We start from the raw sequence: 72,089 nt of genomic DNA, 5'->3' as shown, positions 1-72,089 counted from the left end.
ATGTATTATACAAGCCTAATGGTAACCACAAATCAAAAACCAGTAATAGATATGCAAAGAATAAAGAGAAAGGGATCCAAGTATATCACTGAAGAAAGCCAACAAACTATGAAAGAGAGCAAGAAAAGAAAGGAGCAGAGAAAAACTACAAAAACAAACACAAAACAAGAAACAAAATGGCAATAAAATACATATCATCAATAATTAGTTTGAATGTGAATGCACAAAATACTCCAATCAAAAGACATAGGATGGGGAGCCTAGGTGGCTCAGCTGGTTAAGCAACTGACTCTTGATTTTGGCTCAGGTTATGATCTCAGGGTCCTGAGGTTCCATGCTGGGTATGGAGCCTACTTAAGATTCTCTCTTACTGGGGCAGCTGGGTGGCTCAGAGGGTTAAGCCTCTGCCTTCGGCTCAGGTCATGGTCCCAGGGTCCTGGAATCGAGCCCCACATCAGGCTCTCTGCTCAGTGGGGAGTCTGCTTCTCCCTCTCTCTGCCTGCCTCTCTGCCTACTTGTGAACTCTGTCTGTCAAATATATAAATAAAATCTTAAAAAAAAAAAGATTCTCTCTTACCCTCTGCCCTCCTCCCACTCCCCCTTGTTGCACACACACTCTCTCTCTTAAAAAAAAAAAAAAGGCAAAATACATAAGGTGACAGAGTGGATAAAAAAACAAGACCCATCTATGTGCTGCCTACAAGACACTCACTTCAGATCTAAGGATACCTGCAGACTGAAAGTGAGGGAATGAAGAAATATTTACCATGCAAATGCATGCCAACAGAAAGCTGGGGTAGCAATGCTTCTATCAGATAAGACAGACTTTATAAAGATTTATGTATTTATTTGAGAAATAGAGAGAGAGAATGAGCATGAGTGGGGGTAGGGCAGAGGGAGAGGACAGAGAGAATCTCAAGCAGACTCCCTGCTGAGCATGGAGCCCAATGTGGGGCTCAATCCCAATTCCATGAGATCATGACCTGAACTGAAATCAAGATGGATGCTTAACCAACTAAGTCATCTTGGTGTCCCCAGATAAACTAGACTTTGAAACAAGAGACAAAGAAGGACACTATATAATAAAGGGACTGCTTCAACAAGAAGATACAATGATTATAAATATTATGCACCCAACTTGGGAACACCCAAATACATAGAACAGTTAATAGCAAAAAATAATCAATAGTAATACAATAATAGCAGGGGACTTGAACACCCCATTTGTGTCAATGAACAAATCAGCCAAATAGAAAATCAACAAGGAAACAGTGGCTTTGAATGACACACTGGACCAGATAGATTTAACATACATATTCAGAACATTCTATCCTACAACTGCAGAATACACATTCTTTTCAAGTGCACATGGAACATTTTCTAGAATAAATCACATATTAAGGCACAAAACAAGTCTCAACAAATTCAAAAAAAGTTAAACCATACACTTTTTTCTGACCACAATGCCATGAACTTGAAATCAACCATAAGAAATAAATCTGAGATGAGCAAAAATACATGGAGGTTAAATTACATGCTATTAAACAATGAATGGGCCAAGAAGTCAAAGAAGAAATAAAAAATTACATGGCAACAAATGAAAATGGAAACACAGGGGCTCAAAGTCTTTGGGATGCAGCAAAAGTGGTTATAGGAGGGAAATATATAACAACACAGGCCTGCCTTGAGAAGCAAGAAAAATCTGAAATAAGCAACTTAATCTTATACCCAAAGGAGCTAGTAAAAGAAGAACAAACAAAACCCAAACCCAGCAAAAGGTAGGAAATAATAAAGATTAGAGCAAAAATAAATGATATAGAAATTTAAAAAAAGAACAGATCAATGAAATCAAGAGAAGCTTCTTTAAGAAGATCAACAAAATTGGTAAATCTCTAATATGATTCATTTTAGAAGAAGAGAGGACACAAATAAACAAAATTACCAATGAAAGAGGAGAAATAACAATCAAGACTACAGAAATACAAAAAATTGTAATAGCATATATGAACACCTATATGTGAAAAAACTGGACAACTTAGAAGAAATGAACAAATTCCTAGAAACATATAACTACCAGAACTAAAGCAGGAAGAAGTAGAAAATTTGAACAGACCAATTACCAGGAAAAAAAAAAGGAGTCAGTAACCAAAAACCTCCCAACAAACAAAAGTCCAGGACACTAGGCTTCATAGGTGAATTCTACCAAACATTTAAGGAACAGTTAATTTCCACTCTTTTCAAACTATTCCAAAAAATAGAAGAGGAAAGAAAACTTCCAAATTCATTCCATGAGGCCAATTTAACCCGATACCAAAACCAGATAGTAATGCCACAGAAAAAGAGGACTCTAGGTCAATATCTCCTATGAATATAGAACCAAAAATCATCAACAAAATATTAGTAAACTGAATCCAATAATATATTTTAAAAAATCATTCATCATGATCAAGGGGGATTTATTCCTGGGATACAGGGGTGGTTTAATATTTGCAAAACAATCATGATATGTCATATCAATAAGAGAATGGGTAAAAACCATATGATCACTTCAATATATGCAGAAAAAGCATCTGACAAAGTACAACATCCATTCATGATTAAAAACTCTCTGCAAAGTAGGTATCGAGAGAACATATCCAACATAATAAAGGCTTTATATGAAAAACTCACAGCAAACATCATATTCAATAGGGAAAAACTGAGAGATTTCGCCCTAAGGTCAGGAACAAGACAAGGATGTCCACTCTAACCATCTTTATTCAACATAGCACTGGAAATCCTAACCACAGCAATCAGACAAAAAAAAAAAGAAATAAGAGATATCAAAACTGGGAAGGAAGAAGTAAAACGCTCATTATTTGCAGGTGACATGACACTATATGCAGAAAACCCTAAAGACACCACCAAAAAATTACTAGAACTGATAAATGAATTCAGTAAAGTCAAAGGATACACAATCAATGTACAGAAATCTGTTGCATTTATATATATTAATAATGAAGCAGTAGAAAGTGAAATTAAGGAAGAAGTCCCATTGACAATTGCACCAAAAACAATGAAATATCTAGGAATGAACTTAACCAAGGAGGCGAAAGACCTGTATTCTGAAAACTACAAAACACCGATGAAAGAAATTCAAGATGACAAATAAATGGAAATTTATTCCATGTTCATGGATTGGGAGAACAAATACTGTTAAAGTGTCCATACTACCCAAAGCAATCTACAGATTTAATGCAATCCTTACCAAAATACCAACAGCATCTTTCACACAGTTAGAACTAACAATCCCAAAATTTGTATGGAACCACAAAAGGTCCTGAATAGTCAAAGCAATCTTGAAAAAGAAAAACAAAGCACAGTTCCAGGTTTCAAGTTCTATTACAAAGCTTTAGTAATTAAAACAGTATGGTAATGGCATAAAAACAGACACATTGATCAATGGAATAGAACAGAAAATCCAGAAATAAACCTATAAGTATATGGTCAATTCATCTTCAACAAAGGAGGAAAGAATATCTAATGAGAAAAGTCTCTTTAACAAAAAGTGTTGGGAAAAATGGGATAGCTACATGCAAAACAATGAAACTGGACTACTTTCTTTCACCATACACAAAAATAAACTCAAGATGGGTTCAATAAACTCTGAAACCATAAAAATCTTCAAAGAGAGCACAGGCAGTAATCTTTCTGACATTGGCTATGTAACATTTTTCTAGATATGTCTCCCGAGGCAAGGGAAATAAAAGCAAAAATAAACAATTGGGATTACATCAAAATAAAAAGCTTCTGCACAGTGAAGAAAACAAGCAACAAAACTACAAGGCAACCTACTGAATGGGAGAAGATATTCATAAATAACATATCTGATAAGGGGTTAATATCCAAAATACCCTACAACTTTATTTGTACCCCCAAACAAATAATCCAATTCAAAAATGGGCAGAAGACACAAATAGACATTTCTCCAAAGAAGACATATAGCTGGCCAACAGACACATGAAAAAATGTTCAACATCACTCATCAGCAGGGAAATGCCAATCAAAGCAGGGGGTGGGAGGTTGGGGGAGCCTGGTGGTGGGTATTATGGAGGGCACATATTGCATGGAGCACTGGGTGCGGTGCATAAACAATGAATTCTGTTACACTGAAAAGAAATTTAAAAAAAAACACAAAATACAAAAACCAAAAAAACAAACAAACAAAATATACAATGAGATACCATCTCATACCTGGCAGAAGGGCCATAATTAAAAACTCAAGAAACAACAGGTATTGGCAAGAATGTGGAGAAAAAGGAACCCTTGTACACTGTTGATGAGAATGCGTACTGGGCAGCAACTCTGAAAACAGTAAGGAGTTTCCTCAAAAAATTAAAAATAAAACTATCGATGGGGTGCCTGGGTGGCTCGGTGGGTTAAAGCCTTTGCCTTCAGCTCAGGTCATGATCCCGGAGTCCTGGGATGGAGCCACACATCGGGCTCTCTGCTCAGCAGGGAGCCTGCTTCCTCCTCCCTCTCTCTCTGCCTGCCTCTCTGCCTACTTTTGATCTCTATTTGTCAAGTAAATGAATAAAAAAAAATAAAATAAAAATATAACTATCCTAGAATCTAGGAATCCTACTACTGGATATTTACCTTCAAAATACAAAAACACTAGTTCAAAAGGATCTAGGGACCCCGTATATTTGTTGCAGCATTATTTAGAATAGCTAAACTATGGAAGCAGCCCAAATATCCATCAGTTGGATTCATCAAATGGATAAAGAATGGGACACACACACACACACACACACACACACACAATGAAGTATTAGTGAGCCATAAAAAAGAATGAAATCTGGCCATTTGCAATGACATGGTTGGAGCTAGAGAATATAATGTTGAACAACATAAGTCTGTCAGAGAAAGACAAATGCCATATGATCTCACTCATATGTGGAATTTCAGAAACAAAACAAATTTACAAAGTAAAAAAAGAGAGAGAGAGAAACCAATAAACAGGCTCTTAACTATAGAGAAGAAACTGTTAGTTACCAGAGGGGAGGTGGGTAGGGGAATGGGTTAAATACAGATAGAGATTAAAGAGTATACTTACCATGATGAAAAAAGAAAACACAAAATAATATGATTTTCAAAAATCTGTAAATAAGAATCCATTTATCTCCTCATTCTACAAAATTACCTTCTCTGAGTATGAGGTGCGGCTGCAATTTTTTAGGTTATGCAAATGGCAGGGTGTCCATTGGCTGGGATGCTGATAGCTTCCCCTAAATATTCCCTAGGACTTACCCCAGTTTTTTTGTTGTGGTTATTTTTTGTTTGCTTGTTTTAAGTAACAGCTTTATTAAGACCCAACCTAGAGGTGCTTGGGTGGCACAGTCTGTTGAGTGTCTGACTCTTGATTTTAGCTTAGGTCATGATCTGAGGGTTTTGAGATCTATCTCTGGTTGAACTCCATGCTCAGCATAGAGTCTGTTTGAGCTTCTCTCTCCCTCTGCCTCTCCCCTTGCTCAAGCACAAGCATGTGCATTCTCTCTCTCTCTCAACAAAAATAAAACCTTAAAAAACCCACAATAGTTTTTTATGTGGTGCTCTAAGCTACCCTACCACCATCTTCCAACTTGTTGATTCCTTAGCCCAACTGTGTCATGAGTCCCTAAGACCACCCCTATGTTTAGTAGTCACTAGAAGAACTCAAAGGACTCAGTGAATAATCATACTCATGGCTATGGTTGATTATAGTAAAAGCAAAGTCAGCAAAAGGAAAAGGCACTTGAGGTAAAGTCTGAGGGAAACCGGGCTCGATCTTCCAGGCACAAAAGAACCTCTCCCAGTGGAGTCACCCAGGATGCAGTTATTTCTTCCCACAATGAATTGTGACATCCAGTGTGAAATGTTTTCCAAGAAAGCTCATTAGAGACTCAGGGTTTTTACTGGGAGCTGGTCACATAGACACCCTGTGCATAACACACACCCAACTTCTAGACTACCAGAGGGAGAGCAGGTGTTCAGACCGTTTCAGCATACTGAGCTACTCTTACTGCTTTGTTTTCTATCAGCGTAGAGAACAGTTTATCATTCAACTCCCAGATACTAGCCAATGGTGAACCTTGCAAGCAGACTTTTTAAGCATGACAGCCTCAAACCTGCTATGGTAACTTTTTATTTTTCTTTCAAGTATGTTTATTTGTTTGTTTGTTTATTGCAATCCCTACACCCAACATGGCACTCAAACTCCCAAACTCAAGATCAAGAGTCGCATAGTCTTCAAACTGAGCCAGCCAGGCACCCCGTATGTTAACTATTTTCTGTACACCAAAATGATGAAGATATTTATTGGGTATGATAAATTTTCTTTGCAGTACTAATACTTGGGGTACTTAGCATTAAAATTATACTATATGTCTGTATGTTCTTAGTTGCCTAGTTGTTTCTTTTTCTGCCTCACCTGCTAGAATGTAAGCTCCTCCATAAAGAGGGTAAGGACCTTTTTATATTCACTTCAGTATCTTGAGCAGCTCAACAGGGCCTCCCCCATCACAGGCACCAACAAAAAGTGACAGGAGAAACAGAAGATCAACAGTGAGGTCTAACAGACTCAGGTGTGAGCCTCCTCGAAACATTCAAGGAGTGCATCCCCTCCATGCGAAGCCATGACCGTCATGGGGCAAGAACCTAAGGAGGGCTTTTCGAAACCAGTATTGTCATAGTGAGCCCTGGTCTGGGGCCCTTTAAAGACTATCTCTAGAGATCTCACCTGCAGTTGTATGAAGAAGACATAAGAATGTTCTATATCTGCTCATTCTTTCCCCTTTCTCTTAATAAAGATAAACATAGTGATAGTGTTTTTCCTGTGTTCCTTCCCACTCTCAGAAATATTTCTAATGTCCAGATTGAGTATTTCTTAAGGGCAGAGAAAAACTATATTCGTTTTGAAAATCAGCCATCTGTGCAGCCTGGGAGAAACCCTAAAGGACTCATGAATGGAAAGGGATCTCCGGATTGAAAATCAGTTCTCACTTAATGTCTTCTCTGGCTATTTGCTCTGGCGGTTGAATGGGGTCAGGGTTTCATCTTATGTAATATGATGGGACAATTCAACTTTCAATGAGTGCAGCAAATTTCCCTAGAGCTACATAGGACAGAGCTGAGTGGTTACATAAACACATATGGAAACTTCAAGACTTTAAAGAGAGGCTAAATATTCTGAAGGACCTGTCATCCCCAAGGGAAATTCACAGCAGGGTCAACAAGCAGAGCTCTTTTCCAAGTGACACATGGGGCTCATACAGGTTTACGACTGTGCTGAGGGAGGGGCAGATGACTTCAGGTACACATGTTTTGTGACTCACTCTGAGAAGAAATTAAGCAACACTTTTGATCTCAGGATACCAGGAGAAAGAGAAAGCAATACAGCCATAAATGATCACAGGCCATCATACTGGGGTCAGAACAAGGTAGCCAGTGGGAATCCAGCAGGAAACTGACACTCAAAAGGACTGACTGGAAGGATTTAATGAAGGAACTAGTTACCGAGGTGTGAACAGGTTAAGGAAACCCAACAAAGAAGAGTGAGGCAACCAGGGACTAAAGCAGCAGGAAGTTTATGCTACTTATAGCCTGAGGAGAGCAAAGGGTAGAAGTGGTGTTAGGCGGACCTAGCAAGCTCTTTGGTTCTGGGAGAGGAGCTGGAGCTGTAGGCAGACAGGGTCAGAACAGAAGAAAACTGGGGCAAGCAGTGGGTGGTGATAAGGACCCAGTCTGTCCTTCTTACTCAGCAAACGCCTGCTGGTGGCTCTTGCTGACTAAAGCCCACAGGAAGACAGGGGCTAGGAAGTCTGTAAAGGCAAAACACAGACGTGAGCTTCCTGGGTGTGGGACAAGTCAGAGAAGGGCCGAGAAAGTGTGGGCGACTTGGAGAAAGCTTGTGGACAAGAGTTAGCCCAGGTATCTCGACAACCCCCATTACAAGTCAACCACCATTCATGGTAATCATTTGTTAGATATGTGAGGCACAGTCTTTTGTTCACGTAATACTTGCAATTTACCATGAAAATAGTCAGGAGGAAGCTTCAGGGCCTCTCACCTGCACAGACATCTTACAAGGTCCTTGGGGGATCTTCCAAAACTTTTGGAAGATTTGTAGTTGTAAGATAAATTGACCTTCATTAAGATTCATTAAGATTAGTATCTCCTTGCGGAGAAAGGGGAACCCTCCTACACTGTTGGTGGGAATGCAAGGTGGTGCAACTACTCTGGAAAACAGCATGGAGGTTCCTCAAAAAGTTGAAAATAGAGCTACCCTATGACCTAGCAATTGCACTACTGGGTATTTACCCTAAAGATGCAAATGCAGTGATCTGAAGGAGCACATGCACCCCAATGTTTATAGCAGCAATGTCCACAATAGTCAAACTATGGAAAGAGCCTAGATGTCCATCAACAGATGAATGGATAAAGAAGATGTGGTATATATACATAATGGAATACTATGCAGCCATCAAAAGAAATGAAATCTTGCCATTTGCAACCATGTGGATGGAACTAGCGGGTATTATGCTTAGTGAAATAAGTCAGTCAGAGAAAGACAATTATCATATGATCTCACTGATGAGGAATTTGAGAATTTGGTATTGAGAATTTGAGAAACAAGACAGAGGATCATAGGGGAAGGGATGGAAAAATGAAACAAGATGAAACCAGAGAGAGAGAGAACCATAAGAGACTCTTAATCTCAGGAAAGAAACTGAGGGTTGCTGGAGGGGAAAGGGGTGGGAGGGATAGGGTGGCTGGGTGATGGACATTAGGGAAAGTATGTGCTATGGTGAGTGCTGTGAATTGTGTAAGACTGATGAATCATAGACCTGTACCCCTGAAACTAATAACACATTATGTTAATAATAATAAAAAAAATCAGTGTATCTTTGCATTCCAACTTCCTTACCATCACATTTCCCTTCTTATCAAGTGGCACTGAGTCATTGGTGGGAATTTTTTAGATCTGGCTAACAAGAAGCTGAGTTGGGGGGTCACGCTTAATTTGGATTCAGTGGGATATTTGGGGGTGGCTTACAATCACCCCAGCATAAAAATGCCTCCCAGGAATGCTCCTTCTATCTACTGTGAGATCGATGGTGAAACAAAGGAATCTTATCATGATTCAACGCTGACCTGGAGCATATCATACTGCATATGTGGCTGTTGGGGGAGAAACATGAGTTGACAGAAACAGAACTGTAAACGAGTCTCTGGAAAATTCTTTCAGTCATTGTATGTGTAAAACTCTAAGGGGAGTATTGAATTCCCAGCAATGCCTAGACACGACGGAAGGAGCAAGATTAGACTGTGTAATTCATTACATTCAATTGTAACAGCATCATACTTTCCTCCTCTTTTTTTTTTTTTTTATGGGAACTGTGTGAAACAGAACAGTAAAATTTTGTGCCTGTGGGGCATAAAACAGTATCAGCACTGCTTACACGCAAGTTATTACAAATCTTATGTATTTACATTCATTTCGTAAGCCACATAGGTAAAAACTAGAAAAAATACATGTAAATATATTCTAAAATATGTGTTAATAGCTAATATTTATAGAGCACATTGCATGCATCTGGTACTGTGCTGAACATTTACAGACGATTCATTTAGTCTTTTTTTTTTTCTTTAAAGATTTTATTTATTTATGTGACAGACAGAGATCACAAGTAGGCAGAGAGGCAGGCAGAGAGAGAGAGAGAGAGAGAGAGAGAGAGAAGCAGGCTCCCCGCTGAGCGGAGAGCCCGATGTGGGGCTTGATCCCAGGACCCTGAGATCACAACCTGGGCAGAAGGCAGAGGCTTAACCCACTGAGCCACCCAGACACCCTGATTCATTTAGTTTTTACAACAACTTTTGGAGGCAGGCATCCCTCATCTTTTCTGACTATTATTTCCAAAAATCTAAACCCATTGTGGAGACCAAACTTTGAGGTGAGAGATGACTACTTCCCTGGGGAGCAGGATTCAAGAAGGACTTTGCTAAGAATCAAGCCCGCGCGCGCGGAATGGAGCAAAACTCAGTGGCTGGGCCCCAGGCTACAGCCATTATGTGCTAAGGGGCAGCAAGGCCAAAGCACAGGACGGAAATAGCTGTGTGCATGCCAGGGTGGGGGAACGCTTGGCCTGAGACATGAGCACTTCAACAGAAATTAGTAGAACGCCTAATCAGGGTGGAGGCTTAACCGATGATTTAGTTAATGTATAGAAATTAAAATTTGGGGGGCCCTCTGAGTTTGAGGACTCATATTGGTATCTGCGATGTAAGTGTGACTGTGAAAGTTGAATCAAAGGAATTACATGCCTGAGCTCCACTGTTCTTCAAAATCTGGGTTAACCAACAGAAGGACTATTGGCTCTGGAGCTCAAAATAACAGGGTTTAAATCCCAATTCTGTTATTTATTAGCTAAGTAAAGCCCCTGAAAAATTGATAAAAATATCCCCGAGTCTCAGTTTCCTAAACTGCAAAATGGGTATTGCTATGGGAATTAATGTAGGACAGTCTATCTGAAACTTCTAGCCTGTTATTGCACAACTGACACTTAATATGAAAATGAATATGGATGAACCTTGAGGACATCATGCTAAGTGAAATAAGCCAATCATAAAAACCAGATACTGCATGATTCCACTTATATGATATAGCTAAAGTAGTCAAATTCATAGAGAGAGAAAGTAGTAGTGGTTACCAGGGTCTGGGAGGAGGGAAAAAAGGGGAGCTGTTTAATGGGTACAGAGATTCCGTTTTACAAGACAAAAAAGTTCTGGAGGTCTATTTCATAACAATGTGAACGTGCTTGAACTTGTACGTTTTCAAAGGAAAATCAAATCTGAACACATTTTTTGGAAGAAAGAGTTGCAGAATCACAAATTACATAGTCCTGTTCCAAAACCACCTAGCTAATACATCCTATGAACAAACCCAGCTGTAATTTTAAAAATGTTCAACTTGTCCAACACATTGCCCCTGCTTTCTGGAAACTGAAAGCCAAGCAGGTAACATGCATCGTTCTGTGTGCCCACACCCTGCTGAATATGAAATTGGTATGAAAGCTCTCTGTTTACAGAGGCTTCGTTGGCTTTGAGGCAGATAGATCTACTTGAATTAGAACGTAATTCTGCTCACCTTGGTACTTGTAACGCTCTCACTAAAACTGGTGAGAAAGAAAAACAATAGTCCATTTAATTAAATTATGCTAAAGCCTGAATTCAATCCATTGGTGTATTAAGAAGTAAGATTTTGAATATTGATTATTCTCTGCTCACTCTTGCTCCCTACTTTCTTCCCCACTATCACCCCAGCAATTTTTAAATTTTTTTAGTTTTTAAATTTCTTTTCAGTGTTCCAGAATTCATTGTTTATTCATCACATCCAGTGCTCCATGCAATCCATGCCCTCCTTAATATCCACCACCAGGCTCACCCACCCCCAAACTCCGACCCCTCCACAGTCTCTCATGGTTCATCCCCCTCCAATTTCCCCCAACTCCCTTCTCCTCAAAAATGAATTAAATGGATTTGAAGTGGCGGGGGGGTGGGAGGTTGGGGTACCAGGTGGTGGGTATTATAGAGGGCACGGCTTGCATGGAGCACTGGGTGTGGTGAAAAAATAATGAATAATGTTTTTCTGAAAATAAATAAATTGGAAAAAAAAAGAATATAGGAAAAAAAATGAGTTAAATGGGTCCAGTTTTAGACAGAACGAAATTATATTGTTTCCCCTCTCCCTTCCTTCAGCTTTCTGTTCCAGGCTTCTGGGACTTTCTGTCCCACCCTAACCATCCCATCTTAAGTGGCCCCTTTCCTCCTGCTGCCCACTGTGCCTTCTATTCTATGGGAAGCGCTCTGGGCTACTACTGTCTCTTTCCTCTCTGTCTGCTTTCTTCCTTCTGCTAACTACCCCCAAGAGAAAACCTGGCTTGGCCTGGGATCTCACTGGGAGCTATACTAGGCATTTCCTATTTTGGCCCAAGATGATTTGGTGGCCCATCTAGAATCTGCAGCCCAGCCCAGAGCTGAATGAAGCAAACTTCTGATGCCATTCTCCTCTGCGTGAAAGAATAAAGCCTGCCCCTAGCAGTAACTGGCTAAGGAGGGAGAACTGGGCAGATGAATTAGATTCAAGATTAGAGAGTAGGGCAGCTACTTGGAGACCTGACTATACCATAAAATAATCCAGGGAGCCTTTAAATAATATTGAAGTCCTAGCCCCACTCTCCCTGATTTAATTAACCTGATATGGTCTTAGGATAGGAACTTTTTAATACCTCTTTAAAATAAATAAATAAATAAATATGTACATACACTATTTATTTATTTGTGAAAGAGAGAGAGAGCACACAAGCGGAGGGAGCATCAGACAGAGGGAGAAGAAGGCTCCCCACTGAGCAAGGAGCCTGATGCAGAACTTGAACACAGGACCCTGGGTCATGAACTGAGCCAGGTTAAGCAGCCACTTAACCCAGGCATCCCCAGGATAGGTACTTTTAAAACTGTGGTAGGAAACATATAACAAACTTTACCATCCTAGCCATTTTTAAATGTACAAGTTCAGGAGTGTTAAGTATATTCACATTGTTATGAAACAGATCTCCAGAACTTTTCATCTAGCAAAACTGAAACTCTATACCCATTAAACACCTCCCCCATTCCCCTCCTCCCAGACCCTAGTAACCACTATACTAATTTCTGTGTCTATGAATTTGAGTACTTTAGATATAGCACGGAAGTAGAAACATGCCGTATTTGGTTTTTGTGGCTGGCTTATTGCACTTAACATAATGTCCTCAAGGTTCATCCATACTGTAGCATGTGACAGGACTTCCTTCCCTTTCAACACTGGATAATATTCCATTGTATGTACAGGCCACATTTTGCTTATTCACTCATTTTTGGGTGGACGTTTGGTTTGCTTCCACCTCTTAGCTATCAGGGATAATGCTGCTATGAACTTAGGTGTGCAAATATGCCTTCAGGACTCTGCTTTGGATTCCTTTGGATATATACCCAGAAATGGGGTTGCTGGATCACATATATGATAGTTTTATTTTTAATTTTCTGAGAAACCACTGTGCCATTTCCATAGTGGCTACACTGTTTTACATTCCCATCAAGAGTACACAAGATTTCCAGTGTCTTCATGTTCTTGCCAACACTTGCTATTTTCTAGATATTTTTGGTTTTTTGTTTCTGTTTTTTTTTTTTAATTTTTATTTTTTAAATAACAGAAATCCTAATGGGTGTGAGGAATTTTGGTGACATCTCATTGTGGTTTTGATTTGAATTTCTTTTTTTTTTTAAGTTTTTATTTATTTATTTGACAGAGAGAGAGATCACAAGTAGGCAGAGAGGCAGGCAGAGGGAGAGAGAGAGGGAGAAGCAGGTTCCCTGCCAAGCAGAGAGCCAGATGCAGGACTTGATCCCAGAACCCTGAGATCATAACCTGAGCTGCAGACAGAGGCTTAACCCATTGAGCCATCCAGGCGTCCCTTGATTTGAATTTCTTGGTGATTTTGATTATCTTTTCATATGCCTATTGGCCATGTTTGTCTTCTTTGAAGAAATATCTATTCCAGTCTTTGGCCATTTATAAATCAGGTTATTTGGTTTTGTCATTGCAGTTGAGTTATAGGAGATCTTTATATACTCTGGATATTAGATTTTTATCAGGTATATGATTTGCAAATATTTTCTCCCATTCATTAGAATACTTTTTCACTCTGTTGATTGTGTCCTTTGATGTACAAAAGTTTTAAGTTTAATGTATTCCCATTTGTCTACTTTTTTTTAAACAAAGATAACCAGTTGTCCTAATACCATATGTTGAAGAAACTTTCCTTTCTCCATTGCGTGGTCTTGGTATCCTTGTCGAACAGTTGACTGAAAGCCAGGCTTTATTTCTGGTCTCTCTGTTCTGTTCCACTGGTCTATGTGTCTGCCTTTATGCCAGTATCCATACTATCTGGATGACTATAGCTTTGTAGTGTGTTTTAAGATCAGGAAGTGTAAGTCCTTCAACTATGTTGTTGTTTTTTAAAATTCTTTTTATTTCTTTTTAAAAATTCTATTGGCTTTTCAAGGTCCCTTGAACTTCCACATACAGTTAAGGATGAATTTTTCTAGGCCTTTGGGGTTTTCATAGGAATTACATTAAACCTATAAAACACTTTGAACGGTATCAACATCTTAGTTATGTTAAGTCTTCCACTCCATGAACACAGGATGTCTTTCCATTTATTTGTGGCCCATCAGAGCTTGCATTTTCCCTGGCCACAGCAATTTCTTCAGAGGTGGGCACAGTGACCCCTTAGAGCCAATGAGACATAAGGGGTTTGTTTTGTTTTTTGAGATTTCTGAAGCAAACCTGACTTCCATTCTCATGCCCCTTGCACCTGAGGGGGTGTGGAGACTAAAGCTATCGTCACCATGCAACCATGAAGCCTGAGTAAAAGGCTGAGACAAGGGAAGGAATGAAACTGAGTCTGGATGAGTTCCTTTGAACCCTGAAGCTATCACTACTCCTGATCTTTCCAGCTGAATGAGCTCAAACAATTCCCTTGATGCCTAAGCCAGTGTATGATTGGCATTTCTGTCACTTGCAGCTAAGATCCTTGCCGATCTGGAAAACAAGACAGCTGGTCAAAGAGTGGGTGGCTAGGCAGCCAGAACCCAAGCCAGCGGTCCTGGGCATGTGTTTCCAGCAACCATAACAATGCTGTCCTTGAGCAGTACCCTGGTTGAGGCCAGTCTGCACTTTAAAATGTTGGCCCAGCTTGTCAGCCTTGCGGAAAACGGGCTGTGGTCCCTGGGCTTTCACATCTGACAATTCCTTGCAGGCCACTCTTCTCCTCTGCCTCCCTCCCATAGGCCCCCAGCACCGACATCCTGCCCATCGACACTGCTCTCAGGGAAAGGTGTACTTAAGTCATTCACTGTAAGGTTTACATGACTTGTATTAGAAGATCTGATATTTCAAAGGGACAGAGTATTCCAGTAATGATAAAGTTTCTAGTGACGGTATTTTTTTAGACATATGAGAGTAGTCACTTAACATTTTAAATTGCCTTGGTTCACTGTACTAACTCATGGCATGATTGAATTTGTCTATGCTCACAACTTCTATGTTGATCATGTAACACAATGATCCAGTACTTTATTAATCTTTACAGAATAGAGCAATTCACAGTAGGCCTCTTAATTTACCCTCCTCCTATGCAGAAAAGGGCCAATTGCCCCCTCAGTAATATCAAGGAAACATCTTTACCATCATCATATTTATTGAACATTTATTGCATGTTCTGTCTGCTAGGCATTGTTCTAAAAACTCTGTAAACATTATCTGATTTAAGCCTCATCAGTACTCTATGAGCTAACTAAGTTATGAATCTCTTATTGCAGCTGGGGAAATTCAGGCACAGAGAAGTTAAGCAATCTTTTCAAAGTGGCACCGTCCTTAAGCTAAAGACCATGATGGAGCAAAAAACCGTTAGAGGTGGCACTGGCTTCCAGGGTTGCTCCTAGGCTCCCCACAGAAGCTGAAAAATCATTACGTTAGAATTACAGACCTGGGGAGTGCCAATGTGCCATTAAGGTGAGAGAAAAATAAGATCTAGGCAGAATATCAGAAATGAAACTGGACCACACATCGGGTACTTCCTACTCTATGTTCCCTGGATTCATTCCTTCACTCACTCGTTCATTCATTCATTTATCCAGTGTAAACATTCCATCAAATATGTTTGTCCCGTAGAAAATTCTGGGGATGCCAGAATTAAAAATATAAATGTGTAAGCAAAATAAGTAAGTTCTTTGCTCTCAAAGAAACAACAGTATTGGGGGAAATGTGTTAAGTCATTACCATAAAGTGTGACGATGTACTAATCAGTCACTTAGAGAAGGAGGAGCCAACCCCATCTGGGGGTACCAGGAAGACTTCACATGGGGAAAAAAGAATAGGGGCTCTGAAAGGAAGCCAAATCAGGGAACAGCTTTCAAGGAGACAAGTGGGACAGCAGATGCAGGGACTCGGTTGCTGCAGGACCTGGATGCAGGAAGTGAGAAAGTGGAAGAAGTAACAAGTGGAACAAGTAACAAGACCTTCCTCCTTTTCCTCCTTCCCCACCAAGGCTACTGTTAATATTTTGGTGTTCCTTCAGATAGTCTTCTGTGCCCATGCCCAACTCAGTTAATTTTTTAACAAAGAGCACTCTACTGCTACAAAGACATCTTGCCAAGTCATTGAAGTTTCTGGAGAGAATCTTTGCAATCAACCGTGGGTATTGCATCATCGGGCAAAGTTTCAGGAAGCAGGACAGTTTTGGTGATGACACTTCTCCCAAAACCCACATCTCTGGGAATTCATTCTGGGCTCTGTCATAGTCATCCAGCACAGTCATTCACAGAACCGAAAGACTGTTGCATGACGTCCAAGTGTTAACGTACACGCAATGAAATTGATAAGCCTACCTTAGTAATGATTTCCCTCTAGAAGAGGTATGGCCATCTCCAAAGTTAACTATAAAATATGTTCTCTTTCGTAGTCAATGTCCTGGAAATGCCAACAGGAATTGTTTGTATATACGTCAGCTTTCAATTGGAGAATGAGCTACAGAAATTTTTCTTTCTCCTGTCACCTGGATAGTATTACTTCTACAAATTAAAATAAGGCACATATCACAGGATATGAAGAGACAGTTTTGATGGCATATGCACCTGCAGCTAAAAGGGATCACTCACACACACACACACAATTATGTGCATATAATTTTATATGTGTGTGTGTGTGTGTGTATCATATTGCACGCAATAAGGTTTATATATTCTCAGAGGGAATTCACTGGTTGGGAGCTGCTATAAAGGACAAGAAAGAGTAAAATGAAATAAATAAAATTGCCCCATTTAAGAATTCTAAATCTTGGGGCCCCTGGTGGATCAGTGGGTTAAGCCTCTGCCTTCGGCTCAGGTCATGATCCCAGTGTCCTGGGATTGAGTCCCACATCAGGCTTCCTACTCAGCGGGGAGCCTGCTTCCTCCCTTCTCTCTGCCTGCCTCTCTGCCTACTTGTGATCTGTCTGTCAAATAAATAAATAAATAAATAATTTTTTTAAATTTAAAAAATAATTTAAAAAAAGAATTTCAAATCTTTCTAAAGTTACAGAGAAACCTGTATCAAAAGATTCATCAGCGTGGTAACTAAACATACTAGAACATCAAGTAAGAAAAAAAGTAAGACTAAATCTTTCAAAAATGCAATTTTATGTTTATTATGTTTAACTTGATAAAAAAATAGAAATGAATATGCAGTAAGTGTTAATTCTTGGCCCACTGGTTTTTCTTAAATGGTGCTTAATGTTTTAACTCTTTCCAATGAGGCATCTTCCCAGTTCAGAAAGTAATTATATATGAACAATAATTATTGTAAAGAATAGCTGACCTTCTTGAGCCTTTATTATATGTTAGGCACTATTTCAATGTGTTTATGTTATTATCCCATTCTGTTATTATTTCCCATTTTAAATGTATGACTTCTGGTTACTATTCCTGACTTCTGGTTACTATTGGGTAGGATAAATTCAAGAACGGCTTAACTGGGGTGTTGATTTGGAGTGACAGAACAATGAATGATTTAAAAAATATCTGGGCAAGGAGACCCTGTCCAAATGAGATATTTAGAGCTGCATCATGGCTGAGGGGAAATTGCCCAGGTTGGTTACAGCACAAAACAGATCTTAAGCTCTTTGCTCTACCCCTGGTGTATGGGGAGACCGAACTTAGCAATGTTACCCTTTTGCATCTTGGACTGGTGGTTGTCAGGATAGGGTGTCCAATAAGTAGGCAGAGGAGAACTGCTACTAGATCTGGGATGAAGAAGATAATGTGTCCATCCTGGAAGGGGCAAGTGGCTGCAACTATGTGTATGGACAGGACTTTTATCATTTAATTTTATAAACTATTCATATGCTTTACTCTTTCAGATAGGATAGATGGTAGATGGATGGATAGACAAATAGTGATAGCTATGAGGAATTCTTACATTTGCCTTTCACATCCATTTTCTACTCTTCTTCAGCCTTCCCTATGTCCTGAGAAGCTAACTTTTGGTTTCCAGTTGGATTTGGCCAAAGGGAGCACCAGGAGCAAATCAGAGGAGAGTCAGGTCAAGGTAGTTATTGTCCCATCTTTTTTCCTATGGGATCATGGCAGATTCCAGAAGTCAGCAAAAGAGCACAGGAGCTGTCTGGTGGCCCTCTCTACATGGCCTTCTCTATCTGTAGATTCTGAAAACTGTGCCTTCCCCGGTCCCTTTCAGTTCACACAGAGGATGGCATCATCCCTTGTAATTGCCCTAAACCCTGCCTGTAATTTTGTGAATTGTCCCTTTATTAAACTCTCCTGCTCAGATGACTATATGTGAGTGAGCCAAAGATTCCTTCTGGGACCCTGAGAAACAGAGAGATGATGATTATTAGATAGATAGACAGATAGGTAGAAGATAGGAAGAAAGGGTAGGGACAGAGGAGGGAGAAAGAGTCCTATCATGAAGAAAATAAATAAGAAGAGTAGTGGCCCAGAGCGGTTCCTTCACCAGGGCACTGCCTTCCAGAGTCAGATCCTCAGCACTGCAGATATCTTAGCTGGGTTTTGCTAGGGCTTTGAAGATGCAGGTAGACTCCCACTAAGGTCACACAAGACTGAAGAATAAAATCAGCACACTAGTTTCCTTATTTAAAGCAAAAAGACTAGAAATTCCAAAGGGACCAGCCAATGACTTGCGCTGGACAGCACCTTCGACTCAACAGAAGAATCCAATCTAATGTAATCCAATGTAATCTGTTGTTGATTACAACCCAGAGGAGACAACTGTGGTCAGAGCAGTGGGGTTGGCTGAATCTCTAGTTTAAGGGATGTCTGGTCCATCAAACCAGACACCCCCAGGTCAGGGACTCAATACCTCAGGTTTAAAGACCAAAACCTACCTCTCCCAGGACCTGAAGGTACATTGCTAACTTTTTTCTCCCTACAGCCTCTTAAATTTTCTTTGCTGATTCTTCTGATTGATACATATTCTTTTTAGACATATTAATGCCACTTAGTCTACAAAGCCTTTAGACAATTTCAGTCAGACATTGCTTGCTCTTCCCACTTCTGATCTAGAGAAACATTTTGTCTCTAGGGCTCAGTTTGCATACATACCTTCACTTATTCTGGCAGTTAATGGAATTTATTGGTTTTGAGGTCCACCCTGGGTCAGGAGATAGCTGTTCCCTGCCCCACGGCTATAATGGGGAATAAGAAAAGTTCCCTATTGTTATGGAACTCACATTTTAGTGGGGAAAACAGTAGTCAAGTTGACTAATAAATAAATCATATAATACAATTTCAGGTGGCAACATGAAGAAAATAAAACAGAGACATGGGCTGGTCAAGATGTGCTGTCTAGGTAGGGTGGTCCAGGAAGAACCATCAGAGAAGGTCATATTTGAGTTGAATTCTGCACAGGGAGGAGGGACCAACTATTGGAAGGTCTGTGAGGGAGTCACTGCTTGCAGAGGAAAGGGCAAGAGCAAAGTCCCTGAGGCTGACACAAACATTGAGGGTCCCAAGAGAAAAAGGAGGCTTGTGTGCTGAGGCTAGGGAGAGTGATAAGAGGAGATGTCTTCGCTAGATTGGCTGGACCAGAGGGGCTTGTGGGACACAGTCGAGTCCAGATTGTATTACCAGTGCTTTGGGAAGTCACTGGAATGCATCCACCAGCAGTGTGGTGAGATCTGATTTATATTTACATTTATAAAGGATCATTGTGTCTCTTGAATTGAGAATGAATTACACAAGGGAGAGAAGTTAAGAGGCAATTGCAAGAGTCCAGGCCAGAGACAATAGTGATCAACAAGGGTGATAGCAGGGAACACAGTAATACATGGTCAGCATCAGTGTATATTCTGAAAAAAGGTGTTAATGGACAGAATCTGGCAGAGGAGTGGGTAGTAGCAAAAGGCCTGATCTTAGGAGTGACAGGGGTGCCATAAAAGAGAAGGGAAATGCTCAGGATTGAGCAGGTGAAAGATCTTCCCAATGACAGTGTTCTTTATTTGCACCCATATAGGCAGAGAAAAGGTTAAGAAGTATGAATCATGTCGGAATACCTGAGTGGCTCCGTCAGTTAAGCGTCTGCCTTCCACTCAGGTTATGATCTCAGGGTCCTGGGATCGAGCCCCGCATCAGGCTCCCTGCTCACCAGGTAGTATGCTTCTCCCTCTCCCTCTGCCCATCCCCCATGCTCATTCTCTCTCTCTCTGTCTCCCAAAGAAATAAATATTAAAAAAAAAAGTAGTATGAATGATATCAAATCTACTTGTAGAAGTAGGAAAAAATAAACACCAAAGAAGAAAGCAGGCTCCCTGCTGAGCACTACTTGCCCAGGGTCATTGGGTAAGTTAGTCAGTCACAGGACCTACATAGTGTAACCCAGGTCTTCTGACTGTGCTGGGTCTGCCAAAATACATTGAATATTTATAGTAGAATGAATTTTGAAAGAAAAGTCTTCTTGAATTATAATGAAAGAAAGATTTCTTGAATTATAATTCTTTTGGAAGCAGTGATTCCTCTATGTAGTAGTATGTACGGTAACTCTGGTAAGCAAAATATTAAGTTGACTAGAATATCCTGTTTTTCTATTCTAAGAAAGAGGTTAATTCAAGTTTAACTTCTTGCATGAGAAAATATCTGGAGAGCTATATGCTGAGCGTTGGCATTCCAAGATATTCAAATTGCATTCCCTTTTTTAGGGTTTAATTTACATGTAGTGGAATTCTTCCTCTTTAGGTATACAGTTCCAGAAATTATGACAAAAGTTTTCAGGCATGTAACCCTGCCATGATCATCACCCCACAAAATTCCCTCCTGCCTCTTAAGAGTCAATGCCTTCCCCCCTTTTCCAGCCCCTGATATTTATTATTTTTTAAAGATTTTGTTTATTTATTTGAGAAAGAGAAAGAGAGCACAAGCAGGGGGGAGGAGCAGAGGGAGAGGGAGAAGCAGGCTCCCTGCTGAGCAAGGAGCAGATGCGGGGCTCTACCCTAGGACCCCAGGATCATGACCTGAGCTGAAGGCAGACGGTTAACAACTGAGCCACCCAGGCGCGCTCAGCCCCTGGTAATTATTGGTGTAATTTTTGTCCCAATCATCTCTCCCTTTCCAGATGCCGTATGAATGAAGTCACACAGTTGACTCTCCTTTCACTTGGCAAGAAACATTTGAGATTCACCCATTTTGGTGCATGTGTCAGTAGTTTGTTCCTTTTTCTTCCTGAGTAGTATTCTGTCGTACAGATGTACCACACTGTTTACCCACACACAGTTGATGGACATTTTGGTTATTTCCATTTGGGGGCGATTATAAATAAAACCACTACAAACATTTGTGTACAAGTTTTTTTGCAGCCATATGCCTTCAGCTCTCTTTGGTACGTGTCTGGAGCAGGATGGCTGGGTTATATCACAAGTGTATGTTGACATCTTTAAGGAACTGCTAAAACTCTCTCCCAAAGCAGCTGTGCCATTTTGCAATCCCATCAACACACATTAGAGTTTCAGTTGTTTTGCTTTCGTGCTCGGACTTGGTATTGTCAGGTTGTTGTTGTTGTTTAATTTAAATCATCTTAATAAGTGGGTTGTGATATTCTATCATGGTTTTATTTTGACTGATGGTATTGAGCATCTTTTCATGGGATTATTTGTCACCCATATGTCTTCTTTGATGAAGCATCTGTTCAAATATTTTGTCCACTTTTTAAAAATCAGGGTGTTTTTTTCTGAGTCTTGAGGATTTTTTTGTATATACTCTGTACACTAGTCCTTTATCGGATATGTATTTTTTATGTATTTTACCCAAATCTGTGGCTTACTTTTTCATTTCTTATAGTGCCCTACAAAGAGCAGGAAACTTTATCAATTTGTTCTTAACTTTATTTTTCATACTCTTTTTGTCTAAGAACTCTTTACCTAACTGAAGGTCACAAAGATTTTTCCTATGTTTTCATCTGGAAGTTTTATATTTTAGGCTTTACATAAATTTCTAATTTTTCAATATAGTGTGGTTGTTCTTTTAATTTTTTTTTTTTTTTTTGAGATTCATTTATTTAAGAGAATGAGAAAGAGTGAAGGAGAGCCAGGAACGGGGCAGAGGAAGAGGGAGAGAAAAAATCCTTAAACAGACACCCTACTGAGCATGGAGTCTGACCTGAGGCTCTATCCCAGGACCCTGAAATTATGACCTGTGCCCAAATCAACCGGCAGTTTAACAAAGGAAACCACTAAGGAGCCACTCAGGCTCCCCTCAGGTTTTTTCCTCTCAGGCTTTTTCTTTTGAATAACTTTGTCAAAATAATCTTTTACATAATGATAAAACATCTCTGTGTCATTAATATGAAAAAGTCACTGGTTAGCCTAGGTTTCATTCCAACAGAAGTGAAGGCGAGGGGTGCAGCTTGGTTTTTCTTCCTAAAGATCCCGGATTCATTCAATGTTCATCTATCCTCAGTAGTGCCCATGGCTCAGTGCCCAGGCATTTTCCTTCATTTAAAGACATAGTATCATGTCTGATCTGGCTTGCTGGTGATTTTTAGCACATGACAAGTCAAGAGTTTTGGCTTCCCAGTACGGGAGGCTATTCCCAGTCCACCTTGGGTTTCCCAGCACTTACCACCCCCTAACCCATCTGTGGCTGCCATCTTGGAAGGACACTTCTGACTTACTTAATCAATTAATCAATCAGTTATTGAGAGAGCAAGGGGGGAAGGGCAGAGGGGGAGGGAGAGAGAGAATCTTAAGCATCTTCCACACCCAGTGCAGAGCCTGTCGTGGGGCTTAGCTCACAGCCCTGAGATCATGACCTGAACTGACATCAGAGTCGGATGCTTAACTGACTGAGCCACCCAGCTGCCTCTGGAGAGAGACTTTAGAGATAAGGCATTCATAGCCCTCTAGGTTGCTTTGTCTACAGTTTGCCTTTATTATTTTTTCAAAGAATATAATTTTTAAGAATTAAAATTCTTAAAGAATTTTTAAAAATAAAATTTTCAAGAATATAATTTTTAATTTTCCAAAATTTAAAATAAAAAAGATCTTATATTCATTTCAATCTGAATGTCCCGGAAAGAAAATTTTAATCTTGAAATTTTGCCTTACTTTATAAGCATTTAATGAAATCTTTTGACCACCAGGTTTAAAGTGTTTAGTTAAAAAAAAATGTTTAGTTTTAACATTTTATGCCCTAGTGCCTAGCCTATATTTTACCATCCAAGGGGACAATATTGTTTTTCTAAGGTACATAAATATGCATTTCATTCAGGATCTTCTGAATGGACAAAATATTTATTTTTGCTAATTAAACTGAGGATGAAAGAGAGAAAGAGAAAATATGAGTCGCTGTGGTAGAAGGAAAGCTATTTGAAGGATGGATTCATGTGTGCTCTATCCTGAGAGGGGGTATATAGAGTCCGATCTGAGTAGGGCATGCATACCCCTTGCAGATTTGCTAAGAGACACTGTAGTCTGGGAAATTGAAGAAGAGGGAGGGACACAATACTCAGGAGAGGCTGTACTGGGAGCATCAGCTGGAGCTAGGACTCAGAAAGGACGTCACGTCCCATAATCACACTGTTACGCAGTCCTTCTCATGGTGGCTAATGAGGCCCCCATGGGACAGCAGCCAGCACGCTGCCAACAGCAGATACACAAGATCTCGCCTGTCTACGCTCCAGAACCCTGTTCCTTTCCTTGAAGTCAATCCCAGAAGTTCAGCAATCCAGATTCTTGTGATTCCTCTAGGGTTGGAGGATGAGGCCCTGATACCTGTGAGGTAGTGACCACAAGAAAGGGGAGTGCCATCCCTGATGAAGGAGGGACCAGACAAGACCAGCCTGAGAGGAGGCTCCCCCTAGAGCTAGGGCAGTGGTAGACACAGAGGCCCTAAACCTGGGGATGGGGGTTGCTAATACACATGTGCTCGCACACCACAGGTGGGGTCCAAGGCTGCCACCACAGGTCCTTCACTCAGGTGACTGGACAGCGGTCTCAGCTGGGCACTGCACCCACAACCAGATAGCAGGAAGCATTGAAGTCTGTGCTTCAGAAAACAGACAGGTAAGAGAGTAAGAACGCTTTGAAAGCAGAGCCCTACATTTGATTTCTAGGAAGGAGAAGGGGGACAGCTGGTAGAAAAATCCAGCAGGCAGCTTGGGAAAAGAGGGCAATTCAAGGTCTTCTTTATGGGAAGGGATGCTGCCTCCTCTTGCAGACGCCTCCCGTGCTTTGGCCTTGCGTCTCTCAGTACCACGTCTCAGCTTTCAGGAGATGGATTCTGACTGGCCCAGACATCTATTGCTAACCCAAGTAAGCTGAAAAGCATGAGTTAGAGTGCAAAGCTGGCTGCCACAGAATTTTTATCCGAGGGTATTAAAGGAATTTTACCACGAAAGGACCCAGGGCTGGGCAATCACCCCAAAGGTAGGTGTCTCGGCTGTCTCCCCGTAGTAACACTTGGCACCTGGCACTTTTCTCACTGTTGGCTCCTGTCAAGCTCATTGTCTAGCTAATTGTCTTCTCACAGGAAGATCTGCCAACCCAGATTCCCCCGGGGCAATTGCATGTTTAAACCTGAAGACATCTCATTGCTTTGCTCCTTAGGAACATTAAAATAATCTTGAATCTCCTTTTGGCCATCAGTTATTTTTAGCAGTCTCTGTCCATAGTCAGGGCTCAAATAAAGGTTTGGAAGGAAGCGAAATTCTTGGATGAGATATAGTGTCTGTTTTTATGTGAGTCACTGATAATAATGTATGGGTGAGGGGCGCCTGAGTGGCTCAGTGGGTTACAAGCCTCTGCCTTTGGCTCAGGTCATAATCCCAGGGTCCTGGAATCGAGCCCCGCTTTGGGCTGCTTCCCCCCCTCTCTCTGCCTACTTGTGATCTGTTTGTCAAATAAATAAATACAATCTTAAAAAAAAGTAATAATGTATGGGTGAATCAGTCTGAAGGTCTCTTTAGCTAGCATAGCTCGGTAAGTCAACACTCCTCATTTCCAGAGATTTGTTAAAATATAAATCCGCCTAAATGTGCTATGATACAGTTCTCCATTACGAGAATATTTTAGGAGATTTTGTAGTCCGTCTGACTAAAAATTAAGCTATCCTACTGCCTGGAACATCTTAACCGAAGAGGGGCAGGAAACCTAATAATTGCCCCAGTGTGTCTGAAAAGAAATGAGTTGACCCATGGAAAGCACACAGGATAGGGTAAACCCCAATAGGTTCTGTGTTTTTGTTAATATTGATACTATTATTTTGATATAAGTCATCAAAGAAATTATCATTAAGTGTCACACACCCACGCAAAAGAAAACATTTATACATATTAGCTGCAATCAAGGTCTAGCACATGTGGTAATTTTCCCCCTAATAAATCAATCAATTCTTTCTGTGGAGTGTTTTTTTTTTTACCCCTTACAGTCATTAGAGAATGACAGTGATAGGAATGACAGAATCAAACCGCTCCAAAGTTGACCATTGTAACACATCTCCCCCACGTTGTATCAATGAGGAAAATTATTGTCGATCTCTCTGTGCCAGGAATCTGGTCCTTCTATTATTGTTAAAGGAAGGATCTCAAATTGTGCCTTCTTCCTCTGCCTCTTTAGGTAACTTTTCCCTCCTTCCTGTAATAGGTCAGGATTCAGTAAGTTGAGGTTTGGGTATCAGCATAGCCTCTGCCTGTGATACCAGCTAGAAACCTAGAAAAATCAGAGGGTGTCACATGTCTCCTTTGACAGGGATGACAACTTTCTTCCACCTCGGCTCTCTCTGTGGCGGCTCTGTCATGGAAGTCTAGCTCTTGCACTCACTTTAAATGTCTCCACCATCATCACCAACCCTGAAAATCCCTGCACTGAATTCACCCTCTCAGTCCAAATCCACTGTGACTTCATCTGTATTCCAAAAGAACTTTGTTTTCTTTTTCTTCCCTTCCCTCAACCCTTTTAATCCTCTAGTTCAAGCAATTAGCTCTACAAATATTAGCTGCAATCAAGGTCTAGCACATGTGGTAATTTTCCCCCTAATAAATCAATCAATTCTTTCTGTGGAGTGTTTTTTTTTTTACCCCTTACAGTCATTAGAGAATTACAATGCTACTTGAGGATCACCAGCAACTTGAATTAGTCAAGAAACGTCAATCAAATTTGCCAGATTTTGCTTTAAAGATGAGAAAAATGGGATAGATTCACAAAGGCCTCTTGTCTTAGAATAGGAAGCCTGATAAACCCTTGTCGAATCTCTCTTGGAGAGGCCTTGGAGTATAATGATCCATTTGGAAGAAAATCAAAATCAGTATTACCAGTGACAAATTGGACAAAACCCCAAAAACTCTCATTAAAAAAATCTAAAAATTAATAATTGGAATAATCAACCATCTAGTGTCTCTAAGCAATACAAAATTCTGTAATAGCTCATAGGTTAGGATAGCAAAGGGAAAAAAGAGAAATAATCTAGCAAATGGACAAATTTGAATCTTATAACGTGTACAAAAAATTTTAGTTAAAGGATCCTGTGGCCCATGCATATCATTGTGCATCTCAGATCTGATTTTAGGGTTGCAAATGGGGGCCCTTAGGTATAAAGGAGTGAGGGGAGCCCACTGCAGAGCTCCACAATCCCCACTCCTTCCAGTATCAAGCTCAATTTTTAGCTCTTATTTCACCCAGAAGTTCAGTTGAGGAAATGCTTTCTCTGGTTAAAAATAATTTAAGAATCACCTATGCAGCCAAGACCTCTCTTCTCATAAATGAGTAAAATGAACGCCAGAGAAATTAAGGAATTCTTCATCTAGTGTTGGATCTGGAACCAGAGCCTGGATCACATCTTTCTCCCCAGTGATCTTTGCTCATGGCACCATGCTCTTACTCTCAGGGCGCAAATCAGGTGAGAATTCCCACACCTTTGGATTTGGACTGTTTTTTCTTGTTTTTGTTTTTTGCTTTCACTTTTGAACAACCATAAGGGGAAAAACCAAGGAAGCCAAATTCGTACGAGAAGAGGCACACATGCTCTACTGAAAGTAAACGCCAAGTCTGCAACTGTATTCCTTTGTCTGTATTGTTTCCAGTCACAGAGAAGAATTATATCATCAGCCAGCACCTGAAAGGGGTCACGAGGGAGGGTAGAAAGGCCTCGTTCCATTTTCTTATGTCACCAAATGTATTCCTATTAAGATTGGGAGAAGTAAAGATTTCAGTAGGATACTTGGTGAAAACTTGCTGACATTAATGACTCAAATTCTCAGAGAGGCTGCAAGAAAAATGGTGTCATCACTGTCATTCAAGACATTTAAGATGAAATTTCAAAAGGAGGCTGTCAAGCATAATGACGGCCAGGTTCTATTATATCCTTCTCAGAGGGTGGATCACACACACTACTATGCCACCTGTGGGTGGTTGATATTGAAGTTTGAAAGGAAGCTGCAGAGAGGAGGTGGGGTGGGCGTAGGACCCAAGGGGCGCTGCTTCGCAAGCAGGACACATCACCGTTGACATTCTCGTGGTGACTTGGGGTAAACCTATGATCCTGGGCTGAGTCTTTACTCTTGGATATGCTGAAACCTGACCATCAGGACATTTTTTTTTTTCTTTTTCTTTTTTAAAGATTTTATTTATTTATTTGACACACAAAGAGAGATCACAAGTACGCAGAAAGGGAGGCAGAGAGAGAGAGAGGGGAGAAGCAGGCTTCCTGCCGAGCAGAGAGCTCAATGCAGGGCTCGATCCCAGGACCCTGAGATCATGACCTGAGCTGAAGGCAGAGGCTTAACCCACTGAGCCACCCAGGCATCCCCCATCAAGACATTGTGACAAGATCGTGCTTTTGGTGCTGAACAAAATTTGGGAAACTTGAGCTATAAATGGTAGTACCTGTTTCTTGGTTTACAATCAGAATATTCCTCTCTAGTTAACAGATATTCATGTTTGCATGCACAAAGCCTAGTTAGTAATTAGGTTAGTAATTAGATGAGAAGAGGCCCCATATTCAGCCTTGACTGTCCATTGTAACCATCTAAGGTGCTTCAACACTAAGGTCATACTCTAAAATCAAATAAATCTGAATCTCAAGGATTAGGATGCAGACACTGATATTTTTAAAATCTTCTCAAGAGATTCAGTGGGTGGCCATCCACCCACTTGCCGTGAGCCTGAGGATTCATCCTTTCCACACAGGGGCCCAAGCTTTTGTGTATCCTGGACCAGTGGGTGGGTTGGCCATTCAAACTTGGAACAGATAGAGGTTTGCCAATTTTTTAATTTGCCAAGTAAGGATATTAAAAATTCAACTATCATTACTTCATTAAAGAAAGAAAATTTTAAGAACAAAAATTAAGGACACAATTTTACAATAAAAGAACTCATTCTGTTCTATTTCTTTTTCTCATGTTTCTCCAGGTCAGGGAAAACTTCACTGTAGACCAATGCACACATAAGAACTTGTGTGATCTGACCGCTCTCTATGTCCAGAGTCAGGGCTTTGTTTCTTGAACCACTTTCCATACATGTGACTGTATTTAGTTCATTAAACCACTGTTCAATGCTAACTACTCCTCCTTACCATATCATTTCTGTAGATGTATTAATAGTATTGATTAAGGTAGGTCATTTCTGCTCCCAGGCTTGGAAATGTTCCGTCTCTTATGTTGATTTAATTAGCATAAGTCTTCTTAGACTTTTTTTTTTTTTTTTTAATGCAAAAATGTGGCTTGGTTAAAGCATGAGGACAGGGCCTGTGGGCAGAAAGAGCTGCCGGCTTGTCTTAGAAATCTTAAACTAGGGTTTCTGGAGGTGGCACAGGACGTGTACCCCCAGATAACCACTTACTGTGGCCATTGCTATTCCCTTGTTTTGCCAGTGGATAGTGATGGCAATTATTCTAAATCCAGTGGAGAACTCATTGGGAGGGCACATAACCTACAGTGAGTTGCTTATTGTGTGTGTCAAGTTACATGAAATAAAAAAAAACTTACCTATATTGTAAACCTAATTTTGAGTTCCTCTGGGAAATCTAGGGTGTGCCCTGTTCTTCTGCGGTCATGGTTTACGTTGCCCCTTTCCTCCCTTGAAAAGACTTTGGCGTTTTGGGATCAGTTCTATACTTAGTTGTCTACCTTTAACAAGACAGCCTTTGGCAACCACTAACAGAGGGGAGCTGTGTCAGGAAGTCCAGGACTGTACCTCAAAGTCCCCTTCAAAGTGCATATTAATGTAGACTCATTTATGCTGACAAAGGCATAAAAAACACCTTCCTTTATTAATTTCTTTTAAGCTGACATGCTTAAAGGTAGATCAAGAGAACAGAAACTACCATAAATATGTGCTTTTGACCAGCTAGGAAAAGATTGTTTGCAGATGTCTCTGTTCTCTAAGCATCCAAGCTATGCAATGAATAATGAGCTACTCTGCCCTTATTGCTCCCAGCCCAACTCAACCCAAAATCAAGAGCTTGTCTACTCTCCAAGGCCAACGGCTTTGCTTAGGATAGCAACATAAACCTCAAAATTAGAAGACCCAGGTTTGAGGGGCTCCTGGGTCAGTCAGGCAGTTAAGCCTCTGACTCTTGGTTTCCTGTCAGGTTGTGATCTCAAGGTTGTGAAATCAAGCCCCTAGTCAGGCTCCATGCTTAGCTTAGCACAAAGTCTGCCTGAGATTCTTTTTGCTCCCTCTCCCTCCTCCTCTTCTTTCCCCTCTGGTCCTCCCTGCCCTCATGCTCTTTCTCTCTCACTCTCTCTCTAAAATAAATAAATAAACCCTTAAAAAAAAAAAAAAAAGACCCAGGTCTGAATCCCGGCTCCACTACCCTCTTGGGCAAGTTGCTTGATCTCTCTGAGCCTCAGTGTCCTCATCTATAATGGAGAAGATCATTTCCATCACCACCTTCACCATCACTGTTCACGGTAATCGTGAGGACTAAGTAAGGTAATTTAGGTAAAATACTTAACAATGTACCTACCATACATAGTAAATTCTCACTAAAAGTTAATTTTGCAGGTCAGAGCCCAGCACAATAATGTGGCATACAATAGATATTTAGCAAAACTTAACACACATACACATTCACAACCTATATCTCTTTGCAGAAAGAAAAATCTCATTGGGAATGTTGAGTTAAAAAGCTGTTATGGAACACCGGGGTGGCTCAGTTGGTTGAGCACTGATTCCTGATTTCACTCAGGTCGTGATGTCAGGGTCATGAGACTGAGCCCTGAGTAGGGCTCCATGCTCCGTAGGGGGTCTACTTGAGACCCTCCCTCGCCTCTCTCTAAATAAGTGAATAGGGGCACCTGAGTGACTCAGTTGTTAAGCGTCTGCCTTCGGCTTAGGTCATGATCCCAGGGTCCTGGTATCAAACCCTGCATTAGGCTCTCTGCTCGGCCAGAGGCATGCTCCTCCCTCTCCCACTCCCCTGGCTTGTGTTCCCTCTTTTGCTGTGTCTCTGTCAAATAAATAAAATAAAATCTTAAAAAAATAAAAACAAAATAAGTGAATAAAATCTTTTTTTAAAAAAAAAGCTGTTACTGAATTCTGAACATTAATTTTCAGATCTTGACAATGTAACTGGACTCATTTTGCTATTTAATCTTGCTCATGACTTTGTCTCTTGTCTCCCTAACGATGACTTCTGCTGGACCCTTGCTTTTCTGTGGTGAAGTCATAGAGCCAGCTCTCTGAGGACAATTTCTCCTTTCCATGACAATGCTCTTGTCTTCTTTATAGATTCTGATACTTCTCAGACTCAGAACCTTATTTCTTTGCATAGTCCTGAAGCAGCCAAGCATTTTGAAGGAAAGCTTTTAGAAATCTAGACACTTGCTCCTGTGAGCCAGTAAAAATTGGAATCCACTTCTCTGTTGACACACTGATTCCAAATCATGGATCTGGGTGAAAAGAGGTGAGAATAACAAGCCTAGATGGTTGGTCTAAGACATCCAACTCAGTTCAAGATTTTATCCTGTTATGAATATCATCTTTTAAAAAGACTTTATTTATTTGTTTAATTTATTTATTTGAGAGAGAAAGAGAGCACATGAGAGAGAGAGAGAGCATAAGAGAAAGAGAGAGAGCACAAGTAGGGGGTAGGGGTAGAGGGAAAAGCAGACTCTGTGTGGAGCAGGGAGCCTAATATGGGACTTGATCCCAGGACTTCGAGGTCACCACCTGAACCAAAGGCAGACACTTAACTGGCTGAGCCACCCAAGTGCCCCCAATTAACATTTTTCAAAATCAATAAAATGTAAAATCAACAAATATACATATGTTCTTCTGTCCAACCTCTTCAACCCCTACCAAAAACAACAAAAAAAACCCCACAACAATAAGAGGTTCTTGAGTTGCTGAAAATTTACCATGGGAGCCAAGCCTATTTCCGAAGGTTTCAACTCACCCAATCAGACAAAAGGCTGGGGGAAGGGGGAGGCATTTATCAAATTACCGGAGGACTCCATCTGTTATCTTAGACCTTTGTTACCAAGTGACACAAGAGGAGCTACTTAAAGGCAGTGTGAAAGAGTTTTATTTTACAGATTCTTAGTCCAAAGATTTCAAATTTGAGAGAAGCAACAGCAGGAAAGGAGAGAAGTCAAGAAGGTATGATGAAGAAGCTTCCATCCTGGCATTCTGCTGACAAGAACCACCGTGGAGGGTGAAGGTTCCTGATCGGCTGGGATCTGTCCATTCAGCCACTGTAATAAATGCAGCCAAAAGGGCAGTCACTTCTCATCAGTCCCAAGGTCTCGTTTTTGAACCTCATGCTCACAAAAGCCATTTCTCATCATGCCAAACCAACAAAAGAAAGTCATTTTTTGCATGGCTGGGGTGTTAAGCTTTGTGTGTGCCCTTGGAGTGGTGACAGCCCTGGGGACACCGTTGTGGATCAAAGCCACCTTCCTCTGCAAAACAGGGGCTCTGCTCGTCAATGCCTCTGGGCAGGAGCTGGACAAGTTCATGGGCGAAATGCAGTACGGGCTTTTCCATGGAGAGGGTGTGAGGCAGTGCGGGCTGGGAGCAAGGCCCTTTCGGTTCTCACGTAAGTAACAATTGCATTTGAATTATTGAATACTTTAGGCATACTCTTTCAACTGTTGCAAGGGATTGTTTTTAAGAGGCTTGCCCTGTCTATAGCAGGCCTTTTAAAACAGATGGGAACTTTTTGGGTCTTTTCCGAGCAATTACCTCTTCTTAGTTTTTATTATTTTGTTTTTATTAATTATTTCACTCTGGGTTTTTTTTTTTAAATGACAACTTATAGTTAATGAGCTGCTATGGAATTAAACTTTGAGAGGATAAGCAATTAAGTTCTTAAATATTAGTATCTATGCTAGAAATTTTGGTATCTTTTAAAAAGAAGAGGGGCGGCTTGGAGAAATAAAAGCTGTAAGAGAGGATGTTCGTTTTGCTCTTAAAAAAAAAAAAAAACAAAAAGGATCAGTGTCATAGGCTCCTTAACCAACTCTAGCTACTTTTCTGCCTTGCTCATGACTTTGTACCCTGTCTACCCTGTATTATCCCTGCTAGGACCTTTCTTGCCACTAATATTCTTTAAAAAAAATTTTTTTTAACCAATTTGAATCCCTTGGCTATAGAAATTTAAAATGATCTGCTATGCTAACTGGGAAAGAAATAGATGCCTATTTAGTATAGAAAATTTGCATCAGATTGATCTTCAAATCATGTAGAGAATATAAGACAGATTTTCCTGTTCGATTTTTGTGAAATGGAAGTGTTACCCACAGTATTATAACCTGTTTATCTTAAGAAGAGAATTTTAAAAAAATTACCATGTGAATAGGCAACTCATTAAATGAAAATTAATAAGAAGTCATTTGTTATATCTCTCACAACACACATTCAGAAATTATTATTATTTCAAAAGGGCTGGTTCGGAACAATCTTATGAAGAAACAGCCAGTAAATTACTGCATAAATCACTCTTCAGGAAAGGAGGTTACCAATTGAGGCATTTAAAATGAATTATTATTTTGCCTGGGTATTTTTTTTTCTCTAGCATAGGTAGAAAGCTAAATTAATTGAATTTATTATTAACCTATGCAGTATCTAATTAAATTTCAGCGCTGGCCTATTTATATTTCTGCAACATTCCTTATATCTTCTTAGCAGTCATTGGACACCAGCGTTCTCTCACATACGTTATTAGAGGATAAGAATTGTCACAGGGCTCCAAAAAATCCCCAAGAATTAGTCTTCAGCTTTTCAAAAAATTATCATCACTAGATTTGATGAAGTGAATACCAAGTCTTTTCACTGAATGGCTTTAGTTCATTAAGGTAATGGGGCTGTTAGAGTTGCTTAGCTTTCCTTAGGGGGGAAAGAGAACAAAGCCAAATATCACATGATTTCCAACTGTATTAAAAAATAAAAAAGGAAAAAAGATGAGTGAAATGATTTAACCATGAGTCATCGGCAGCTAAAGCATGAGTAAAGCTTCTCACTAACGAATTTCGACAAAAGCAGGGAACAGACAGTGAATTTTCTGAAGCCTTTGCATTTTGTACAGTGAAACAGAGATAAACTTTACTCATACCCCAGGACGGGTTTCAAAACAATATGTTCTCTGAACACTTACTAGATACTAAGCACATTTCGTCTTACTTTTCCCTCACACAGCTACATTCCTCGGTGTTTCAACACGCATTTTTATGGCTGTGTTCTCTGCTGGCTCCCTCTGTGATGTGCTTTCTCTAGACACCTGTCCCTCCCTTTGTTTTTGTGAGGACTCACAATCAGTGGGGTTTAAAACCACACCATCATCTGGCCCAGAACCGCATTCATCTCCATGATCTGCCCCCAGCCTTTTAAAGAAAAGTTGACATCTGTCTGTTCTGGGATGACAACCTCTCTACAGAACCTTTCTAGGTGCTAGAGCTGTGAAAGTCTCATTAATTTCCATGAAAGCTGGCAAAGTAGATGTAAGCATCACTTTTTCTGCCTAAGCACAGAAGTATCTCTTTCAGCGGATCATGACAGAAAGTTGAGAAAACTGAACACTCCCAACAGAGTCCCTAAAAAGCATAATGCTCATTTACATAAACAGCTCTCTTGTGATAAAAGCTTCCTAATCAATGTGCCTGTATTATTTTTTTTAAAGATTTTTATTTATTTATTTGACAGACAGAGATCACAAGCAGGCAGAGAGGCAGGCAGAGAGAGAAGGAGGGGAAGCAGGCTCTCTGCTGAGCAGAGAGCCCGATGCGGGGCTCGATCCCAGGAACCTGAGATCATGACCTGAGCTGAAGGCAGAGGCTTTAACCTACTGAGCCACCCAGGCGCTCCCCAATGTGCCTTTAGAACACACTGCACCCTCTAAGTTTAAACTCCTGTTGCAAATTAGCTTTGTGGTCCATATCTTCCCGCTCACAATGCCATCAACCTGCCAATGACGTTCTAACAGTGTATTCTGTTAGAGAAGAGACCCCTCTCTTCTGTTAGAGAATAGGCCTCCCTCTGTTACAAGAGACCCCTCTGATATTCTTCCTAAGAGAAAAGTATTGTCCCATTAATGTAAGGGAATGAGAGGCCCAACCCTGTTTTCTCAATAATGGCAAACTTCGGTTCTTGTCAGCAGAATGCCAGGATGGAAGCTTCTTCATCATACCTTCTTGACTTCTCTCCTTTCCTGCTGTTGTTGCTTCTCTCAAATTTGAAATCTTTGGACTAAGAATCTGTAAAATAAAACTCTTTCACACTGCCTTTGAGTATCTCCTCTTGTGTCACTTGGTAACAAAGGTCTAATTCAAAAGCTCAGGATAATGATTTTCTGTTTCTTCCAGAGCCCAACTTATGATTAGGGCACTACTCCTTTCCCAGAACTTCCTCCTTTCTCATTTTCCCTTTAGAAAGTTTTTTTTTTTTTTTTTTAAGATTTTACTTCTTTGTTAGAGATAGAGTGAGAGAGAGAGCGAGCACACAAGCAGAGGGAGCGGCAGGCAGAGGGAGAATCAGTTTCCCCTGTTGAGCAGGGAGCCTGATGTGGGACTTGATCCCAGGACCCTGGAATCATGACTTGAGCTGAAAGCAGACGCTTAACCGACTGAGCCACCTAGGTATCCCCTTTAGAAAGTTATTAAGCAAATATTTGGATTTTAAGAAGCTTTCCAGTGTAGGAGGAATGGAAAAGGTACTCATCAAACTATCAGTCACTTCTTGACCAGTTTTTGTCATGTTGTTGTGTTATCATCAGTTAATATGAATTTACATTTCAGTTCTGTGGGATTGCTAAATGCTTCTTTCCTTACAAAACTTTTCATTTAGATCAGTATTGGTCAACAGAAATACAATGTGGACCATAAATGCAACCCACATACAAAACTTCAAATGTTCTAGGAGTCATATTAGAAAAAAGGAGTAAAGGAACAAAGTGAAATGAATTAAAAAAAAAAAAAAAGATGTATTTATTTATTTATTTGACAGAGAGAGAGATCACAAGTAGCCAGAGAGGCAGGCAGAGGGGGGTGGGAAGCAGGCTCCCCGCTGAGCAGAGAGCCCGACGTGGGGCTTGATCCCAGGACCCTGAGATCATGACCTGAGCTGAAGACAGAGGCTTAACCCACTGAGCCACCCAGGCCCCCCAAGTGAAATGAATTTTAAGGATACTTTTCTTTAACCAAAGATATCCAGAATACTATCATTTTAACATGTAGTCAGTATAAGATAGGAGATATTTCACTTTTTCCCCCCAGGGCTTAGTCTTTGCAATCTTGTCTGTATTTACACTTACTGCCCATCTCAACCCAAACGAGCCACATTTCAAATGCTCCCTCGCCATTTCCGCGTGGCTAATAGCTATCACAATGGGACAGTGCCAATTTAGCTAAAGATTTACTCTGAATAAACTGGGCATTGACAGTGTCCCTATCCATATTCTAAATGAATTTTTGCTTGGTTCTGCTGTACAAGTTTAATGTTATTTTTATGGACAATGCACGTGTAACTTTTAAAACCCAGACACATAGTATAACATGAGGTTAAAGAACGGACCAGAAAAATATTAGGCACTGTTGTCATGTTTGTTCCTATTAAACGTTCCCTGTTAACTACTCTATCTCTTTTAATTATAGCAAGAATCTTCCCTGCCAGCATGCACAGTTATGCTGGGAAAACTTCTGCCTCGTTTACTCTGACTCATTCTCGTCCATTTATGGGTCAGCGCTTCATTTTCCAGAGGTCACTAGCATTCATACCTAGCACACAATTTCATTCATTATAATGAAGGACGGTTTTCCTTTCAAGGAAACACAACTGGTGGGCTTAATTTTTCCTGATATGTCACCTGTAAAATTTTAATGATGCTGTTTAAACTCTAACTGTAGCCATCAAGAGAAAAACTCAAAAACAGTTTTGAGCTTAATGTGTGTGGGTGGGTTTCTGTTTTGGTGATTCGAAACACTGCAGAGCATCATCAAATATGAAACCCAAGAATCATATGGCATCAATCATTCCTAGATATGCTGATCTATTTATTGCCAAGATAGTTCAATGAGCTGATAAAAACATATGGAGGTGGATTTTTTTTTTTTGAAATAATATCTAACCAATCGTGTATCACGGCTTGCGACTTCAGTCATCCTTTTTCTTTTTTAAAGATTTTATTTATTTATTTGACAAAGAGAGATCACAAGCAGGCAGAGAGGCAGGCAGAGAGAGAGAGAGGAGGAAGCAGGCTCCCTGCTGAGCAGAGAGCCCGATGTGGGCCTCGATCCCAGGACCCTGAGATCATGACCTGAGCCGAAGGCAGCGGCTTAACCCACTGAGCCACCCAGGCGCCCTTCAGTCATCCTTTTAAAGCATTTTAATTGAGACCTTACGATTGAAAATTTGTCAGAAAGCTTAACAGAGAGTTAGTCTACTTCATATTTTTAAAAAAGCAGACTTTCTTTACCAGATGAGGTCCGGTCCATCACCCACATTACAGAGAGGATGTTGAAACTACTGTGTCAGCAAGGAGGGGGTTCCTCCAACAGATTTTGGGGCACAACCATTAGGACTCAGGGTCTCTGCCCCCACTCCCGAAAGTCGGCACTGTACCTCCAGGGTCTCCTGCAAGCGTGACTTCCCCATCTTCCCCAGGTGTTCTACTCCTCACCATTCTGCATAACCTGCTTCTCTTTTCTCACCCCTCCTGCCCATGGCAGAGCTGCCAAGGTCTTTATGTCCCCCTTCTGATAACACTGCCTGTCCCTCCTCCCTTCCCTCTGACGGGAGGGAAACCTATGGAGTCGACCCGGGAAGATGCCCTGGTGGGAGAAAAGGGGAAAGACAGTTGTACCATTTTTGCTTCACTTGTGTGGGCCCTCCTGCCTGTTAGCTCTGGATCCTCATATCGGATCTCACCCATTCAAACAGTCCAGCAAATAGAAATTTTGTTTTCCTTCCATTGGGGGGAATAAAAAAGTGATGGTGGGATTCGAAGATAGTAAGGGTTGAGAAGCACCAGTGTGAAGGGAAACTCTTCAACTTTTTTTGGCCAAATAATTGTTTCCTGCTTTGTCCTTCCCAGACCTTGATGTTCACTCCATTATTTCAAGTCACCTTGGATCATAAGTATTTGAGAATGTGTATTTCTTTGTAAGGAGATCCTCAGCCCTCGGAAGGCAGGGGGCTGGGTATTCCTCATCTCTATACTCCCACTAGTGAGTCACAAAGAGGTGCTTGAAAAATGTTTGGTAAACAGACATATGAGATTAAGTAATCTGGGTTGAGGCAGGTCTGTGTCACTCATTGGGGATTAGAATTGAAGCAAATCACGGTCATCCGTGTTCAGTTCTTCCATCTGTAAAATGGGAGATGAAACTGGATGCTCTCTAACATCTCTTCTAGTTCGGACACTTTATGAGCTATGTAACGAGAGGCTGGCTGTTCTAGACAAGGTCCTTCCACCTTTAAAATGGCTTGACCCTTCTACTCTGTTGGTTGAAGTCTCTGCTGACAGATTCCAGCCACTCTCGTCAAAAGTGGTGAGTTTTGTGTGCCTTTACTCTTTGGTCTTCGAAGCTCATGATTTTTAAAGTACTTGGAAATATTTACCATTTATCAGGACCCAAAGGAATTTTGTTATCAAAGCAAATACTTCTCTTCCTCCCTGTCAAAACCTTTTACTATTTGTGTGGGAAACTGCAGGTTAAAGGAGGAGAAAAGGAAGAATGGAATGTTTTGGGATTCTAGGGAGGTGGGTTAGCGGGAACAGCCATAAACACCCACACCATCTAATGGCGTTATTGAGAAAGCCAAAATGAAGGTCAAAATACAGTGAGAGGCTAACCTACTACTCCCTCCAATTTTTTTCTGGAAACTTCTCTTCCATCCTTACTGGAAAAGTTCCTCCTTCCTGCATTGATTTCCTGATAATGAAATCAATCTCAGAGTTTTCTTCATCCAAAAGGAGGAGACATCATCCTCAAATTCGTGAGAAATATTGGCCAAGAAAAGACATGTCTCCTTCCTCCTTAGCAACTATTTCCAGTTCCCTTAGCAGGAAGAATCCCTCACAGAACCAGCCTCACCTATTAGAGTTGTGCACATGTGTGTGCACGTATGCACACACATACACACTCAAGCATACACCTTGCACGCATGCACATACACGCACACACATACACACTCAAGCACACACCTTCCTTTCCTTGAAATCACTCTCCACCCTAACAACTGGGGCTCAGCTGAGACATGAAGCTTGGGGCTTCTGGAACTTAACCCTGACGTGTGTGAACTTCATCGATTGGTGGAGGACTCCAGATCGTTCTTACAATTTGCTGCTGTGCTTTCTCTTCTAATCTCTGAGGTAACTCATCTTCCCAAAGGATGTTTAGACAACCTCCAAAGAAAAAATACTTACTTCAGCTGCCCATTTCCTGGGTGCCTAAATCATCTCCAGCCCTTATATGGGAGGTATGACGATGCTATTCCTTTTGAACCAAAATGGAAACTGTAAACTCAGAGAGGTCACAAATTTCTCAAGGTCCCAGATTGAGTGGGTAGCCGACCTGAGACTGAAATTCAGACCCGTAGGATATTGCCAGTTCTGTCTCCTTACCATATGCAAAAAGGACACAAAGAAATGAAGAAAATACAAGAGTACTTTCAGTTTCACCAGCCAGTTAGACAATGTTAGTACTTCCCAACACCTGGAACTTGTATATCCATGTAAGGGTCCTTGGCCTTACGACTTGAATTCCTGCGCTGCCTCTTTATCTCACATTTCGGTGGCCCTGATGTCTAAGCCCTAATCTTTGACCTTTGGAAGGTAAAGTCGTCAAGTCAAAGCCTGTTTAATAATCTAGGCTGAAAAAAATCTAGGTTGAGCTGGTCACATGCTTATGGCTAATCTTTGGGTTATGTCATCATATTACCTTGATGTTGATAATTTCTGCCGAGCGAGGAGATATCTGATTGCACATGTGGCTAGCTGATGTAAGTGCACTGCCAGCGAAAACCTTCATGGGAAGATCTTCAAAGTCAGTGGCTTGGACTGCGACATTACGTCATCGCAGCAAAGACCAAAACTGTAGGCTCCTTCCTGGGGTGTCATGAACGGTTTCAGAACAGGCAAGGACGAAAAGAAAAGCAAGTCCCCAGCATTCGTTTCACTTTAAAACCTGGTGTTTTATGAGGAGCCAATGGGTTAGATTTAGAGTGTAAGTTAAAATTTCATTTAAAAAAAAATGAAAACTCATTTTTATCTCTGAATGAGATCAGGGGTTTCAAAAGTTAAAGACTTTTTTTTTTTTTTTTACACAAAACTTATTTAAATTAGATTAAACAAATTCGCCTTTCAATCCAATCGTGCACCAAACTACCCAGACTGGCTGGGAGCTGATACACTTTGATTCCAAGTATGATGGAGCTGACTAATAGCAAACTGTACCTGGCAGACTAATTTATGCAGGATTCGTATTTCGCTCCCTCTCAGCATGTTATAACTGTAGCAAAGCCATTCTCAGGAGTTATTACCCCAACATAATCATACCCTGTGGATTTGGAGCAGTTAAATGGGTTCTGTTGTCAGACACACATATGCACTGAAGCAGCTGTCGTCCCTCAGCTGCCATGGCTGAGTAAGGCTCGCTGGTGGGGCTTCCTCTGAAATGGGCTGAGGCAGGTAGACACACGTCAGCTGAGAGAAATTCAGACAAGGTACTGAAAAATGGTCTTTTAAATGGTTCTGTCTTACCATCAGGTCTCCTCCTCTGAAGTGCTGGGGTCATGGATTTCCTTCTCCCTGACCATGCAGCCATCAGGAGGAAGCCTGCCTCCATAACCTGGGTGTGAGATGATGGCGGATATTAGAGGAAGTGAATGCACTGAGCTTACGTCAGGGAATGGCTTTCCCTGGATTTTCCTAACAACTGGCTGCCGATGGGCTGAGGGCAAAGTCAGATCAAGAGCATATCTGTAAGAAAAAAGAAATCTTCCCTCTTACTCCCTTTCAAGAAAATGAATTGCTGAGCACCAAGGGGCCAGATACAACTTCTCTTTTTACACACGTTTTGTGTGGAGAAGAATGAGTTGAGAAGGAAGCAGGACCTCAGAAGCTATCAGATGGCTTTAATCTAGGAAGCAGTTGCTGCACCATTGTTGACATTGGCAGAAGCTGCCTTCTTTCTGGGAGCTTCACAGATGGGGTTACCTGCATCTTACATCTGGCTAGAGGAAGGTGAAAAGGGTTGGTGAAACCTATGTCATCAGGTCAGTGGTCCATAACCCTGGCTGCACTTTAGGATCACCTGGAGAGTTTCTAAAACTTTGGATGCTAAGGCTGCATCCCAGGCAAATAGAACTGGGGTCTCTGGAGGTGGGGCCTGAGGATTGGAAGGTTTTAGAAGCTCCCTGGGAGATTTCAGTAATATCCAAGACTGAGAATTACTGAGGTGGATGGTGGCCACGAAAGGTGGGAGCAGGTGAGGGGTCTGGTGCTCTCCACTTTAGGGAAGGGCAAGACCATCAGAAGGAGGGCAGCGAGGAGCAGCGGTACTTAGCACTGTTTCCGCACCGGTGGGAGGTTTGGGGATCCTTATCTTCTACTCCTTTAGCTGTGTATTTCCATGAAGGGTCTCACACTTTCCATACACTCTCCTGGCCTCAGAGGGAATAAGAGATTGGATTGAGGAGTTTGAGTAAGAAACAGGATACGAGGCTCTCAGCCCTAGAGCCTTCCCCTCTTTCCAAGTTTGTCCAAAACCAGGTATAGGAACCTGCTCTCCACCTGGTCAGGATAAGGGAGCCAGCTCTGTCCCGGACTGGGAGGCTTTCAGCTGTCCAGCCCCACCTGTGACTGGGTGGGCGGGGCTGACTAATTCAACAGAACTTAGTGGAAAATCTAAGCCATGTTCTCCAGCACTTTCTCCGAAATAAAATTAACATTTTGGCCTTCACCTGCCGTGTCCTATGGAAGGGCTCTGCTCCTTCCAAAGAGATTATCAAGGGTCCTCTTTAGAGGTTTGTCATCAGCCTAAAAATCATTTAAGATAAGTCATTACATAAAGAATGTCCAAGAAATAGCACAAAGGAAATAGAAATGAGAATGAAAACAATATATCAGGTGCTGAGGAAAGTGTATGACAGGTACCAAATAAGTAATTAGCTATAAATCTAAAGTCCCTGGATTATTTACAGGAATAGTCGCCCACCTGGTCAGGGAGGGAATAAAGTAAAAACTGAGCTTCAAGAGAGACAGTTTGCCTGAATTCCATGTATCTAGGACTCCTATGGGGAGCGGGGGGCGAGGGGAATCTTTGGTCTCAATGTACAGATAAGTACTCTGGCCACCCATGAGCCAAAGAGCTCCCTCCCAGCCCCAGTGACTGATCTCAAGATTTGAAAGTGCAGACACTCTCACAGCATTGGGTTCTTCTATCTCCCACTCCTCTTGGTGAAAACACAACTCCCCTGCCATTCTCATCATGTTAAAAAAAAAATTTTTTAAGAAGTTACTTCCAGGGCGCCTGGGTGGCTCAGTGGGTTAAGCCGCTGCCTTCGGCTCAGGTCATGATCTCAGGGTCCTGGGATCGAGTCCCGCATCGGGCTCTCTGTTCAGCAGGGAGCCCACTTCCTTCTCTCTCTGCCTGCCTCTCTGCCTACTTATGATCTCTCTTTCTGTCAAATAAATAAATAAATAAAATCTTTAAAAAAAAAAAAAGAAGTTACTTCCAATGTACATAGAGCATCCACAGAAACGATTTCATTTGTGTCTCTTGAAAGTTCTGCAACATTTCTGTCACTACTCACACTTACACATAAAGGAGTCGAGGTATACAGAGGCTCACATGAGCAGTAAATGGCAAAACCAAATAAATTCCAAACTTTCCTAACTCCAAAAGCTATGCTTTTTTTCAACCTGTCATACTGCTTTTCAGTTAACGTCTGGCTCTTTGTCTCTCTTCCCACCAGCTGCTCTGTCCTTGCTTTGGTGTTGCATGATAGTCTAACTACCTAATACTCTTGGTTAATGCCTCAATACAGGTTTAGATTGGATTGACTAAACTCCTGTTTAAGAACTGTAGGATAAAAGACAGGACTGTTAGACTGAAATCAGTATTGGCTAAAAAGGAGAACAAAGTTTCAGGATAAAACACAACAGAGGAACCCAGCAGATAGAAATAAATTGTAAGGCAGCTGAAATGAAAGCCATACGTTAAGAGATAGCAAATAAAACATGGATTAATGGCAAGTAATAAAAGAACATACTTAGTTTGGAAAAATATGGTTCTTTATCTTATCCTTATTACTCTCCAATGATCTATTGAAAACAGCATGACTCTACATGTAAGACACAAATTCTTTGTAAGTTCGAGTATATGTGCCCTCACCTCCCATCCCCCAGTGGGGGGGAAAAATCACGGGTCTATTTTGTGCCTAAACATTCTAGACTCTGCAGTTATGAAGGGAAAGAGAGGGTGCCGGTCCATGAACAATGAAGAATCTGGAAAAAGGGTTTTGTTTTTTTTTTTTAAAGATTTTATTTATTTATTTGACAGACAGAGATCACAAGTAGGCAGAGAGGCAGGCAGAGAGAGAGAGGGAAGCAGGCTCCCCGCTGAGCAGAGAGCCCGATGCGGGACTCGATCCCAGGACTCTGAGATCATGACATGAGCCGAAGGCAGCGGCTTAACCACTGAGCCACCCAGGCACCCTGGAAAAAGGGTTTTTAACTAACTGACAATTTGTAAAGGCGCACAGGTACATCAGTCAAGAGGGACTACATTATGTTTTAATAACAAGGAGGTTCATGCCGCACGGGTGAATCAGCAAAGATTGATTTCTTGCTCACAATACATGTTCATCAGGGATCCGCTGGAGGCCCATTCCAGGATGCAGCCACCATCTGGAACGTTGCCAGCTGTTAGAACAGAGGGCAAGAATTGTGGAGGCTCTCCCTCTGACATCAAAATCCTTGACCTGGCACGGACACATGCCACTTCCCCTTGTATACTTTACTGGGAAAGGCTGTTCCACAGCCTCATCTAACTTCAAAGGGGCCAGGACGTGCAAGGGAGCCCAGAATGGGGAAGAACCAGGATCGTAGATGGCTGAAGAGCACTAATTACTATCACCATTATGGTTTTTATTCTGAACGCTCCAACGAGGAGAATTGCTCTTTGTCAGGGCAAGGCACAGGGGAATTGGGAGAGAGATCTTAAGATTTAGAGTTTGAATTCACTCCATGGCATTGAAGAAGCCATTCTGAGCAAAGGAATAGCATGAACCGAATTATGAAGAGCTTATTGTGGCCAGAGTACAGAGGACGTTGGAGAAAGGAGCAGAAAGGCAAGGCTAGGGAGGAAGTCAGGGATCAGAAGGGGAGAGTTTGCTGTCCTGAGGCAGTGCACTTGATCTTGCAGGCAATGGGAAGCCTTACTAAGCAGGTATGTGACAAGGCAAGAGATGGATGGGAGGAAGACCAAAAGGGAGGCGAGGAGGCCAGTCAAGAGGCTCCTCCATCCCCTATTTGGTGGCCCAAGCCAGAGCATTGCCAGAGGGCTGCAAAGGAAGGGAAGTATTTCCCAAATAAGCAGAAGCAAAAAATCAACAGAGCTTAGTGACATGAGGTGAACCCCAGGTTTCTGCAGGACAGAGAGCTGCAGCCATTCATGGAGATCAATACAGAAGGAGAAAGTCTAGAGGGAAGAGGAAATTCTTTTTGGTCATGTTTACTGAGGTCCACTTATAGGCCAGCAACAAGAAACGTCCATCAGCTGTGCAGTTTGGAAGTCATGGGAGCGGCCGGGAGTAAAGGTAGAGAAGAGGGAATCCCCGGATTAGAGGTGGTAGTGGGAGCTACACTGGAAGGAGGGGTCTCCCAGGAAAGGGAATCAAGTGAGAAGGGGAACAAGAGTGGGTTCTAGAAAACACCAACCCTTATGGGTTGAGGAGGAGGGACTGGCCAAGCAGGCTGAGAAGGGAGGGTCAGTGAGCTGTAGGGGAACCAGCAGAGGTCAAAGCAAGGGAGGAGAAACTTTCAAAGGGGAGTAGTGTTCAGCAGTCCCAAACACTGCAGCAGTGTCAAATAAGAGAAAGTGAAAATAATCCTTTTTTTTTTTTAAATTTCACAAGGTCAAGGGGAATCTTTTCTAAGGCAGTCCTGATAGAGTGGTGGGGAAGAGAAGTCCTTGAAGGAGCTGAGGAAGGAGCAGAAGGCCAGAACTCAGAGCAAGGCCATGGTCAGGCTCCTAGAGGTACCCCATGGCCCAGGATATACACGTGCATGCCTCTCTCTCTCTCTCTCTCTCTCTCTCTCTGTGCGTGCATGTGTGTGTGTGTGTGTGTGTGTGTGTGTGTGTCTGTGGGTATGTTCACAATGGGAGGGTCCGGAGTGTGATTCTATACTGAGAAGATAAAGCAGTAGGGAGGAAAATGCTGAGCACAGACCAAAGAGGTGGGTAAAGGATTGAGAAGGGACCCTAGGAGGTAGAAAATGAGTCTGACAGCACCAGGAGAAGTCCAGACTATGGACAGGAGGGGAAAAAATTCACTAAGAATGGAGGGAAGGCTGGGGAGAACCAAACCAAGCATGGCAATGGGGAACTGCAAGGTGAGGGAATTCCCTCGATGGCCTCCATTTCCTCTTTGAAATGGAAGAGTTCCATGCACTGGCTGTTTTCAGGCCTTCTGGAAGCCAGGCACACACACAGAGGGAAATGGAGATGAGTGTGTGATAGGTGCCTAAGAGTGGGGGAGGACTGGAATATCTGACAAGGGACAGAAAAGGGACAGAAAGACTGGAGAAGACTTTGCAGAATGGCTGGGGGTTGTGGTAAACCAGAGATCAGAGGCCCAAGTTGGAATGGGGGCACACAGGCAAGGAACATAGCCCAAACGATTGCGGGAGGGCAAATTTTCTATGGAGAGCTCCTCTGGGACTGCATTTTCACTCCAAGCTATTTGCTTATGCCTTACTCAGCTGTGTTTTGTAATAGTAGACTGCAGGAATGAGGGTATGACAGCCTTTCTCTGTACACAGGGCTAGTTACACAATATGGATTTGCTGCCCTCCCCACCCCCCTACCTCCTGTGACAGGTGCCTTCTATTCTGCTATTAGGAGAGTGACCTCAATGACTAGTTCTTTCTAGTTTTCTGTTTTTGATTAGATATCTTGTCAGAAATCTCTGCTTGCAGACTGTGGGGAAGAGAAATTGAGCTTTGAACCAGTAGTTTCATATGTGTTACAAAATATAACTCACCTTCTTTAGTTACATTGTATCAATATGCATACAGCATTCTTTTTTTTTTTTTAAAGATTTTATTTATTTATTTGACAGAGAGAGATCACAAGTAGGCAGAGGCAAGCAGAGAGAGAGGGGGAAGCAGGCTCACCACTAAGCAGAGAGCCCAATGCAGGGCTTGATCCCAGGACCCTGGGATCATGACCTGAGCCAAAGGCAGAGGCTTAACCCACTGAGCCACCCAGGCGCCCATGCACATACAGCATTCTTTTAGAAAGCACTCTGATCCAAGTAACTCCGTTCCTGGAAGTTCATCCAGAAAAGTTAGTCCGGCTGATCATCCAACCCCATAATAAGAAAGAAGGAATGTGCTTGAAGATGTTCATTGCAGCATTAGGCAGAATAAAGAAACAATGAAGACAACCTGACAGACAGCAGTGCCTTAGTTTGTTGGAAAATCCACAGTGTTATCTACATGAGTTATGAAGGCAACATGGAAAATGCTTATATTCTGAATGAGAAGTACAGAATATAACTTCAAAATTGCATTATTATTATAATATAGGAAATACATATTAAGATGGACAGAGATTTGAAACAAAAATAAAGAAAAATTTTGCTTTTATATTGGTAGGACTGAGGGTGACATTTTTATCTTAATTTCCATTTCATTGTTATAATGTTTTTCATTTATTTTTAAAAATTCCTCTACGAACAGTTGGACATTTGAACAGAAACATAATGAGGAACAAGTCCATCTTTTCCTAATCCTCCTGCCCTGCTAACAAAAAAGAGCTTTGTCGTGTTCATGGTTGAGATGAATTCTTTTACAAATCCCAAACTTTAAACCCTGTTATTAAACAGCCATCAGTTTCCATGTAACAGGTTGACAATCCCCCAATATGCTGGATTAAAATTTTTCTTTAATAAAGAGATTTGAAATTCTATTCCAGTTACCAACCAGGTCTTTCAGCTTCTTAAAAAAAAAAAAAAGTTTCTATTATCCCTCTGGTGACTACTCTATTTTATCTCCATTGCCCCAGATTCTCTCCAAAAACTCTCTCAATCCAGTTTCTATTACTATCAGCAGCTTACATCAAGGTCAACATTGACTGCTGGACTTAATGAATAAGTTCAGGTTCTTAACCAGAAATTCCCATCACACTTAAAGCTGCCAAACCCCTCTTTTTCTCTTCTAACTCTGGGGTCACCAGTTGGATCTTCTGTTCCTCTTCCTTCCCTTTTTGCCTTTATGGCACTAATTCCTTTAGTATAAACCACTGACTTCTACCAAGAAACCTTAGACCTGCTGACAACAGCAGACTCCGACCCCCATCCTGCTCCAAGCAAAGTGCATCCCTCCAACATGTATGTATCCCACAGCTACATCATGCATTCTCAGTGGCTGCCATAATCCCCCTAAGGGGGTGAAAATTGGTTCTTGGGGGGAGAGGAGAAAAAAAGCTTATTCTTTAAAAAGTGTCTTGTGTATAAAGCACAGATATAAATACAATGAAGAAATCAATACACAATATATCTGTGGTATTAAAATTTCATTGGGAAAGGGTGATTAGGAGAAGTGTCTAAAAGGACTCCTGGGGTGAGGAGCAATAATGAAAAAAAAAATTGAACAATACTGATCTACATTATACCAGGCATTCTTAGGTGCTAGGAATACAGCAATGAATGAATCAGACCAACAAACAAGTTACAAGACAAACAGGTTAAAATATAGACTTGGTCAGGTGGTAATAATTGCTAAGGAGAAAAGGAAAAGCAAGCAAAAGGACTGGAAGAAGAGGTGACCGGGCAGGGGGTGACAACTTTAAATAAGGTGGTTAAAGAAGGCCCTCCTGACAAAGTATCATTTACGTCAAGCTGTGGAGGTGAGGGAGCAAGTCATGAGTATACCAGGGGACCAATATTTGCAAAGGCCCTGAGGTAGAAACACTCCAGGCATGACTGAAGTACAGTAATGAGGCCAACGGCCAGAGCACAGTGCTCAAGGAAATAGGTAGCAGATGAAGTTAGAGAACTGGCAAGGAGTCCAACCCACATAGGTCCATTGTAATGAGTTGGCTTATACTCTGAGGAAGAGTAGAATCCACTGAAATGGTTTAAGCAGGGGATTGACATAAACAAATTCATTTATTAAAGATGCCTCTGGGGGCACCTGGGTGGCTCAGTGGGTGAAAGCCTTTGCCTTCGGCTCAGGTCATGATCCCAGGGTCCTGGGATCGAGCCCCGCGTCGGGCTCTCTGCTCAACATGGAGCCTGTTTCCCTTCCTCTCTCTCTGCCTGCCTCTCTGCCTACTTGTGATCTCTGTCTGTCAAATAAATAAATAAAATATTAAAAAAAAAAAAAAAGATGCCTCTGGCTGCTGGGCTGAGAGTGGACTGTAAGAAGTGGGGGTGAAAGCCCAGAGACCAGCCAGGACGCCCTTGCTGTCACGTGAGTGACGGATGATGATGGCTCAGACTGCGATGGAACAGTGGAGATGGAGAAGTGTTTGGATTCTGAAGGTTGTGCCAACAGGTTTTCCTGATGGAGTCAACAGGAAACGAGAGAGTAAGAATCAAGGATGGTGCCGAGGAAGAATGGAGCTGCCGGCAACTGAGGCGAAGAAGGGTGAAGGCAGCAAGTGTGAGGAAGGGAAGACTATGGGTGCCGTTTGGGACACGATGAGATGCCTATTTAATACCCCAGTCAAGATGTTCGGGAGGAAGTTGAGGGCTTACAAGCGTGGGACTGAAGGCGAAATCTAGGCTGGAGATACCGCTTTGTTAAGTGTTTCTAGTAAAAACCATGCTACCGGATAGGACACCAAGGAAGTGAGTGAAGAGCGAGAGGAGGTACAAGAACGGAGTCATGTCCTAGAGAATGCCAAAGGGGAGGATGAACCAACAAAGCAGATCCAGATAGCAGCCAGTGAGGCAGCAGAAGCCGGGGACTGTCATGTGGGGGAACCCGGCGAAGGAAGCATTTCCAGGGAAGAGGCAGTGAGCCATTGTGCCAAATGGAGGAGCCCAGGTAAGATGGGGACAAAGACTGACTGTTGGGTTTGGCAGCCTGAAGCTCTTCGGTGCCTTGGGAAAGGTAGTTATCGGAGCAAGTGGGTTCAAGAAAGTGGCGAGAGGGAGGAGACACTGAGAATACAGCCAACTCCTGGAGGGGTTTTGCTCTAAGGGAAAATGGAAAAAAAGAAGTAATAGCAGGAAGGCTTAAGTGAGATTTACTTTTTTAAAGATTTTATGTCTCTATTTATATTTAGAGAGAGAGCCCTGGTGAGCTGGAGGAGGAACAGAGGGATAGGGACAAACAGACTTTGTGCTGGGCAGAGAGCCGGAGGGGGCTCGAACTCGTCACTCTGAGATCGTGACATGAGCCAAAATCAAGAATCGGAGGTTTAACCCACTGAGCCACCCAGGTGCCCTGATATATTTTTTTTTAAGATGAGAAAATGACAGCATGTTACTGTGTGCCGATGAGACTGATGCAAAGAAAGGGGGGAATGAACGTGGCAGAGAGAACCCCTCAGCAGTGTCTCTGAGGAGATGACAAAGGACAGCCACGAACAGCAGTGGAGGTGGCCATGGAAGGGGCACACCATAGAGAATTTTACTGAGCACCTACACTGTGCTAAGTACTCCGTATGCTGAGGTCATGGAGTCCTCACACATTTGAGAGAAAGGTAGAATTCCCTTTTCAGATAAGGAAATGCAGGTTTAGGGAGTTCACCAACTTAGAAAAGGAGCTGAAGTGTGAATCTCCTCTGATCTCAAAAGCCTGGTCCCTTCCCAGGCTGCCCCAAGGAGCACCTTCATTCTACAGAGAGAAACAGGGACCTTTTGACTGGCTCCAGGTCACATGGTGGACTAGAACCCAGCACCTGGCTCTTGGCCCCATGCTCCTTTTTCCTCCTTCATGCCAAATAATCACCTGGGCTGAGGCTCTTGTTCATGTCCAGAAGGGCCTCCTCAGTTCAGACCTTAGCCTCCCCCTCTTTTTTGGCTTTAGTCAGATTTATAGAGGTATAATTACATGCAATAAAATTCACCTTTTTTTGAGTGTACAGTCTACACATTTTGACTAATACATAAAGGCATGTAAATACCACCACAGTCAAGATATAGAACAGTTCCATCACCCTCAAAATTTCCCCTGTGCCCCTTTTGTGATCCATCTCCTCCCTCACTGCCAACATGGGACAAAAACTGATGTTTTCTGTCATTTTGTCCTTTCCAGAATGCCATATGTACAGAATCCTACAACATGCAACCTTTTGAGTGTAGTTCATTTCAGTTAGCATAATGCGTTTCAGATCCATTCAAGTTATTGTATGTACCAATGCTCTGTTCCTTTTGATTACTGAAAAGTATGTTATCTTATGGATGGGCCAAAGCTTGTTTATACATTCACCAGTTGATGGATATTTAAGATGTCTCTAATTTTTGACAAATACAAATAAAGCCACTGTAAACATTTGTGGACATATGTTTTTAATTCTCCTAGGTAAATATCTAGAAATGGAGTTGCTGGGTCACATGTTAAGTCTTTTTAAAGTACTGAAAGTTAAGTTTTAAAGTTAAGTTTTTTAAAGTACTGAAACAATTGAATATCTATATGCAAAAGTAAAAACTAACCTTGGCCATAGACAAAAAAATAACTCAAAATAGATCACAGACTGTAATGTGATCCTAAAACTAAAAAATGTCTAGAAGAAAAACGGGCAAATATTATTTGTGACCTTGCATGAGGCAAAGACTTCTTAGATTTGACATCTAAAACATGATACATAAAAGAAAAACAATTGATAAACTAGAATTCATAAAAATAAGAACTGCTTTTCAAAAGGCACTGATAAGAGAATGAACAGACAAGCCACATACTTGGAGAAAATATTTGTGAATTACTTATCTGATACAGGGCTCATATCCAGCATGCATAAAGAATTCTCAGAACTCAATAATAATAAGAAACAATCCAATAAAAAATGCACAAAGATATCAACACTCTTCACCAAAAAAGATATATAGAAAGCAAATAAACTCACAAAATGATGCTCACTATCATTAGTCATTTGGAAAATGCCAAGCAAAATTAAAATGAGGTAAACTACACACCTATTTAAATGATTACAATTTTAAAAAGCTGCCAAGTGCAAGAATGCAGAAAGATTGGGACTCATACATGGTTGGTGGGAGGGTGAAATAGACAGTCACTCTGGAAAACAATTGCCAGTTTCTTACAAAGCTACACGTGCCGGAGCTGGAGGTGGGGTGAGGGGGCAGGTGGATGGCAAAGGGGAAACCAGAAGTTTCTGGAACAGTGAAATTGTTCTATTTATTGATTGAGGTGGTGATTGCATAACTGAGTGTCAGAATTCACAGAAATAGCCACTAAAAAGGGAGAGTTTTTTTTTCTTACTGTGTTTATTTTACTTTAATCTTAAAAATGGGAGGAGGAAGAGGAGTAAAAGGTAAAGGCAGCAATCCCCTGTGTGATTAGGCAATTTAACTTCTCTGTGCTTCAGGGCTTCTTTTTTTAATCTATACATTGACGATAAAATAGTCCCTTCTTTATATTGTCATAAGAATTAAAAAATTCAAATCTCTCATTTATGTTTCAATTTATGTTGTAAAAATAAAAAGACTTGTTTCTCATTTATGTAATATAGGTAAAGACCTGGAACCTAGCAAATACTATATAATTTTTGGCTGTTATTTTCAGTCCTATTATTATTACTCAGGTATTGCTCTTTGAGGAAGTTTGGTGATGAAAGAGCAGAGAAAAGAAAGGCACTCGGGCTGGGGTGGTCTGAGGACGGGGAGAGCGAGATATATGGACTCATGCACAGAGCGGACGAAATCCGTGAGAAGAGAACGAAAGACAAGGAGTCATTCCGAACGCACTGGACCAATCCTGTCCTACGAACATGGCATCGGCAGGCAGCTGATGTCCCCTTCACTTGTCAACAGCTAATTAAGTAATTTCTGGAGGCCAGAAGTGACTTGCTGGATTTAATGACAGCCCTGCCACAGCTCAAAATGTTCAAATCCTTTCCCTGTGTTATAATCCCACACCTAAAAGAACAGAAAGACCAAACCAACTTACATCTCGATACACCATATCCAATACGATGAAAGTGACACCTCCCTGTATTTATTTGAACGGTCTGTTCTCAGCTTCAGCCAAGCAAAAGTCACAGGAACGTTGGTTGGAAAATGGAAGGGTTGTTACCAGAGTTCTGGCTGGTCATGACAGACTCAGAGCATTTTCACCAAAAACAGAAACCCCGAGAAAGTGTAAATAACTGTACATCTCACAAGGATTAGTGTCCTGCTGGGTCACCTTCTCAACACAGTGGAAATTGTCAGAGACTTCCTAAGAATTAGAATGCTCCATGTGACAATTTGTTTTAGCTACTAGCTTTTCTTTCTAGGAGGCAAATCCGTGCAACTTCTTTCTGTCTTTGTTTCTCTGGTCACCAGCCTTGATTTTCAGACGGGCTCCACCTAGCTACCCTATCAGGGATGCAGAGGTTGCCACTTTTAACAGGTGGGGAGATAGACCATGCGTGGTTTTTTTGATAACTACTAGTAGAAACCAAGTCGACAGGTGATGGAGCTAAGAATAGCAAGTTGGATCCATGGTACATCTCAGCAGCTGGGAGCTCAGGTGGGCAGGGCATCACGGAACAAGACTAGCTGCTTCACTCTGTGCCCCCAGAACCCCGGGGGGTGGGGGAGGGGACAGCAAAGGCTTACCACCCTAGAGTATGAGCATCCACATTGCCACTCTGCCATTCCTCCCAGTAGCTGAGGAATTTCCTTATTTTACCTCTCAACCTACCCATCCACATCATTTCTAATTGATAAGGACTTTAAAAAGTACAACCAAAAAAAAGAAATAAATAAAAATCTAAAGTACAACCACAATACCATTAACATAACTGACGAAATCAGTAATAGTTATGTAATACCATCAAATACCCAGTCCATGTTCAATTTTCTCTGGTTATCTCAAAAATGACTTTCATAAAGCATCTGTTCAAATCACAAACAGTATCCATACATTGCATCTAGTATTAAGTCTCTGAAGCCTCTTTTAATCTAGAAGGCACAGGAGTTTTCAGTCTTCATTTATCCATTTATTATTACTATTTTTTAGGTATTTATGTATTCATTGATGAGAGATTGCTTAAGATAGAGAAAAAATAAAAAAGACAGAGAAAATGAAAATAGAGAAAGATACAGATAGAGATAAAGATAGAGAAAAATAAGATAGAGCTAGAGATAAAATCTCTATAGAGAAAAAAAGAGAGAGAAAAAAAAAAAAACCCTAAAGGTACATAATGAAATATCCTTCAGTCTCCTTCTCCAGAAGCACTGTTTTAAGTTTTGTGTGTAGCCTTCTAGAAATGTCTGCCTGGATAAGCATGCCTATCCCTGAGGCTGCTCTAGCATGCTGGTTTAGAGAATGGACAGGAGTTCAAATCTCCGCCACTTATTAAGTACAAATCTTGGGTGTGTGAGCCCCAGTTTTTCCTGTTAGTAGGTGGGTTGTTGAGAGAATAAAATCAGGTGAGTACTGAATTATTTGATATTACATACATTCCCCTTTGGCTTGTCCCTGAATGCATATTTCTATTTGTTTGGGTGTGTTTTTTTTTTTTTTCCACCTAACATATTTTGATGATTATTCCATACCTCTTCTTATAGATTCATGTCATTGTTTGGAACATTTTCTTCCCTTGGCTTCTTTGCTATCCCATCCATGGACTTGTTCCTAACTCACAAGCTCTCTTTCTCAGGCTTCTTGGATGATTTCTCTTCTCTCCTGTGCAAGTCAGTGTGGTGGAGCCTCAGGGTCCTTCTCTCCTCTAGCTACAGTTTCTCCACAGGTGATAGCCATTCCTTTGGCTTTACATACCAGGATGAGGCCACGGAGGCCCTTAGGTCCTGAAATTTAAGGAGACATTTACTCCTGGGCTTGTGCTAGAGGGGGTTGACCCCAGAGAGTGATTGTCCCTTTAAATTTCATGCCCTAGGCACCTTGCTTGCCTCACCCTGGTACCACTTCCCTAAATACCTCCACCTTCTCCCTGGCCTCTGGATACATAAATCCTATTTGGAACCTCTATTTGCATATCTTAGGAGCAACTTAAACTAAAATATCTAAAAGAGGGGCACCTGGGTGGCTCAGTTGTTTAAGCAATTGCCTTCAGCTCAGGTCATGATCCCAGAGCCCTAGGATTGAGTCCTGCACAGGGCTCCCTGCTCAAAGGGGAGTGTGCTTCCCCCTCTGACCTCTCCCCTCATGCTCTCTCTCTCACATTCTCTTTCTCCCAAATAAGTAAATAAAATTTTTTTTTTAAATCTTAAAAAAAGAAATCTGAAACAGAACCTCACTTCCCACTCCCATGCCCAGACTCACACCTTCCACTTGTCTGTGTCAGTATCACACCACCACTTATTTGGTTGTTTATCCTTGATTCCCTTCTTTCAACAGGTCCTATCTTCTATCTCCAAGATAGATTCCAAATCTGATAACTGCCCACCACCTCTACTGCTGCACCTTAGGTCCACCCCCGTCTCTTGCCACTGTGAATACCCCGTTCCTCTGGGTCTCCCTGCTTCCACAGCTGCCCTCCTCCCTGCCCCACACCCCCTTCATTCCTGCTAATCAGCGGCCAGAGTGATCTTTTCACATCACGAAGGAGACTGCATCCCTCTCTTACTTGAAGCTCCCGTGCAGCTTCCCGGTGAATTTAGAATGAAAAGCCAACTCCTTACCGAGGTCAGCTGACCAGGACCCAGTGGGTGCAGCAGTCTGATTCCAGTCTCCCAACGGCACTTCCCTGGCTCTCACTCACCAGCCTCATCCAAGTGCTGCTGCTGCAGCGGGGTTCCTTTCCCCAGGAATGCTCTTCCCCAGGTATTTGGGTATTTATACAGCAGCTTCCTTTCTGGCATTCAGGTAACAGCTCAGGTGTTAACTGCTGACCACCCTTATCCACTCACTCAATCATTCAAAATTCCATTGCCCTGTTTCATTTCTGCATAGCGGCAGCATTTTATGACAGTGTCTTCGTGTTACCATTGCATTATAACCCCCCAAAGGTCAGGGGCTTGAAAGAAAAAGGTCTACATTCACCTGCCTAGGTCTTGTTTGGGCTGCAGTTAAATAGCAGCTGGGGTTGAAGTCGCCCAGAGGCTTTCCCTGGCTGGATGTCCAAGACTCTTCCCTCCCATGTCTGCTGCTACTCTGGGTGGCCTTTCTCTCCAGCAGAGTAACTTGGACTTCCTGAATGACCACTCAAGCCATCAAGAGAAAAGACGTAGGAACCGCTGATCTTCTCAGAGGCTAGCCTGGGACTGGCATGCTGTAGTTCTGGGGCCATATTCAGTTGGACAGAACAGTCACAAATCAGCCCAGGTTCAAGGGGACTGAGGAATAAATTCCTCTAAAGGGGAAGCGCCATGTGTGTAGAAGGAAAGAATTGATGGTGGCCATCTTTGTAGATAAGCTATGAAATTTGCCTGTTTAATTCTTGTCTGTTTACTCCCATTAGGTTATAATCTCCACGAGACAACAAGGACCTGTCTCTCTTGTTTTATGGCTCTATTTCCAGCACCTAGAACAATGCCTGGCACATACTAGGTGCTCAGTAAATAAGTTAAGAAGCACTTGATAAATGTTTGGGAAACTAAACTTCCCTGGATTGGTCTTGCCAGGTTTATTGATGCTAAGAATACTGATGCCTCACCAGATAAGAGAGACCCTACATTTATAAAGTATTTCATTTCCTCTGCAAACAAGAAAAACTTGTCCTGAATACAAAATCTAGAAATAGATTTGGCATGTTTTCTAAATGGAAAATATTTCTTGTATCACCAGAAATTATTTTCCCACAGCTTGTGCGACATCAAAATATTGAAGTTCACTGAAAATACCTCATTTTTTCATCTTGGTGTGGACTAGAAACAATTTTTTCTTTTTTGGAGCAAAGGAAACAGAAATGCTTCCTGATGTTCGAACTCCCCCAGATATCCTCAAACTGAAAATGTCATTTCAAGACAGATTTTTTAAAAAAGGCTACTGTGAAATGTTATTAAAAGTTTGGTCATCAATATGTACAGTTTTTTGTTATAAAGACACCACTTGTTTAGTTAAGTAATTACATATGACCAAGGGCAGAAAAAAATTCCCCCAAATCTCCTCCTTGTTGGTCTTTACTGGTGAGTTCTATAAAATAATCCTGTGTTTAAACCTTTTTCTAAATCCCCTGTAAATTAATAAGTGAGAATGTATTCATCTGAAGGATTTTAGTGATTTTTGAAGTTAAAAAGAAGGATTTGATTTTTGAAATTGCATTTGCAGACTACCTCTAATGAAATTTCTTCTAACCTTTGTTTTATCTTTAGTTTTCCCGGATTTGATCCAAGCCATCCCCGTGAGCATCCACGTCAACGTCATCCTCTTCTCCACTATCCTGGTTGTTCTGACCATGGTGGGAACAGCCTTCTTCATGTACAATGCTTTTGGCAAGCCCTTTGAAACTCTGCATGGTCCACTAGGGTTGTATCTTTTGAGCTTCATTTCAGGTGAGTACAAAATTCTTTTTTTTTTTTTTTAAGATTTTATTTATTTATTTGACAGAGAGAGATCACAAGTAAGCAAAGAGGGAGGTGGGGGGTGGGGAGCAGGCTTCCTGCCGAGCAGAGAGCTCAATGTGGGGCTCGATCCCAGGACCCTGAGATCATGACCTGAGCTGAAGGCAGAGGCTTAATCCACTGAACAACCCAGGTGCCCCTGAGTACAAAATTCTACTTCTGCTTCAAAGAACTTCTACTCTGACACACAGAAAAATGTGCCTTTCAAGGTGTCAAAAGACAGGTCTACCTAAATGTGAAGTGACTGTACATAGACACAATGTCCATTGTAGCATTGTATTTGATCGCCAAAGTGGAGAGAAACATGATTATCTAACAATAGGGAATTCTAGATCTGCATCATGATATTTTATATGCATAAATGCTGGCATTAAATTGTATCTTTGAAGATGTCATCAAACGGATGCATGCTTGTATCAAAAAATTAAGTGACTAAAACTGTATATGATTTTATCAATATAAATAAAATCATAAGATTTTATGAACTGAATTTGATTATGTGTAAATAGAGACAGCGTATATAAATATTTGGATTGTACATATCCTCTTTCTAGCCTCCATATAGATACGCACACACAAACACACAGAGTCCCATTCTGTTCATAGTAATTACCACTGAGTAGTGAAATTATAGGTGATTTTCACTTTTTCTTATGCTTTTTAGTATTTCCGAATGTTCAGTAACATGCATTTATTTATTTATAATCAGGAAAATAAGTAAAAGTCACCCACAATAAGTAAAGACCAGTGTTCCGCCCACATGAGTTGTCCTATTCAGGCCCACAGGTATTTTGTGCAGCCTAATGATAGGTGGAGCTGAGAAAAAATAAACTCTGAGCTCAGAAGCCAGTTCATCAGTAAACACATTCCACTCAAAAACTAAGGCTGATGGAAAAGAATAGAAACCCCGGATAGTGCCACAGGGTGCTTAGGATATATTTACCAGGAGAAGAGAAACACGAGAAAATCAAGACTATACCCGTAACTTGCATGTAGCCATTCTTCTATCGGAGGTCTCTGATTTCATCCCATTTTAAACTTGCAAAAAGACTTAGTACTTTGTCATATTCCCAGGAAGCATCTGCCTTTCTCTTAAGGATTTCATGAGGAGACGAGAGAGATTACAAGTCACACCAGCAAACAGCAGATTGAAAAGTCCTATTAGTCTGTTTCCTTCTCCTCTGACATTGCATTTTGGCTGCCCCCGGGTGCCAGGCCCTGCTGTGTCTGGCCCCTGCTCCCTTCCCCTAGCACAGATCAATGCCAGCCACAAGCTTGCATGGCTCCCTCTCCAGAAAACAGTCCTGGGTCAACAGGGCCTCCCTCAGCTCACAGGGCAGTCCAGCCTTCATCCATTCAGACTTGGGCACACTTCTTGGCTTCTTCCCTTATCCACTTCTTGCCAATCTAGTAATTCACTTCACTAAAGCGGTTCTCTCTCGAGTGAGGTTTCTGCTACCATTCTCCCTCACGTCTCTCACCAGCGGATAACACAGTTTTCAATCGTGCAGAAACGGTGACCCCGGGAGGGCAGACTAAGTCTTTTTCCTCTTTGTATCTCCAGCGAGAGCATCCACCATGAGGCTCTACGTGCAGTAAACAATTCAGTATATGTTTGCGGATCTGAAAAAGCAAACCCAGAAGGAGATGTCGGGTGGGCACTTTGTACAGGTTAGAGAAGTCAGAATTTCAATGGGCTGCGGTGAGCAGAGCCGGCCCGCAGGGGTGGTAGGACAGGAGCCGGAGCGGGGTGGGATGAACTCTGTAAAGGAAGGCTGAGGGCTTCGAAATTAGGGCAGAGGAGCAAGAGCGCAGGTACAGGGGGCGGACAGACAGACCAAGAGAGCGATTCTGTACCGTGGATGGGTCCAGGTGAGAAGCGGATGCTGGCATTGCCTCCTGCTCCCTCAACATACCAAACCAAACCGGTAGATCTGGGGGGTGTGCTATTTTAGTGAAGGCCATTAAATCAATCAGAGGCCAGCCAGAAAACAGGGAATACGCACGATTTTGATCACGGGAATACAATGATCAGCAGTGGTTCTCAAAGTGGGGTTCCCCAGACCGGCAGCATTTGCCGCACTTGGAAACTTGATAGAAAAGCAAATTCTCCGGTCCCTCCCCAGACCTGCTACTGGCATCAAACACTTGGTGTGGGGTGGGGGGGAGCAATGCGTTCAACAAGTCTTTAGGTGATTCCGAAGCAAGCTCAGGTGCGAGGACCAGGGCTGTCAGGAACCGATGAAACAGGTGTTAGAGGACTGGCGACATGGAATGGAGACCCTAAGGTAACTCGGAGACTGTCATCTCAGAAAGCAGCTGCCGTTCCCAGGGTTTATGGAACTGAGGGAAGAGTTTGGAGTTACCAGAACTTAGCTGCTTGAGAGAGGCCAGGGCGCTGGGTGTCAGACCTTTGAGGAGATGACGCTGTCGAGTGACACCAGCGGTGGCTCTGGGGGAGTAGGAAGGGCTTGGAAAGCCTCCCCGCCCCCCACCCCCGCCTCCCTCCCCCACCCCCACCCCCGCCCCCCACCCCCGCCTCCCTCCCCCACCCCCCACCCCCGCCCCCCACCCCCGCCTCCCTCCCCCACCCCCACCCCCGCCCCCACCCCCACCAGTGCTGTATCCTGCTTCCCCCTCCTCCCCCACCGCCTCCCCAGCGCTGTATTGACAGAACAGAACTGGAAGCAGCTGACAAAGCAGAACCAGAGTCAGGGCAGTCCTGACCCAGCATCACAAAGCAGAGGGAAAAAAGCGCGGTTCGAAGCCGAAATACAACAGCTTATTAACTGGCACAACCATCTCGCACTCCAGCTTCTGAATGAAATTCAGAAGAGCAGCCCATTTGGAAGACAAATTATTTGACAGTTCTAACGGACGACCGAACTAACGGTATTTGAAAGGCAAGATGACTCAGAGAATGCAGAATCTAATCCAAGTCCCAGATCTTATCTCAGCCCTTGGCCAAGTCTAATGCAACGAAAACCTGAGCACAGAAATATATGCGGGAACACACAGACCCTGTGCTTACATTGTATCTTATTTATCTTTGAACTTGTTGCAAAAGCAGGTCCTCAATAAAGGTTTGTGGATGAGGGAAAGAAGAGAAGAGGAGTAAGGAAAAGAAGGAGCTAGCTCTAGATCTGTCTTGCAGAAGAAAAAAGCCTACTGTTTGCACCCTATCTGCTTTTTCACGACCAAATCCTTATTTTTTAAGTGCCAAAAATCCCAGTAAATTTTTAAGAACTGTGCAGGACAGCAAAGCATGTTTGTTTTGGGTCAAAAAGACTGATGGTTGTTGACCTTTTGGGTAAGCAGATCACTCTTGAATCACAGACTACCTCCTCTGGTTCGGTCCACATACAGTAACCAGAAGCCCCTGGCATTTTGGAAATGTTTATCTCAAGTTGTAACATTCATGGAGATCCCAGCTCTATATCCTAACTGTGGACGGATGGGGACTACAGCCTCATCCCAAACCCTGTAACTCTGAGCCAACAGATTTACGCCCAAAGAAAGGAGAGCCTGTATGAGGAAGTCCTTTTGTTCCCGCATGAGTCGCACTCCACTGGAGACCCCCTTATAGGCCCACAGTGGGGGAAGTGGGGAGGGGCAGTTCTCTTCCACCAAGGGTCCTCCCCCGTTTCGCTGCCCAGGTGGCCTTCCTCACAATCCGCAGGGAAAACCCCTTCTACCTTAGACCTCTATTCTCTTCTTCTCTTACTCACCCCTGGGTTCCCCAAGATTCCCCCTTTCTTTGTGCTGATATCATTCGGGTCTACTGCCCACCCCCTTGGTGATGGGGACCTAAGGTTTGACATCCTGAGACAAGAAGATGGGGGAGAAGGAAAGGGAAGGTGTCTTCCTTCCACAAGCCCGGAGTAACAGAGCTCTGAGCATCCTTTTCTGTGTTCCCCTGTGCATGCCAGGTCCCAGAGACAAAGAGGGAAAAGAAATACACCTGTGGATAAGGCCACCATAGGTTTCATTCGCCACAGCTGGCTCGAGCTATGGCCTGATAATCTGTTGCCCTCCTGGACCAGATGTTGGGGCCACTTCTCACAGCTTCCAAATTCAGTCCATCACATTCCTCAGCCTTCTTTGTGCTGCATTTCTGTCCGCTGTCATTGTTCACGAGACACACGCAACTCAATCCATTTGCTCTTTCTCATCTTGTCGATTATTAACTAGATTTGAGAAATCTTTCCCCAAGTTAGGATTTCAGTAATACCATTATGGTCCCCCTTACTTCATTTTGGGCAGTGATTCTCTTTCTGGACTATACACTAGAATCCTTTGAAAAACTTGCTAAAAATGCTGACACCAGGCCCCGTGCTACGTTAATTAAATTGGAATCTCTGGGGGTGGGGTCTGGGTACAGGTGTTCTTTTTTTTTTTTTTTAAGATTTTACTTATTTATTTACTTATTTGACTGGTGGTGGAGAGCATACCACAATGACTGACTGGTGGAGAGCAGGAACAAAAGCAGGAGGAATAGGAGAGGGAAAACAGGCTTCCCACTGAGCAGGGAGCCCAGTGTGGGACTAAATCCCAGGACCCTGGGATCATGACCTAAGGCAGACGCTTAACCATCTGAGCCACCCAGGTGAACCTACAGGTGTTTTTGTAAGCTCTCTTGGTAATTCTAATGCGTGACAGTGTTGAGAACCGCTGATTGAGATGCATACATTTCCCTTATTCAACAAACCCTGACTGAGAGCCCGCTATGTGCCCGCCATTATCATAGGCACCAGTGCTAAATGCTATTACCCATCAGGCACACAGTCCTGCCTTCATGGAATCAGTCTGGTGGGAGAGGCAAACAAAAGCGTACCTAAGTAATTAATGAAGACAATCATTCCAATAAGGGTGATAAACATTAGAATAGAGAATGAAGGGAAAGGGGAGATGGGGGCTTTGATGCAGTGGTCAGCAAGTAGTTCCAAGGATACAAAGGAGCTGAGGACCCCCAGAGACTTACCCAAGGAGAGGAGAAAGCACAAGTGAACAGTCTAGGGAAAGAGGTCAGCTTGCCATAGGAACTGAAAGAAAGCCCATGGGCCTGGAGTAGGTAATGAGGGAGAAATGGCCAAGGAAAAAAAAATCATTTGCAAGACCTGTTGATGCCAGTTAATGTCAGACTCAGACCTCAAAAGCCATGGTAAATCTTTTAGAATTGATTCTAATCGCACTGAGAAGCTTGTGAAAGATTTTAAGAAGATGTCGGAGAGCTGATTTACCTTTTAAAAAATGTCTGGCAAAAGACTAGGCTATTGCCTTGGACATGGAGAGAGATGAATGGATTCTAAAAACATTTTGAGAGTAAATCCAAAACGTTTTGCAGGTAGCTTAAGCAAGTAGACAGTGGTGGCATTAACCAAGATGAATAAGACAAGGGGAGGAACAGACTTGGAGTTTTGGGCAAGAAAGAGCTGGGAGGAGGAGCTTGGCCCTGGAAATCAATGTTCTATTTGTGGTATGTCAGTTTAAGATCCTAAGAGGTATCCGAGTAGAGATGGCGAGTAGCCAGTGGGATATATGAGTCTGGAGCTCGGAGAAGAGGTCTAGACAAAAGACATAAATTTAGGAGTTGTCAGGATCTAGATATTATTTAAAGCAATGGAAATGGATGAGATCATCTACATGAGAGAGAATGTAGATAGAGAAAAACTGGCGTGAGACCAATCCCTAAAGAACACCGATGAGGAGGAAGGAAGAGGGGTCAGCAAAGGCACTGACTAGGAGTGTCCAGAAAGGAGGAAGGAAAACCAAGAGGCCATCTTGTTCCTGAGGCTATAAGACTGGGATATTTCAAGAGTATGGCTGAATGGTGAGCTTTTTGAAAGCATAAAAGGGAGAGGTAATGAGAAGGGAAAGCAGAATGGGTCAAACGGGGAAAACACTTCCCCCAAGGTTTATAATACAACAGGAGAGAGAGAGAGATGTACACAAATTAAGAAGGTAGAGAAAGAGAGGGCCCTGGAGAAGAAGCAGCTGAGCACAGAAGATCCTTCGTTTCACATCAGAGCTCTGACGTATGAATATCTGCCTTTCTATATTCCATTCTATTCCATTATTTCTATATTCCTTTCAGAAGTTTCCCAATTGATGGCGAGGTCCCAGATCTGCCAGGAAAAGGGAGCAGGATAGGTAGAGGACTTGCCATGGATCAATCACAGAACATCCTACATAGTTCAGTAAATACTCCCTGAAAATGATATGAAGGGTATTGACTCAGGCCTTTTAGAGGTGATAAAAACCTCCCTAATGCTGACTTTTTTTTTTTTTTAAAGATTTTATTTATTTATTTGACAGAGAGAAATCACAAGTAGATGGAGAGGCAGGCAGAGAGAGAGAGAGGGAAGCAGGCTCCTTGCTGAGCAGAGAGCCTGATGCGGGACTCGATCCCAGGACCCTGAGATCATGACCTGAGCCGAAGGCAGCGGCTTAACCCACTGAGCCAGCCAGGCGCCCCCCAAATGCTGACTTACTGCAAATTATATTTACTGTGTCTTCCCTTAAATAGAGCATCATGTTATGAGTTATACCAAGCAAGGTGAACAAATACAACGACTGCTTTCCTTTAAAAGGGGGACTTTTCTGGGGCACCTGGGTGGTGCAGTCAGTTAAGCATCTGCTCTTGATTTCGGTTCAGGTCATGATCTCAGGGTCATGAGATCGAGCGGTCTGTTAGGCTCCACACTCAGCGCGAAGTCTGCCTAAGATTCTCTCTCTCCATCTCCCTCTGCTCTTGCCCCTGCTCTTTCTCTCTCTCTCCAAAAAACAAATAAATCTTTAAAAAATAAATAAATAAAAGGGGAATATTCCTAATATGGGCCTAATTCTTATTATTCTAGCTGTGGCATAGAACATAAATAAACACAGTCACACATGAAACACATGAGAAAATAAAGAGCAGGACAGAAATAGAAGAAGGCTTGCATTATATATCAACTTTAGTACTCCTAGTATCCCAGCCCTTGTACAAGGTCTAGGGCATATTATTCTGCAACCGGTGGTCACTGGCTACCTGGTCTTGACTTCCATCCTTACCTAGGAGCACCTACCCGAAGTCCAAGAAGCAGATACAGGGATGTCCAGGTATCGGAGCCACTGGACCTGAGGAAGGACAGGATTGGTGGTAGAAGAAGTCAGCAATAAAAACATACTGCTAGTAGCTCAGCATAGACTTTAGAAAGGCGGCCACAGAAGGAGAGAAGTAATACCAGCCAGCCTGTGATGGCAAAGGACCAGGGCTCCTGTTCGGAGGTGCAGGGGGCAGCAGGATAACAAGAGGACGGTGCTCCAGGTTACTCATGTTGAGGGAGCCAGAAAAGAGCCATCCAATTCCACATCCAACATGTGCCCCGTACTGGGCCACAGTCTTCCTTTCTGTATGATCTAGAATGAAAGCCAAGTCCTTGCTAGGACGTCCAAACTCCACCTGTTGGTCCCCCCAACCCCCCTCTGCCCACCACAGCCCCACACACGACTCACCTCTTACTCCTCTCTGCCCGGCTCCCTGCCTCTCTCTCGGCCCAGACCCCCTGGGGCCTCCGCACAGGCTGTTCCCTCACCCCGAAATGCTATTCCCCTCAGTTATCTACTTTCTCAGTCCTGACTTCATTTAAGAGGCCTAAAATATCACCCTGTCCCTGAGGCCTCCTCCGCCCACCCCCTTATTCTCCTGCAAGCAAATCATGCTCTGATAAGCACTGGAGTGCCCTTGCTGGCCTTGTTGTTGGTTGACTTTTCCACTGTCCTCACCACTAGCAGGGCCCCGAGGACAGGGTTTTCTGTGGGGGCATCCGGGGCTCTACCCCAGTGCCTGCAGCAATGCACTAGGCATGAAATAAGTATTTGTTTGATAAACGACTAAAGCAGAATCAGCTCTGTGCCTTTCCTGGCAACAAAGGGTAGTCTTTTCTGAAAGGCAATTCAGGTTCGAGAAAGACTGCTGTTTTTAGGTCATTTCTTCTCCACACCAATCCCACTCTCACCAATGTGACATTTGTAAAATGTGAGTCGGAGGTGGGCTCTTTCACTCCCCAGTAGAACGCGAAGAGAGGACCCGGCTCTTCGGAAACATGTGACCAGATTGCTCCCCATCACAACCTCAAAATCTACTCTTAGGTATTTGCTTGCTTTCCTTGTCCCTCTGCCCCTCTTCTGGTTGGCAGCCATTGGTCTCCATATCACTGGCACCCAGAACTCCTTTTATTTGTGGAAGAAATTATTGCTGGAGACCTCACCTTTGCTGGCTGGCTCTCTACCGAGATTGCATGATTTCACAGAAAATTAGCACCTACACCTGCAAAGCTGTGGCTTTCCCGCCCCCATTTATCATCTTTCAAGACTCCTTAAAGAAGGAAATTATCAATTTATCATTCTGTGGAGGAAATGGAATGCCTCTAATATTTGTCATCTATAAGAGAGTTTAAAGATGACGTGCTAGCTTTCTGGAAAGGTTGGCCATTACTTTAAATGGAACTGAAATTCTAATTTATTATTTCCCAAAATACAATCTTGGTGATAATAGGAGAATGTATGAAAGCTCTTTTTTTTTTTAAACCCTGAGCACATATTTTCACTGAAACCCCAGGTCCCCTGGTCCCCCACGGATCCTGACAGGACATTCCAACCCCTAAAAGCATAGTCAGCTTCAGGGTCAGCCATGGATGAAGAGGCAGCTTTCCCGTTGGCTGTGCCCTTTGCTCTGTATATCGCAAGGGCTGGAGGAGAGAGGCATCCAATTCTGCAGTCCCCAACAGCTGCCAGAGGACGGTCATGAGTGTGCAGTGTCTAGCACATTACAAATGTTTGTTAATTGACTGGTAATTCATTGTGTGACAGCCATATAACTCAGCTATCCTTTTCAGTCAGGGATTAACTCAGTAATCAGTCATTAAAGGGGGAAAAATATTACAGTTCCAGCCAGATGGCAGGGCAATCAAACACATAAAGGAAAATGGCTGGTCTTTCAGTGAGAGGCAAGGCAGCAAAACCTGGGTCCTGTGCCTGGTTATGTTCCAAATTCTAGCTGGAGCAAGTTTTGGCAGGCTTTCCTACATCTCGTGTGCTCTCACCTTTCTGATAAGCAGGAGTGATGTTGGTCAGACGAACGAGTGAGGCATCTGTCCCAGTGACCCCCGCTGAGTTTGGACTCCTCAGATGCCTGGATAACCTGGAGAAGGAAGCAGGAAGCATGCAGACCTTATCCGAACATTGGAGAGGCCTTGAGCAAAAGTGTTAATGACAGCCCACCTACCCCATGTTCAAACATTTTAAAATTATAAGCAAATAAACTATTCAATGAGACATGTTTTATCCTCCTGCTTTGACAAACATCTCTCCATAGGGGCCTGGAAGGCCAGATTCACATTTAGAATTTTGGACCTGAGTGTAGTGATGGAGGATAACAAGCCGCTGTCTGTCCACCTCCCTCCCCTTGCTTGGTTCCACTGCACTGCCCTGTAATGGGCCTCAGGATACCCTGAGTATCCAAACAGTGCCCTCGGAATAGCTGTTCCTTGGGCATCCTCAGGCCTCGAAGCTCTGCATCATCAGCCACAAAATCTGTCCAAGGAAGATGAGATGCTCATGCGGTCCTGGGAATATGCTCAAAGCTGTTTGGGGAGGGAACTCCCAGGTCCCGAGGGTATGGTCTAGAACATGGGTCAAAGGCAGAAGACGGGCTCATCCCATTGACTTCAATGGACATTTCTCTCCTTGTGAGAAGGGGTCTTTCTAGAAGAAAGAGAGCGAGTAATACCCTCCAATTGTGGGACCCAAGGCAGGGGCCCTCTTGCTGGGAACTGAAGGGCATGTTAGACAAGTGCCAAGCCCTATTTCCAGCCTCGCTCCCATCCCCTACACACTTCTCTCCGTGAGAAGTGTGTAGTAGCCAGGCCACAAAGAGAAGATAAACTTCATGAGTATTCTTTGGTCCATAAATCGTAGTTATCCTTGGTCCCACATGTCTTTTAGAGCCACGGACAGAGGGAAGCAAAAATACCCTGATGTCACGGTGAGTCATTTCCCTTTGCTTCTCTTCAGAGTCACGAGGGGGGCAGAAACTCAAGCTAGGTAGCTATGCTCCACCTTTGAAATGACAAGGGTGACCTCACGGTCCACTCCAGAATCCAGTGCAGAATCCCAGACCATCCTCTCAACTACCGGACCATGCACTCTGTTCTGGGAGCTCGCACGCTTGGGCGATTTGCCGTGGAGAAAGGCTGTGAGTCTGAAGATACCCCACGCAACCTTTACTTTAGGAATTTGAAATACAGTCTCACTATGATGCTGTCTCCTTAACAAAGTAGTACCTTTAAAATATTTAACAACTTGAAAAGGAAACTGAGCTTGAATTTTCCTTTCAAGCGCTAAGGAAATACAGTGTTTCGCTTCTGTCTGAAATTCACCATCTCCTCAGACAAAGAAGGTTCTTCTGGTAAAAGCAATGGCATTTTCTCCACAATTTTCAAATAAAAGATAAAGAGAAAACAGCATTGCAGCCTTTTTGTTGGATCTAACAAGAAAGGAATAATACGGTTTTGCCAGGGGAGAACTCTGGTTTTAAGTTCAGAATACAAAAATAGGCTGACCAATTTTACAAAGGAATATTCTCGACTGCTGCTCTAAGGCTGGTGAGAAGTGAAGTTTCAAGAAAACGAGATCATTTGATTATTCAGGGGGTATATATGGTGATCAAGCTGATGGGCCAGTCCTCTGTGAAATTCTAAAATAGAAAAAATGTGATTTCTCTTTCTCTGCTTATCCCACCCCTCACCCCTTACCCTCACACGATCCATTCTCTTCCTCAACCCCAACCCAAACCTGGCCTTTGGGAAAAGAATGGAGGACATCATTTGCATTATAGCTCCTCATGTCCAGACGACTCTCCCCACATAGTCCAGCCTCCCTTCACTCAGCTGACTTTTCCTGTAGCTGCTTCCAAAGAACCTTCCATGATGCTGCCCACCCTCTCAGTAACAGCCATCTGTCCCTCCCCAGCTCTTACACTCAGTGCAACGGGTTTGTAATTGTCTTACCCTGTCCGACTATACTCTCTGTTAGAGGAGAAATCATATGCATTTTCTTTAATGTTGAAATCTCCACCACTGTCCCAGTGCTTGGCACATAACAAGTCAAATAGAATAAATGAATGAGTGAATTAATGAATGGAACTCAAGCCACTGTGCTGCTGCTCCCAGAGTGTTTGAATTAACTGTAATTGAAGAGCGAGGAGCACTTACCCCTCCTAAAGGAGTCATAAACCTAATGGGAGAGTGTTTGGAGGAACAAGCACTGTGATGCATTCTTTTGGGTGGCCTATCTGGTATAGTCAGGTTTCTTTGGTGTGTGGTGGGGCAAGGTAAGGGATTATGGTAAGGACTTGCAAGATGAGAGGAAAACCTAAAATTCATAGAAAGAGCTACTATTAGTAAACATTTATACGTGTCAATTTTAATGACAAATGCTAATTGGGCACCACATTTATTATCCACATTTTATACATGAGAAAATGGAGACTTGGAGATTCAAATTGTCTAATTTCACAGAATAAGAGGAAGAATCAGGGTCTGAATCCAAACTGGTTTGACCTAAGTCGAAGGGCATCTCAGCAAGTCTCATATTAAGTGAAACCCCAAGGTGCTGGCTTGGCAAGCAGCACTAGCCATGGAAGTCCCCGGCATCCTGGGCTACCCACTGTGCTCCTAACCTGGTCGCCTGCTTCTGCCCCCTGTGCCATCTGCCCATCTGGGGGTCTCCCATTCTGTATCCTCAGTGGGAGAGGACCTATCAGAATTTCCAGGCAGCACTGAGTATGAAGAGCCCCTCCCTGAAGAGAGCTCACCCCAGACTTCAGCTGCACCAGTTAAGATTAGATTAGGCTACCAATGAGTGGTAAATGAAGCAGAAATAACAACAGTGGACTAAACAAAATAGGGATTTGTTTTCCTTTCACATAAAAACCTAGAATTTGAAGTCCATGGTTGGTCTGATAGCTCCAGGTGTCTGGGATCCAGACTCTGCCTTTCTTGTTTTTCTATAGCATATGGCTTGCATTTCTGAGGCCACCTGCTCCAAAATACTGCTGGAGCTCCAGCCATTGCATCCATATTTCAGCTACCGGAAGGAGGAGGGGGAAAAGAAAGAGCTGATACACGCAGACTTCAAGGAAACATTCTTGCTCCTACAACCCACCTCTCCTCAACCAAAAATGTAGCCTTTATTCAAGGCAGCCACATGCCCAGGTAAAAATCCTGAGTTCTGTTAGGAACATGGAGAACAAATACGGTTTGCCTCAATACCTTATCTATGGCTCCTTTTGCCCAGGGACTCCTGTGTGCAGCTATGGCCAGGTGGAAGCTGGTGGAGAGAGGAAGGCAAGCTGCCCTTCTGAAGGAAGCCCTAGGCTCTTCCACGACAGGGCTGTATGACTGACATTTGTTCTATGTAACCTGTGAAATATAGATAAATTTGTTCTCTTAAAGCCACATCACGGCAGTGACTGCTTTGTAGCCTCATTCCACCACTGTGCTCTTAAGGTCCCCAGCAATGCAGTCTTCTCATCATCAGAAAAGAACATCTCCCAGCCTTGGTGAGATCAGCTAGGCTCTCCCCTTCCCCCTCTCACCAAGTCTTCATGCAGAGATATAACTTGGGCCCTACCACCCACCAGTTGGAGAATCAGGCTCATGATTACCAATTTGAAATGATGCATTTTTTGCAGAAGAATGCAAATGAGGATGATGGTAAAGGCTTTCTTTAGTTTGCACACTGACCCCCTTCCCTCTCCCTTACAATCAGGAAATATTTGTGCCAACACATTGTTTGTTCCTTCTGTTGCAGGATCCTGTGGCTGTCTTGTCATGATTCTGTTTGCCTCTGAAGTGAAAATCCACCACCTCTCAGAAAAAATAGCAAATTATAAAGAGGGGACTTATGCCTACAAAACGCAAAGTGAAAAATACACCACTTCGTTCTGGGTTGTTTTCATTTGCTTTTTTGTTCACTTTTTGAATGGGCTCCTAATACGACTTGCTGGATTTCAGTTTCCTTTTGCAAAATCCAAAGGCACAGAGACAACTAATGTAGCTGCAGATCTAATGTACTGAAAGGCAAATTTTTCTGTAATCTTCCAAGTAAGGGAGCAGACTGGTTTTGGTCACTTGGAAATGGTTAATTTTGTCCATCTTTTTAGATGCACCAATTAAAGCACCCAAACCCTCCACGGCAGTGTTTACAAGTAATATACTAAGGGTACAGGCTGGAAAGGAAGGGGAGAAAAAGGAAGGTTGTTTTACCTGGTGGGAACTGGTTTTTTTTTTTTTTTTAAAGATTGTATTTATTTATTTATTTGGGAGAGAGAAAGAGAAAGCATGAGCGGCTGCTTGTAAGTGCAGGGAAGGGGGAGGGACAATGGGAGAGAGAATCTCAAACAGATTCCCCGCTGAGCGAGGAGCCCTACATGGGGCTGAATCTGAGGACCCTGAGATCAGGACCTGAGCCGGTGCTCAACCGACTGAGCCACCCAGGTGAACTGGGTTCTTTAGGCAATTGACTAAAATGGACCAATTGTTACCCTCTGCATATCAAATGCAACATGCCTGCTTCATCGGGGAAGAATCAAAAGGCACGAGGAATATATTTTTATATAAACAAATACTATTTCTGATATATCCACACATTTGTTACCAGAGATACCAGGAAACAGAGCTGGAATCACTTTCCTAAAATGACAGTGCATTAAACGAGCATTGATAAAAAGTACCAACATACTTTTTAAAAGTTTGCTCAAAGCACAATCTTATTATCCATTCCTGTTGGTCAAAATTGGCAAACCTCTAAAGGGGAAAAAAAAAAAAAAAAAAGGAAACACAGTACTTTCGACAGACATAATTGCTGGGACCATGAAGGAATCATGAAAAATGATTCTTGTTAGTAAACAATACAAAATGACTCATTGGGGCTGTTGTTTCTAACTTTAGTGTCTTTAAGTACTAATTTCCAATTATGAAAATTGCATTACATTCTGGGATCATGATGGTATCATTGGTAACATTGCATCTTAGTTTTTGGTCTGTCACAAAGCATGACCCAAGTCCATTTTCATTTTCCTGAATTATCCATGAAATTCATCTGCAGCTGACCAAAGCCCACAACTGAGCCTGAAACAGACTCTCCTTCTATCCCCCAGAGAGTGACAGAAGACACCACCAGTCCCCTCACCATAGCCACTGTGTACTTAGGCCCTATACGAGAGGTCCTGAAAGTGCTCATTAAAAACAAAAAAACCACTTTTCCCCTTTTGGAACAATTTATTAGAAACAAACAACTATTTGTATCCCTGGTGAGTAAATTGCTCTGATGATGATCTGTGCCCACAGGCTGACATCAGAACACAAAGTTAGTTTCCAGATGCCTGTCCCTATGCCTTCATTCAGGAAATATACCTGGAGAAGTTTTTAAAAATATTTATTTATTTATTTATTTTTAGTGGGGAAGGGGCCAGACAGAATCTCAAGCAGACTCTGTACTCAGTGCAGAGCCTGATGCAGGGCTCGATCTCAAGACACTGAGATCTTGACCTGAGCTGAAACCAGGAGTTAGATGCATAACTGACTGAGCTATGCAGGCGCCCCATACCTGGAGAGTTTCTAGAAGACCCATAGGTCAGTCTAGTGATGAAGGGGATGATTATTTTAGCGCAGGCCAATGGAGCCGGTGCTGGAAGGCTTTATGCAACAGTTAAACACAGAAGCATTGCGGCTGGGAGCAGGCAGGAAGGCACAAGGACCTTCCCCGAAGTGGGTAATTGGCCTGAGATCCCGGAAGGCCAGGTCCCCGCATTCTCATTTGACCTCCCTCTCTTCTCAAAGGTTTGAAAAACTTCTAACACCAAGCTTTCTTCTTTAGGAAACAAGTCCCTGGTTGTTCTCTGTTCTGCACAAAAAGAAAACTCGGAGCAGCGGCTGAAAATCTAATGAGAACCTAATAGGCAAACTAACAATAGTCCCTGGGCGGGAAGTAGAGGCAGGGCTGCCGATCCCTGAAATTGTGCCACACACAAAAATAAAACAGGATACAATCTGGGTCCTCAGAAGACTGCACTCACGTTGTCTCCCTCTCTTGTCTCAGATGAAATGTGTGGTCACAGTGGCCTGTGTAACCTTTAGAAGAGCGAGCTGGACAGGACTTCTTTTGTGGTTCTGTGAGGATCAAAGACGCCAGGGAATGACGCTCATTATGCGGTGTCCGACCTCTTTCCCCAGGTGGCAGCCAGCAGGCTCACATTCTCTCGGGGACGCGGGGCCCCCTGCTGGCTTCGGGGCTGCAAACACAGTTCCGAGGCTAGGCCAGTTGGGGTTCCTTTCCACGTGTGTGCAGACACCCCCACTCAGAGAGTATCAGGACTTATCACACTGGGGGAAAGGATGGTAAGGGGCTAGGAAAGCCATCCCAAGTCCTTCAGAGTACACCCTGCACTGAACATGCAAGACATGTGCATTGCCGTGGGGGGAAGCTTCCAGACTATGTGCAGACAGGTGGGGCTACAAGGTGAGGAGGGCCCGTCACCTCTGTGCACTTTGCAGTCCACCAGATGTC

General features: G+C 42.5%; 1 protein-coding gene across 1 annotated transcript; it reads left to right on the top strand.

Annotated features, from left to right (window-relative positions):
* The first annotated feature begins 31,901 nt into the window (after positions 1-31,901).
* On the top strand, positions 31,902-69,598 carry CLRN1 (clarin 1). The gene is made up of 3 exons (XM_044255085.1): positions 31,902-32,154; positions 56,229-56,408; positions 69,333-69,598. Exons 1-3 carry the CDS (start codon positions 31,902-31,904, stop codon positions 69,596-69,598), a joined length of 699 nt encoding a protein of 232 aa, XP_044111020.1.
* The last annotated feature ends 2,491 nt before the right edge of the window (positions 69,599-72,089 follow it).

This window comes from Neovison vison, chromosome 6 (genome assembly GCF_020171115.1).
Source record: "Neovison vison isolate M4711 chromosome 6, ASM_NN_V1, whole genome shotgun sequence".
NCBI lineage: Eukaryota > Metazoa > Chordata > Mammalia > Carnivora > Mustelidae > Neogale > Neogale vison.
The sequence above is the reverse complement of the archived record's forward strand: the minus strand, read 5'-3'. Positions and strand labels throughout refer to the sequence as shown.

What these genes read in the sequence shown, in the direction of transcription:
- CLRN1 (XM_044255085.1), top strand. Translation starts at nt 31,902, where the DNA reads ATGCCAAACCAACAAAAGAAAGTCATTTTTTGCATGGCTGGGGTGTTA. An exon ending in AAGGCCCTTTCGGTTCTCAC is followed by an intron (nt 32,155 to 56,228) that starts GTAAGTAACAAT and finishes TTTTATCTTTAG; the next exon opens with TTTTCCCGGATTTGATCCAA. An exon ending in TCTTTTGAGCTTCATTTCAG is followed by an intron (nt 56,409 to 69,332) that starts GTGAGTACAAAA and finishes CTTCTGTTGCAG; the next exon opens with GATCCTGTGGCTGTCTTGTC.